Below are 72,089 nucleotides of genomic sequence, written 5' to 3'. Positions count from 1 at the left end.
TATGTGAAGTAAGTCGTAGAGGCAAATGTGCTGGATGCCTTTTTCTCTAGGGTGATGAAAGGATGAGCATTCGAAGAGAAACCAAATTATATTTATTTCTTTGTTGGTCTGCCAAAGTTGACGACTTCTCTTCATATTGTTAAACACCATGTTCTTGTCTTCCATTTTATCCATCAAACTATCTTGAGTAATGTCCTCCTGTATCTTGAATGGCTTGAAAATGACTGCCTTCTGAATTTTAGGCACATTGAATGCAACCATCGGCCTGATGCTAAGAAACACTGTTTGTAAAGTCTGCCAACTTTTCATTCAGGAAATCAGAGATCAAAATGGTAGTGTGGTTTATCATTTACTTTTTATTACTGATTAATTGATGAAGCATGCCTATGATTTTAGTATTATTACTCAGTTACCTCAGCCTGGCTATGCACATTGTAATCTTGGAGACACATTGGTGTTAGCTCTTCTAGTGATTTTAACAAAACAAATAGCAGATACCCCAATTCCAGCTACTAATGTCTTTTGCTTGATCAGTTGAAAAGTCATCACATTGTCAACAAAAATAGGAAGGTACATTTTTAAGAGTAGCCTCTCAAGCTTCACTTTATCTTTTCAGGGGAGAAAGAGCTGTGAAACAAATATGCAAGCAGAGGAAGAATTATGCTGAATTGGTTGTGTTGAAAGAAAAATCTTCATCAAGGTCCAGTCCAAGCCGAGAATAAACAAAATGGAGACTGCTTTAGAAAGAAGGTTGTAGTATACTGAAGAGCAGAACCACAAGACATGTGGCTCTGGAGCAGCTGAACACATGTCGCTGGGAGTGGTGGGTTTTTGTACCTTCTTAGGCTTTTGTGTTTGGAGTTTTTCCTGTGGCATGAACTTTGACCTGAGCTTTTGAGTGTGTCCTTTTTGGATTCTGATAGTGGTGGGTTAGTTCTAGTATGTCCTAAAGGTCATGTTCTGCTTCCCTGGGCTCTGGTTGATGGCTATGTCATGTTGGATGGGTGAGAGGTTGATGTTCTAGGGATCTTTGTCTTTCTAATACCATCAGCTCTAAGTTTCCTGGCTCCAGTCTTTCTGAAAGGATTATCAAATCTGCATTTCTACAGATCTGGCTTGCTGAGTTTCTGTTTGGAGCTATTAAGAAAAACTGGGCCTGCTTTTCTACCCTTAAGATCCTTTGGGAAAATATAATATTATGCCTTTTTAATATTCCCCCAAATATTTCCTCCTCTGGCGGGTGGCTGACTTCCCACAGTTGTAATGAATAAATAGAAAAGGATAAAGAATACTGCAGGATAGTTTTGCTGGGAAGATTAATAACTTTGATAGTGTAACAAATGATATTATATGAGGAGAGAACTAAACAATGTTTTGAAGCAAAGGATATAGTTGGGGCCTGTTTAACTGATAATTATAGTAGGCAAAGCATAGATCTTATTAAAAAGCTTAACTGCCCCAGAAAAGCCCTCAAAATTCAGCTCTGCAGAACAAATAAAAATACAGGTAGGCTTCAATTAGTGTAGTTTGTGAATACCAAGAAATGGTCTCATTATTTGAATTTGTACTATTTGAGGTAATATTTCTAAGGAAAATGTGGTAATATTTTCACCTCCAGCTTGACAGGAATAGGCAATGATTTTTTTAAAACTTAAATATATGTATGTTCATTTAATAAAATATTACAATAAAGGATAAAAAAGAATATATTTATAATTTGAATTTATGGTTAACAAAATCACAGAGTAATATAGAAAGAAAATAAAAGGAAGACATTTTCTAAATATCCTTCATAAAGGTAAGCCTGCACTGACAAAAACAAAGGCAGTTTGATGAAGGTGCTGGCCTAGAATTTAGGAGACTGGGAGTTCTAGTCTTGCCTTAGACCAGGGATAGGCTGACTCAGGAATTCTGGGAGTTGAAGTCCATGAGTCATAAAAGAGCCGAGGTTGCCTACCCGTGCCTTAGGCACAAAAGGCAGCTGTGCGAACTTGGCCCAGCCACTTTTTCTCAGTCCAACCCACCTCAGAGGGTTGTTGTTGTGGGGAAAACAAGAGAAGGAAAGAATATTGTGTATGTTTGCCATCTTGAGCTACTCATAAAGTAATAAAGGGGGGGATATAAATAAATCTAATAAATACATCTTTATTGTCGCTCGAAAATATTTTAGCAGGGTAGACTGAACTGTTTTTCTTTAAAACTTCATATAGAGATGCAGAGTGCTTTGTTTACATTCTGGAGAATTTGCATGCTTCCATCAAGCTTAGGATCACCATCCATAATTTTTTGCCACACAACTTGTTCAGCTTAAAAGATATCCTCAAATTCCTTGATAGTGAATTCCCTGATTTGCATATTACAGGTAGTCCTCAAATTACAACAGTTCGTTTAGTGATCGTTCGAAGTTAGAACAGCACTGAAAAAAAATAACTTATGACCACTTTTCATATGTATGACCGTCCTGGCATCCCCATGGTCATGTGATCAAAATTTGGATGCTTGGCAACTGATTCATATTTATGATGGTTGCAGTGTTCCGAGGTCATGCTATCACCTTTTGTGACCTTCTGACAACAAACCTAATGGGGAAGCCACATTCACTTAACATCCATATTACTAATTTAACAACTGCAGAGATTCACTTAACAAGTGTGGCAGGAAAGGTGTAAAATAGGGCAAAACTCACTTTAAAATGTCTCATTTAGCAACAGATATTTTGGGCTCAATATGGTCGTAAATCAAGGACTACTTGTACTGTTTGCTGCTAGTGGAATCTTGTTTTTCTCCATTTTGCACGCACAAAGATTAGCAGTGACTAAACCTCCAATTGCAATTCCACATGAGGCAAAGTCTGCCTTGCATATACCAACCTTGCATATACCAACCTCGCATTTTGATTTTCATTCAAAACTGCCTGGTATCAATTTACAATTCACACTAAAGGAAATATTGCATTATTCAAACTCACACTAATTGCAACCTACTGTCCTGCAGCAATATTTGATATAAAAATCATTATTTATGATCAAGGATTTTGAATCCGACACACACTCCAAAGTGCCCCAAACAGAATATCCACTAAATTTTATGCAGCTGAACTTAAAAATCTGTTGAATGTTGCAAATTTAGCAAAGCAGAAGCAAATGCGAATTAGCTTGTAATAATATAGAACTAACAAATCAAAATAAACTGTGCTATCATTGTGATAGAAGTGCATAGATAGCAGCTCAGTGCAGATTTAAAGGAGAACCCTGCAGATAATGAAACAACATGGTATATATTGGAAATCCACTAAAGATTAGCAACCAAGCCAATATTTTAAATAAAGAGCAATACTGTATGCTACTAATAAAAAATGAGAATGAATATGAAACAGAGTGAGTTTATCTGGAAAACTACATTATAGAAGGTGAAATAAATCAGCAATATTGTTCATGTCAAAAGTGATGAAACCATATCAATGCAGTTGGAGATTGGTTCTGTTGTATCACTTGAATCGCAGTGTGAATCTGAGCAGCATTTCACCGATGCTAAACTGAAGCCATCACAAATGCAATCAAAATTCATGCTGGAGAAAAAAATAATTTCACTAGACTGGTACCTGTAAGTATAAACTACAATAAAGAGCATATTTGATATGTGTTGGGAAAACAGGTGGACCATCCTTCTAGGCTCATTTGGTTGAGGAAGCTGCTGATGAGTTCCATTAACAACCTGCAGATTTCGCTTGTTGTCAATGGAGTCCATAGAGAATAAGCTGCAAATGGTGGTGGATGATGGCACTCTCAAGAACATCAAAAGTAAAATAGAGTTAACAGGAAATTACCTGGAAATTTCACAAAGCACTTCCAATTCTGCATGCTGTATGCAAACAAGCATAAACTCAATAGGATCAGAAGGAAACTGAGGGAAATTTTGATTAGAACCCATGAGCCACATTTGTTAAAAGGGACAGATTTATTAGGATTTATGGTGGTTTTCAAATTATCATTAATCCACTGTTATAGGCTGAACTGACACAGCTTAACTTGAGGTGAAGACATTTTTGCTAACCTTGCTGGGAAGAGAACATTTCAGCAAAATGGATGCAATAAAGGCTTATTTGTAGATGGACAGAAAATTCCAAGATGGTTCTTACCTTAAAAAGACTATGGACCAAAGCTGTAGGGCTGTCCAGGCACCTGGTGCTATTTAAATGACAGCATTTTCACAGAAGAAAATGAAACCAAACCAAAGATTGGCAAAAGATGATCTTCAAGGATGAGCCCACAAATATGAATTCTTTAAACCTGGTTATTATGTTTCAGTCTCACAACTGATGCACAAGGCTTTTATTATTGTGGTAGAAAATTCAAACAACTAAGAATGCACCAAGAGCACAGCTATGATTCATTTTAGGATTAATTGTTGAGTCATCTTGTGTAGATAGGCAGTCATATAAATGTAATGCGAGAGAAGGAGAGAGAGAGGATGGTAGATGGACAGATGGACAGATGGACAGATTGATACAGATAGATTAAATATATAGATTATCATAATAAATGTCTGCCTTATTTAAATACTATGCTCCATCTCTTGAATGTTTTACTGCAAATGGGGAGGAAATGGAGGTAGATAAAATAGTGCAAATACACTTTCACAAAGAAAATTCTGCACAAACAGACAGAGAGGCCCTGTTTTGGTTTGGGGAATCCAACAATTCAGCCCAGTTCTTAGAAAAGTTTATTTACTTACTTGTCACTAGTCATCAACCACTACTATCAATCTTGAATTCACAAAAAGGAATTCTGCTTACAACAGTTGCTTGAGTATAGTATTGGGTTTGTACTCTAGAGATATAAATACAAAATATAATTTAAAAGGATACATAATCAGGAGAATGCAGATGGAATGCCTCGTTCTTCTTTCCAGGGTAAACAACATTAAAAATACTTATCTGATGGAATTCTTCTGACATGTTTTCCTTCCATCACAGCTAAAGCATCCAAAGAGAAACCAGGAGAGATTTAATTAGGAGAGTTTTATCAGAATCATGATAAACTTGTAGTTGATGGTGGTAGCATTACATGAGACTGATTATGTATCCTTTTAAATTATATTTTGTATTTATATCTCTATCCCATCAGGATACTGATAAATCTGCCATGTAAATTCAAATACAGGCAGTCCTCAATTTATGACTGATCACTTAACAACAGTTTGAAGTTATGTTAGATCCCAACAAAGGTACTTACAACCTGGACTCAAAGCTCCAGTGGCTGTGTAGGTGATTGAAGTGCTCTATGGTCACCTGATTACATCTGGGGCACTCAGAAACCATCCTGCATTTATGCCCATTTGCAGCATCCTGAGATTTATGACTCTTTTTTGCCAGAAACTGGTGTTTAGTCCTGGTTTCCTGCAAAAAATGCCCATTGTGGACAATGGGCTCATTTAACAACTATAGCATTTGTTTACCATCTGCTGAAAAAAAAATAAAGGTCGTAAAATTGGATTGGTCATATGTTGACCCACTTAACATTGGCATGACTTACAAGTGTAACTCCAGGCTCAAATATGGTCATATGTCGAGGACCACCTGTTTAACAAGTTCAAACATTGACTTACTACTTGACAATGTGGCCCCTGATATGATCCATGTCAGTTAATGTATCATGTAATTCAATGTAATAGTAGGGAAACTACTTTGAGTATCAGAAGGCTGCTGACAACCTAGATGAAGAGTCCTTGGCTATAGAGGCTCATAGTCTGGCCCATGGTGAGGCAGATCCTTGCATGAGTTTCAGCAATTGTTTTCACTTGGCCTTCTCTCTACTCAAGATAATTAAATCATCATTAAAAGATCCCTATTGTGGATCATCAAATGGGGATGATATTTATGATAAAATTCTCAAACACTGAGAAAGATCATTTTCATCATAAAAGAAAATAACCTGTAATTCATGTTATTTTCTCTTGTCCATCCTTGAGCAGCATTTTGAGGTAGAATATTTTTAGAAGAAGACTAAAAGGAGAACTATTTTCTTTTCCTGCCTGGTCTGAGCACCAAATATTAACTTGTGGAGGTAGGGGAGGTAGAGGTAAGTGACTTTCTATCTCCTCATCATCACTTGATTTGAAAAATAAGCATGGCTGATTTCAGTGAATACATCGACTAAATATTTAGACTTTTCAATGCCAGTCCAACCTTAGGAGTTCAATTTTCTGCTATTATTACAAATTATGAATAGATCTTGCCTGTGAGGCTGAACTGATGCACTTATGCCCAATGGAATATTTTTTTTCTATTTTATTATTAAAATTATTGAAACACTCATTTTATGTAACAAAATAGCCTCAATATATGTGGAGTGGTGGGTCACCAGTTGAGAAAGCTGGCAGCCCAGGTTTGAGACCCAAGTTCCACATCATGGGGTGAGCACCATCCTCACCCCAGCTTCTGCCAACCCAGCAATTTGAAAGCAGGCGAATGTGAGTAGATAAATAGGCACCACTTCAGTGGAAAGGTAACTTTCTGTGACACCATGTTGGCCACATCACTGTCAAAATGTCTTTGGACAGTGCTGGCTCAATGGCCTTGAAATGGAGATGAGGTGGCAACGACTAATAGAGTAAAATCTGCATGGACTCCTTTTTGATTATAGATATAAAAAGGTAAAGGTTCCCCCACACATGCGTGCTAGTCGTTTCCGACTCTAGGGACCGGTGCTCATCTCCGTTTCAAAGCCGAAGAGCCAGCACTTGTCCGAGGACGTCTCCGTGGTCATGTGGCCGGCATGACTAGACGCCAAAGGCACATGGAACGCTGTTACCTTCCCACCGTAGTGGTCCCTATTTTTCTACTTGAATTTTTACGTACTTTCGAACTGCTAGGTTGGCAGAAGCTGGGACGAGTAACAGGCGCTCACTCTGTTATAGATATAGATAGATATAAATATAGATATAGATATAGATATACACAATACACAATACACAGACACACAGATATATGTAACCATTGCACTATTCCCTTTCAGAGTAAGCAGAAGAAATTAAAGACCTGGTATAACAAAAAGGAAAGGAAATATAGCTAAATCTAACTGTATAGTCCAGCACAATTCATTACACCTGTCCATATCTCCAATATTCATACACTGCTTCTTACATAGCCTTTTGCCCTAAATTTTTTCCCTTTCTCTTCTTGAGGACCTCATCAACTCCATCCAGTCGTGACATTTGTCTGTCTCCTCCTTCTTTTCATCTCATTCATTCAGCCTTGCTTTTGTTCGCTGTGTTCTTTGCAGCTATCCTTTTCCTTCTATGTGCTTTATATTTTAGTATAATACCTGTTAAGGAATTTGTTGTGCAGAGGTCTCCTTGTGCTACCAAAGAGTTGCACAGACAAGGAAGGGCACTGAGAGCAGTAAAAATCACACACAGAAATACACTGAGTTCTAAAAGCAAAAAGTAGTTTACTTTTGAGGTGGTGTAAAAACAAAAATGCACAGTCAAAAATAAACAGTCCAAGTCATACACAATAGCAACAGTCCAAGGAGTAATCCAAACTACAAAGTCTTCTTACCGGTCCAGAGGTCAATACACAGTTCAGGTTTACAACAGTAGTAAACCAACAGCAGAGCAAAAACAGTAACAGTAGAGATCAGTGAATTCAGAGAGAGAGAGAGAAGCTACGTTCCTAGCTTCCTCTTATGGCCATGAGAACACTTACACACCCATTGGCCAATTAACAACTTAAAGACATAGCATTATGGTTAATATATTTTCAACCCAACATTGTAGGCTAGCACCATATGCCTAACATTCTCCCCTTTGGGTAGAATAATATATAACTCTTACAATCTTATGCACATTCTTTCACAATTAGCATTGTGTTTCACAGCACTTTGTACCTTCGTAAAATGGTCTGCAATATTTACATCAGATGGACAATACTCTAACTGTATTAATTTATCTTTGACACATTGTCTGACATTTAAATAACGAAGATCAGTATGTTTAGATCTTGTTCTTACTGCAGCATTATTAGCCATCTTTATCGCAGCTTGATTGTCCTCATATACAATGAATGGATCATTTACATTTAAACCCATATCTAACAATAATTGTTTGTACACTAGCAGTTCTGTACATAACACTGATAGACATGAAAATTCAGCCTCCATTGTAGATAAGCTTATGTGTTTTTGTCTAATAGACTTCCATCCAATCAAAGAATCACCCAACATTACAGCCAACCCTGAGGTAGATTTACGACTGTTTGTATCAGAGGCAAAACTCGCATCTGCATATGCAGTAAGGATTAACTCACGATTTGGCTCTAGATATAACGAGTAGTGAATAGTCTGCTTCAGATATCTTAATACTCGTTTAGCTGATTGCCAGTGTCTAACAGTTGGATTATTGTTGTACCTAGCTAATTGATTTACACAGTAAGAAATATCAGGTCTAGACCAATTACTCAGATACATAAGACTTCCTATCAAAGATTGGTACATAGTCTTATCAAATACAGGACTCTCAACATTAGTGTCCTTAAAATCCATAGCCATCGGAGTTTTAGCTGGTTTACACATTTCCATATTGTATCTCTTTAATAACTGAGATATTTTACTGGCTTGTGACACCTTAAAACCCCTATTTGTTTTCACAATATCTAACCCCAAATAGTGGCTAATTTCTCCAAGATTTCTAATTGTGAATTTAGTTTGCAATCTTGAAATGATAGTTTGTGCTTCTAACTCAGTTTTTGTTATTATTGCAATATCATCTGTGAATAATAAAATAAAAGATAATGCTCCGTTGTGTTCTCTTCTAAACAAACAAGGATCAGCATTACTGGCTACAAAACCTATTGCACTTAACTCATTAACTAAACATTTATTACACTCATAGCCTGATTGTTTCAATCCATAGAGGCTTTTCTTTAATTCCCAACAATCATGGTCTCTATCACTGGTCAATCCTGGTGGTATTCTTAAATAAATAGTATGTTGCAATGGAGCATGTAAATATGCAGTTTCAACATCTACATGGTTAACCATATATTGGTTTTTAGCCGCCCATACTAAAGCTGCTCTTAAAGTAGTTGCCCTTAGACTGGGTGCAAACACTTCGTCATAATCCTCAGTAGTTTGGGCAAAACCTTGTGCAACCAAACGTGCCTTATGGGTTATAGTTCCGTCTACACCCTTCTTTATTTTATATATCCATTTGCAACCTATAGCTTGCTCACCAGGTGGCAGTTTTGCTTTCTCATAAACATTAAGATCCTGCAAAGAATTCAACTCCCTGTTCATTGCAGCTTTCCATGATGCCTGTTCCTTTTCAGGATACATCCTGATCTCATCATAGTTAGAAGGCTCTACACTAACTTGACATACTATACTAGCTTCATAGCGATCAGGTGGATGTCTGATGCGCGTTGAACGCCAAGGAATTACAGGGCTTTGAGTTTCTGACTCCTTTCCTTCCTCTGATTCATTTTTTATCTCCCCTATCTCCTCTTCATCTTTCATATTTACAGGAGATGTATTATCATTACTAGTTACGTTATCAGAGGAGTCCTCAAACACTAGAGGATCAGTATTAACAGTTACTTGCTCTAACCTATCCCAACCAACGTGCTCAAGGAATTTTGCACTAGCACTGTTATATACATTAGTTGTGCCTCGTTCCCAGAAACGATAGGATCTGTGGTTAGCTTCGTAACCTACGAAGTATAATTGCCTAGCCCTATGTTGGCCTTTACTCCTGAGTTGTGCAGGAATGTGGACCCAAGCTGGGGTGCCAAACGTGTGCAGGTAATCAAGGTTTGGTCTTCTACCATGCCATATAGTATATGGTATTTTACCAGTAGAAGTATTAACAACTATATTCAGAACATGGTTTGCACATTTTGCTGCCTCCCCCCACAGTCTATCTGTTAAGCCAGAATCTCTTAACATCGTTCTCATCATGGCTTGTAACGTTTGCCCACGTCTCTCAACAAATGCATTATGTTGTGGCCTATAAGGGGCTGAACGTTTATGCTCAATGCCAGCTGATTGTAGCATATCAACAAAACGCTTATTTGTAAATTCAGTACCATTATCAGTAATTATGCACTGAACCTTTCTCTTTGTTTTTCTCTCCACGAACTTCAACCAGTTTGCAAATTGTTGGAAAGTATCTGCCTTTGACTTAAGCAGATAACAAAAACCATATCTAGAGTAGTGGTCCAATATACTTAAAATATAACATGACCCTCCTAAACTTGGTTTCATGGGTCCAATTAAATCAGCAAACACAACTTCCAAAGGTACAGTTGTTTTGAAGCTGTTTATCCTGTTTGCAGGAGTTGCCTTACTCTTTTCCTGATTACAGGCATTGCAATTCAAATACTTACTACATGGCTTCAGTTTAACTCCCTCTACTAATTCCACTGTTTTACGTAGTGAGTTAAAGTTTACATGCCCTAACCGCCTATGCAATAAATGTATACATTCATCATGTGGCTTCTTGTTCTCACATATTGAGTTAGCTTTAACTGTACTAACCTGGTTACTTGTGAGAATGAATAAACCATTTTTCAAATTAGCAGTTACACAGGTTCCATTCCTCTCAATAGTGCATTGCTCCCCTCTGAATGTTACCACAAACCCAACCTTAACCAATTCCCTTACAGATAACAGGTTGAATCTTAGCTTAGGTATATATAACATAGGTAACTGTTCATCAATGCATGGACAATAGGAATTACCTTCACCAGAGGCCTTCATCCTCCAACCATTGGCCAGTGAAACATATTGGTTGCTGTTTTTCATATTAACAAACCTCTCTTTCACTTTAGTAATGCATTGTGAAGCCCCACTATCAACAACCCACAATTCATTGTTTCTGGATGTTGGTTCACCAGAAATAGCCAAACCAATGCCCTTCTTAGCCTTCCCACTGCTATTTACATTCTGTTTTCTTCCCTTTCTACAGAATTTGGCTATATGCCCTCTAGCCCCACAAGAAAAACATTTCTTGACGTTGTAAGCAGTGGTAAATTGCTGCTCCTCTTGTGGCTGTGTCTCTCTCAGCTGGTCTCTGTCACGCCTCCTTCTGGACTCTTCCAGCAGTCTCCCAGTAATGTTAGTCAATGTCAGTTCCTCTCTGGTCAGGACTTCCAAAGAAGAAACATACTCATCATAACTCTCATCCAAAGATGACAGAATAATGTAGACCTGATGCAACTCTGAAAAAATCAGCTCCTTTTCATGAAGCTCTTGAAAAGTTGCCTTCATGTAATTTAAATGGGTCAGCATATCTCCATTCTTCTGCAGACGAGCCCTAAACAGCTTACGTGTAAGGTGTATATGTGCACCCACACTGTCACGAACATAAAGCCTTCGCAAAACATCCCAACACCTAGCAGCAGACTCCTCACCACGAATATGGACAAGCTGCTGGTCATTCAGTGTTAGTCCAATAATGCAAAGAGCTTTCTCATTGCTACGTTTAAAGTTGTCTAACTTCTTTGCATCCTCTTCGTCATCTGGATCCCAAGCAGTAGTATCTGGTGGGTTATTTACAACAGCCCATAGTCCTTCCTTGCGCAAAAGCAAGCAGCATTTTGTGGACCAGGAAACATAGTTTGTCCCATCCAACCGGGTTATCCAGGAGATGCCTGACAACAGTTCCTGTGCCATTTTACACCAAATACAAACTCAGCTAGGAATACTGTGTGTACTTACTCTCAGTACAGGCCTGGGCCCATAACCAGTGTTAAGGAATTTGTTGTGCAGAGGTCTCCTTGTGCTACCAAAGAGTTGCACAGACAAGGAAGGGCACTGAGAGCAGTAAAAATCACACACAGAAATACACTGAGTTCTAAAAGCAAAAAGTAGTTTACTTTTGAGGTGGTGTAAAAACAAAAATGCACAGTCAAAAATAAACAGTCCAAGTCATACACAATAGCAACAGTCCAAGGAGTAATCCAAACTACAAAGTCTTCTTACCGGTCCAGAGGTCAATACACAGTTCAGGTTTACAACAGTAGTAAACCAACAGCAGAGCAAAAACAGTAACAGTAGAGATCAGTGAATTCAGAGAGAGAGAGAGAAGCTACGTTCCTAGCTTCCTCTTATGGCCATGAGAACACTTACACACCCATTGGCCAATTAACAACTTAAAGACATAGCATTATGGTTAATATATTTTCAACCCAACATTGTAGGCTAGCACCATATGCCTAACAATACCCTGTTCTCATTTTTGTAACAGTCGTTCTCCAAGGTGATTTTTCCCCCCTCACCCACAACATTTTCATTTTGCTCCAGAGTTCTGTGGCTCCAGGTCACATCATTCTTTTCCATTCTGTTCCACGTCCTGTGCACATTCTTCTTTCTTACATCTCCTTTCTATTCATTCCGTTTGGGAGACTATCATCTGATACTTTTGCATACAAACTCATACCTTTCCTCCATGTCTGTTTTCCCCAAGATCTACTCTTTACAGAACCAAATAATTGTCTGACTCATGCTGAGCACCCTCATCATACTTTTCACTAGTTTTTTTGAATCTTTCATAATAAAAAGTATTACGCCAATCGTGCTTTTCGATTGTACAAATAAGTAAACTTATGTTTAAATCATGCTATTGAAAGCATCAGATCTTTTACTAACCAGACACCAGCACTTTCTCAATCCAAGTATCACAAGCGGCCTTTCTGTGGTAATCAAAGTATCCAAGAGTTTTTCATGGGCAAACTCGTAAGCATAATATTAGAAGGGAGGTTTAACTAAAGCCTGCTAGGTTGGAGGGTGCTATGAAGAGATGCAGGCAGCTGGGCCACAACTAATGCCTGAACAGTTAGGAAAAAGCCACATTGTGTTCCAATAAATAATTCCAATTCCAGTAGCAGAGAAACCAACCGTTGTCTGAAAGATGAAGTTCTCATTGAACAGCAAGACACTGAAAGGAAGTCAGGTTTCTTGGAGCATGAAAATCCCTAAATCCTGAGCAAAACCTCTTTCATTCTTCCTTCTCTGCCAAATCTAAGCTTTTCGAAAGTGGCAGGCTGTCCAGAAAGTCTCATTAACTGAAGTAGATGGGGTGATTTTCCTATAAAATATAGGGGGGGGGAGAAAACAGAGGTGGAAGACCATTGCATTGTTTCATACAAATAAAGGCTAGATGTAAATGACCCATTTTTTAAAACTTCCCTACCAGCTGAACCCTAAAATTCATTTGTGGCATATGAGAAGAATGTGGAAGATTTTGCTCTTCCTATCTAGTTGCCTGAGGCTTATTCACTTTCTCATAGGTGATTAAGAAAATGGCTTTTTTCATGTCTAAGACTAATCCAATCCCAAAGGGCAGTCACAAAAAAAATCAGAATTTATTCTAGCATTTAGGTATCACATCTAGACAACAGAATAATCACTTTTTCTTCCTGACAAATTAACTTCTCCTGTGGAGTGCTCCCCCCCCCCACTGGGTTGTTGGGTTTTTTTTGCATCACTCCATTATACCCTTGATTATATGTCCTTGATGACAATTCATTTCTGGGTCCATGCACTTCATTGCTTCTAAAAGAAACTCCCTGTTTCAGCTCCCAAAACAATAGAAAGCATTCAGTTGCATTCAGAACATGAATGAACTGTATAATATCACTGGCAGCCAGCATAGGTGAGCTTGAGCCCTTGACGGCCTCAAGATTGATGTCTCTGCAATTGCTATCAAGAATGTAGTCCTGGAGAATGGGGATGGCCTGACATTTGCCTACCACACCTTCTAAACTCTTCCTGTGAACTTGTCAGACTGCAGAATGGATGTCCCGCCCCTTAAGATTAAGATACACCACTCACAGAGACAAACACATGCGGTTTGTGAGTTATAATAATTGCTCTTGCAACCTATCTCACCAAAGTTTGTTTTGTTCCCAGAAATACAAGTACCACCATCTTAGTCATAAGGAAACAAGGCTGACGTAAAATGATGTACTCTTAAGGAGTTATCAATGGCCAAAAAATAAACAAAATAAAATTAAATTCCGTCAAATCACAATTTCTGATCGAGAACACCAAGTCTTTGGACCTGTTCCATTATCATGCATCATTCTATGGTAGTTCTGAAAATAAAGATTACTGATCTCAGCTGCTTTTCAGTGAGAAAAGCAAGAATAATTCTCTGACTAAAGTATCAGATTTTGCTAATATTTCTTCTTCTTCTTCCTCCTCCTCCTCCTCCTCCTCCTCCTCCTCCTCCTCCTCCTCCTCCTCCTCCTCCTCCTCCTCCTCCTCCTCCTCCTTCTTCTTCTTCTTCTTCTTCTTCTTCTTCTTCTTCTTCTTCTTCTTCTTCTTCTTCTTCTTCTTCTCCTCCTCCTCCTCCTCCTCCTCCTTCTCCTCCTCCTCCTCTTTTTTCTCTTCTTCCTTCTTCTCTTCCTCCTCCCCCCTGCTCCCCTTTCTCCCCTTTGTCTTTCTTCTTCAAAGTGTGCTCCTAAATGTTTATCCCTTGTGGGTTATTCTTTCTTTCTTTCTTTCTTTCTTTCTTTCTTTCTTTCTTTCTTTCTTTCTTTCTTTCTTTCTTTCTTTCTTTCTTTCTTTCTTTCTTTCTTTTTTCCAACCTTCCTTCCTTCCTTCCTTCCTTCCTTCCTTCCTTCCTTCCTTCCTTCCTTCCTTCCTTCCTTCCTTCCTTCCTTCCTTCCTTCCTTCCTTCTTCCCTTTCCAATTCTGACAGAAAATTTCCTTCCTCCTTCCTCCTTCCTTCTTCAAAGGGTGGCTGCTGGTCCCCACTGGTGTTTTTGTGGGCATTGTGTTTTTCCTTCTGGACATTCAAGATTTTTTCTCATTTTTTTGTTACTGCTTTTACTGGTTTGTTTTTAAAAATTTCTAATATAAATTGCCCAGAATTGTCTAGAGGCAGTCTCTAAATTTGAATAAATAAATAAAAATAAAATGATTTAAAGCTAAATATTATTTTGTAAAAAAATGCAATATGAAAAAAAGCATTTAAAGGAAATAAGTACTGACACTAACTACTGTACATGTAAAACACTACTGTATACATATAACAAGACAATTAGACAATAGTAATGCAACACAGGGACGCGGTGGCTCAGTGGGTTAGGACGCTGAGCTTGTCGATCAGAAGGTCGGCAGTTTGGCGGGTTGAATCCCGAGTGCCGCGTAACAGAGTGAGCGCCTGTTACTCGTCCCAGCTTCTGCCAACCTAGCAGTTCAAAAGCACGTAAAAATGCAAGTAGAAAAATAGGGACCACTCCGGTGGGAAGGTAACAGCGTTCCGTGCGCCTTTGGCGTCTAGTCATGCCGGCCACATGACCATGGAGACGTCCTCGGACAAGCGCTGGCTCTTCGGCTTTGAAACGGAGATGAGCACCGGCCCCTAGAGTCGGAAACGACTAGCACGCATGTGCGGGGGAACCTTTACCTTTACCTTAATGCAACTAAGAGGCATTTTGGCTCTGAAGCCAAAATGAGTGTCATGTTCAGATGCATCCTCCGATACAAGTCAGTAGGGGGTGATGATAGATTCCCTTTGAGAAAATTGTTATACATTCTGGGTGCTGTCACTGAGAATGTCCAGTGGTGGCCATTATAGTGAAAGCCAAAAGAACATAGACTTCAGTCAGCATTAATGTATAGTGCTATGTATTACTAGTTTTGTGCTGGGGTATACCTGAACTAGGGACGCGGTGGCTCAGTGGGTTAGGACACTGAGCTTGTCGATCAGAAGGTCGGCAGTTTGGCGGGTTGAATCCCGAGTGCCACGTAACAGAGTGAGCGCCTGTTACTCGTCCCAGCTTCTGCCAACCTAGCAGTTCAAAAGCACGTCAAAATGCAAGTAGAAAAATAGGGACCGCTACGGTGGGAAGGTAACAGCGTTCCGTGCGCCTTTGGCGTCTAGTCATGCTGGCCACATTTATTTATTTATTTAATACTATTTCTATACCGCCCTTCTCCCGAAGGACTCAGGGCAGTGAACAGGGCAAGAATAAAAATACAGATTACAAAAGTTAAAACAAGATTAAATAAATGCCCACATACTAAAATACATCTTTAAAACCTAATAAAATAACAATAGCAACCCCCCCCCCAATCCCCTCATCAGGCCAGGCCAGCTTGTTCAAAAAAGTATGTTTTTAGCTCGCGGCGAAAGGAGCGAAGGTCGGGCGCCATCCGGAGCTCAACCGGTAGCTGATTCCATAGCTCCGGGGCGCCCACAGAGAAGGATCTCCCCCTGGGGGCCACCAGTCGACATTCTCTGACCGGTGGCACCCTGAGGAGGCCCTCTCTGTGGGAACACACAGGGCGGAGGGACGTCGATGCCGGCAGCAGGTGTTCCCTCAGGTACTCCGGACCCCTGCCATGTAGGGCTTTGAATACCATTACTAGTACCTTGAATCTCACCCGGAAGGCAACTGGTAACCAATGCATCTCACGGAGCAGAGGTGTAACATGGGAGTATCGGTTCCGGGTGGTCCTCAAGGGCAGCCCCATGTAGAGAGCGTTGCAGTAGTCTAGTCGAGAGGTCACGAGCGCATGAGTGACCGTGCATAGATCATCACGGCTTAGATAGGGCCGCAACTGGCGCACCAGGCGAACCTGGGCAAAAGCCCCCCTAGTCACAGCTCCTATGTGGTCTTCCAGGGTGAGCCGTGAATCTAGGAGGACTCCCAAGTTGCGAGCCCTATCTACGGGGGGTAATAGTTCACCCCCCATAGCGAGAGGTGGAATGTCTGAGTAAACCCGGGATGAAGGTATGCAAAGCCACTCGGTCTTGTCGGGGTTGAGTTGAAGTCTGTTCCTCCCCATCCAGACCCGAACCGCCTCCAGGCAACGGGACATCACATTGAGGGCATCACTGGGGTGGTTTGGGGTCGAAAGGAAAAGCTGGGTATCATCAGCATACTGATGATACCCAACTCCAAAACCATGAATGATCTCACCCAGCGGTTTCATATAGATATTGAACAGGAGAGGCGAGAGGACCGACCCCTGAGGAACTCCACAAATGAGAGACCTCGCGGTCGACCTCTGCCCTCCTGCCAACACCGACTGCGAACGTCCCTGGAGATAGGAGGAGAACCACTGTAAAACCGTGCCTCCCACTCCCAATCCCGAGACGCCGCAGCAAGATACCATGGTCGATGGTATCGAAAGCCGCTGAGAGGTCTAATAGGACCAGAACAGAGGAATGCCCCCTGTCCCGAGCCCTCCAGAGATCATTCACCAGCGTGACCAATGCCGTCTCCGTGCTGTACCCGGGCCTGAAACCCGATTGGTACGGGTCTAGTTAATCCGCTTCATCCAGGACCAGAGGGAGCTGATGTGCCACCACACTCTCAACAACCTTCGCAAGAAAGCGAAGGTTGGAGACAGGACGAAAGTTGTTCAATACAGCTGGGTCCAAGGCAGGCTTCTTGAGGAGAGGCCTCACCACCGCCTCTTTCAAGACGGCAGGGAAGCTACCCTCGCTCAGAGAAGCCGATATAACTGCCTGGAACCAGCTGCGTGTACTCTCCCGGGCTGCATAGACCAGCCAGGAAGGGCACGGGTCCAATAAACATGTGGTGGTGCTCAGCCTCCCCATGATCCTGTCCACTTCCTCCGGAGTCACAGAATCAAACTCCTCCCAGGTGATATCGACAAGACCGCCCGCATCCTGCTCGACAGACTCTGCCCAGTCAGAGTCCAGACCGGTCCGAATCCGAGCGATTTTGTCCGACAGATGCTGGTTAAAGTCCTCGGCACGACCCTGCAAGGGTTCCTCCTTCACCTCCTGATTCAGGAGGGAGCGAGTCACCCTAAACAGGGCGGCCGGGCGATTATCTGCGGACGCGATAAGGGTGGCGAAGTGGTTAGACCTCGCTTCCCTTATCACAGCGAGATAAGACCTAGTATAGGTTCTTAGTCGCAATCGGTCGGATTCGGATCGGCTGGATCTCCAACCGCTCTCTAGGCCCCGTCTCCGACGCTTCATCTCCCGGAGCTCCGCGGAGAACCATGGAGCTCGACGGGATCTGCACCGGGTCAGGGGCCGCAGGGGTACAACTCGGTCAAGAGCCTCAGTGGCTGCCCTTTCCCAGGCTTCCACTAAGGCATCTGCCGAGCTGTGAGCAAGGGAGGCAGGTGGGGACCCCAGCGCCGCCTGGAACCTGACCACAGAGACATCCTCGCACAAGCGCTGGCTCTTCAGCTTTGAAACGGAGATGAGCACTGGCCCCTAGAGTCGGAAACGACTAGCACGCATGTGCGGGGGAACCTTTACCTTTACCTTTATACCTGAACTATTACCTCTTTCAAGGACTTTATTTTACACACCTATAGCTATATAGTTAATTATCTTCAAAAAACTGGAGAGAAGAGTTTTGGGAATTAAAAGTCAGCAAATCATATAGTAAGAGCCTACAAGTAAATGAAACATAAATGTGAATAATTATTCAGAATTGTGACAAAAGAGATTCTAACATGTCAAATGTGTGCTTTCCATTCCATTCTAACAGTGCAGAAAATGGGGGCAGGAGTTTGCCAACACAAGACCACCATCTGCTAGTCTGATTTCGTTCTAGAAGGAATTAGTGGCTGAAAGACATTTTGCTCACAACAGACATGAAGAGCACAGAACAGCACTTACTTCAAAGAAAAGTGGAAAGTCTGTGTTGGTGTTTGGGATGCATGAAGAATTCCATTTTGACCTCAAATGACCTAATATATGGGTCTTAGCTTTTAATCAAATCTGCCCTTTTCTAAATGGTTGGGTCAGTACCACTATGTCAAAATAGCCATTTAAATTTGCATGTTTAGAGAAACCCATATTTAAATATGCATGCACTTATCTATTGTAATACTTTGGGTGAATTGAAATTACTGTACACATGGTATAAGTAAAAAAGCCCAGAAGTGAAGCAATCCATTATTCCTATTCATTATGGACTATTTCACTGCAAATATATCATAATTTCCTCATATAATCAACATTGTATAATAGTCTTCATTCATTACAAGTTTGGATTCTGCCTTTTTTTCCTCTTGGATTTAGGCTAGGACTTTCTTCCAAATGAAACTTGCTTCTGCTTACAAAACCTGTTTCTGGCTATGGCAGAACACACTGTGTTGGGCACCCTGCATTGTTCCCCTCCATGGAATGACATGTAATCGGTTTCTAAAAAAACCTTCCTTTTGTTTATACTGTTAATAACAGATGTTGCTCTGCGACATCACACATGCTGTTTAATATTATCAAAACAATTATTCATTTATTCATCTTTGCACGGTGTGTGCAAGCTGGCATTACAGATCGTGCAGGCATGGCCTTCACGAAAGCAGAGACCTGAAATCTATGTCATAAATCACCCTCTGCCACACCACCTCCGTCACCCTTCTTAATCTTTGCTCTAAAATGTCCATTCCGTGGCTCTTGAAAAACTCATAACTGGGTGGCAAGCAAAACTTCTGGCATAGGCAGAAACATGCTGAGATGTGAAAAATATTCAACCTATTTTCGTATATAATGACCTAGTTATAGAAAGAAGCAAAGGGGTTGAAAATGTTGCAGCAAAGCCAAGCCCTTGGAAATGATAATGTATACATTCTTTTCAAGGAGTAAATATTGCACAACCTCACTTTTTGTCCCCCGGCCCCACTACCAATATGCATTTTCAGCTCATCTAGGGGCTGGCAACCAAATACCAATACAGGTTTGGGTTCCAGTCTTGGAGGGTGCTTCTCAGCCTTCAGTTCTTCAACAGCAGGAAACAGGAAAAAAGCACAAAAATTCTTAGACGCTTGCTAAGTTGGCACCGGTGATCTACCTGAATATCACTGCATCCCTGTACTGTAAGTATATTATTATTGGTGCATATTATTTTTATTTTATTTTATTTATTACATTTATTTGCCACTCCCTCAGCCACAAGGTGACTCAGGGTAGCTTACAATGTTAGAAGTGTTAGAGGTACTATAAGTAGCAACAGTGGAATTTGCTGGAAAAGCAGCATCAGTTATGGAACTATACTTGCCTTGATATTCTTGCTGTCAGGGGGACATGTGTTCATGTTTATGTGTGTGTGTGTGTATATATATATATATATATATATATATATATATATATATATATATATATATATATATATATATATATATATATATATATATATATATATATATATATATATATATATATATATATATATATATATATATATATATATATATATATATATATATATATATATATATATATATATATATATATATATATATATATATATATATATATATATATATATATATATATATATATATATATATATATATATATATATATATATATATATATATATATATATATATATATATATATGCGCGGGTGTTTGTATGTGGATCTTTGGTCATTCGGGTTTTTCCCCGCGTAGAACTAAAGGTGTAGGAGCAACGTTTCGACGGAATCCACAAAACAGAAACCTAACTACAGCTGCAACATCAGCCACTTTAAACCCCTCCAAACCACACAATAAGCAAACTGACACCCACTATAAAAACATGGCACCACCACAAACACGAAGCTGAACAAAAGCAGCACAACTCACCAGCTCAGGTCTAAGGCTGGCAGCTGAGACCAGCCCATCCACTCAAAACACACCCCCACCCAATCAGAACACACCCACCATTCAAAACACACTCCCACCCAATCAGAACACACTTAATCCCCCACCCAATCAGAGCACACCTCCACCCACAGAACACACCCCTTCTGGCAGTTTAAAAAAGAGGAACAAACAGCCACATGCTTCTCCCAGAAGAAGGAAGCTGAAGCCACCAGCCTGATGATGACGGATGGGATTCCGTCGAAACGTTGCTCCTACACCTTTAGTTCTACGTGGGGAAAAACCCGAATGACCAAAGATCCATATATATATATATATATATATATATATATATATATATATATATATATATATATATATATATATATATATGTATATGTATATGTATATGTATATGTATATGTATATGTATATGTATATGTATATGTATATGTATATATGTATATATGTATATATGTATATATGTATATATGTATGTATGTATGTATGTATGTATGTATATATATATATATATATACTGCTCAAAAAAATAAAGGGAACACAAGATAAGACATCCTACTATTAAATACAGTACATTGTGTTGTTTAAGTGTTCCCTTTATTTTTTTAAGCAGTATACACACACACAAACACACACACACATATTCTCTCTCTCTCTCTCTCTCTCTCTCTCTCTCTATATATATATATATATATATATATATATATATATATATATGTATATGTATATGTATATGTATATGTATATGTATATGTATATGTATACGTGTACACGCACATACACACACATGCATATATATACACACACACACAAACTGTAGGTATGTATGTATAATGGCTTTGCTTATATATAGCATGTTCCTTAAAAACAATCAACCTACCTCCAACAAAGTCAATGGTAGAAATGTGCTCCCATTGCAGTTCCAGTTTGAAAATATTTAATAATGCCTGAAGAACAAGGCTAATTAATCTAGGTCTGTCCTTCTTTCTAATTACCAAAAAGTGTCGTGAGTTCAGTGCTGCCCCTCTGGCTTTGCTTGCCTAGGAAAACAACTGTTTTCCTTCTCCAAAGGGTTTTGCTCATTGTCATGACATTGTGCCGGTGGCCTAATCTAGGACAAAAGCAACAGAGACTTCAAGGTCATGCAAATGAAAAGCTCCAGTTGTGGGACTTAGCATGGCTATGAGTTGTTGATTGCAAGAAAGGATAAAGATCTCTTGGTAGAAAGTGACCTTTGTTTTCTGGGACATTCCTTTGGCAGGAGGACTTTTGTCAGGTTGGACAGAAGGTCAGAACTGTCCCAGTATAGCTAAGCCTGTTCCCATAATTAGAACATTCATTAGACCTTTTGTTTAACATCTTTGTTTTCACTTGAGAAATTCATTAACTGCTAGGTACATTAAAAGATGAGCTTTAGATCTAATGGGCAGTTTAATGTTTAAACAGTTGAAGAGCAAGCTGTAAAATAAGGTGAATTGTGTTTTCGAGTAACATAATGGGGCTGACACAGCTGTTCCCTCTCTCCATTATTTCTTAAAGGTCTGGTCCTCTGGTTAGAAACTGGTCCTCCTAGAACTGGGACTGCCTTCATGTTCTGTTGCTAATAAAGATGTGGAACCACCGGATCACATAGTTGATGAGGTAGCAGTTCTTAGATCAAACAAAGAGAGAAGAAAAAGAGAAAGATGGCTATAGGATATCCTGTATGGTGTGGAAAGCTAAATGCCAGTAGGGTGCCATATCTAGTGGGATTTACATTTGCCCTTGTTTTGACAGTTAACATAGATAACTGACTTTTCTTCTTCTGGGTAAATCATCTCTCTCTCTCTCTCTCTCTCTCTCTCTCTCTCTCTCTCTCTCTCTCTCTCTCTCTCTCTCTCTCTCTCTCTCTCTCTCTCTCTCTCTTTCTCCTCTGGGTGTCTCTGGGTGTGTATATGGATGGTGTTGGATAAGTAAATAAGAGCAATGGTGAATGCCTCCTTGCAACAAGGAGTATTTTTTTTCATGCCGTAAGAAGGTAAGATTGTGATCTTTATTTTTTAAAACAAAATGTCCTCACACCCCGTTATTTTAGAAAACTTCTGGACAATCCCCATTCTTTACATTCTGAAACAGTTTTGTGGGATGAATAAAGATGCTTAGAGCTGGTGATCTATATCCATTTCTATGTGACTTTAAGAATACTTTGATAAACCTGGTAGACATATGACTCCAAGAGCAAGAGAAGAACAACATGCCTTGGATAATTCTCTTAGCTTTTGTAATGATTTTATGTATCTTTGAACAGATGTTTATGGATAGCCTCTCTGAGATGAACATAGAGATTGGGGAACATGTGGGTTTTAAATTAATTCACATAATTACAGTTCTGTTTCTATTCTTACTTTGTTTTTCCTTAGCTGCCCTGAAAGCCATTTTTGGCTGAACATCAGGAGGTAAATTTAACCAATGAATAGATATTTTATATTAGACTTAATTTTGCTTGGGCTAAAAATTAATGGCCTAACCAAAAAACAAAAAAAAAAGAAGATTTAAGGAGGCATTTGATAGGGTGTGGGAAATAAAATCATGCACATTCACAAGATCATGCTAGATTTTTTTAAATTAATTTTGATATAGAGCTATTCTCCTGTTTCAGAAAAGAAAGAAAGAAATGTATTCCTTTTCACCAATAAGTTAATATTCTCTACATAGCAATAATATACTGTAATTCACAGTCCAAACAGAACAAGATGACAAACTTGGAGGGAATATGTATAAACCAGAAACAAGTTCACATTGTAATATGAAAGTCAATAACATATATTTAAATATATGGACAAAATGTTTCACTTAAAAGCATTTAAATCAGATTTAATATAAATAACAAATATCAATACTTCCAATAAACCTGAAAAGTCACGTATTCATTAAAAATGTTTCTTTTCTCTTCTGTTAACAAGAATTGGGGGAGGAAGAGGATATCTCAAAGTCCTCTAGAAGAAAAAAGATATGCTTGCTCTGTTCAGAGGTATTTTGCTTATATGAGTTTATTCAGTGTCTCTGTAACCCCAGTTATCCCTATCTTTTCCAGCTATGCTAGATATTTTACAGTTTAATTTAACTGGGCTGTTGGTGGCAGTTTTGCATACATTTAATTTTAAATCTGTTCTATCCTGATTTCTTTCCTTCTCCCCTCCCCCAAAAAGTGCAAAAAAATACTTAATTTATATACACTTTCTTTAAAATTCACATTGTGGTTCTATCTTCTCAGAAGATGCACATATTTGTATGCATATCCACATATCCATCTGGGAGTTGCAAATTACCGATCAAACCGGGTTTGTCCAGCATCCTTCCTTTTGGCTACTGATTGAATAAAAGGGATTTCAGTGGATTGGCAGACTCTTTGCTTATTTCAATTTAGTAAAAGAAAAAAGAAAGAAAGAAAGACAGAATGTGAATAGTGATGGGAATTAAATTTGGAACAACACAGACATGTAACGGTAAATGCACTTACTGTAAGTACCCTTATAGGAGCTAAGGGAGAAAGGTTTGAGTGGGAGAGAGGAGTCAGTCAGGAAGATAAACGAGCAAGTCTGGTTTATTAATGAGAGAAATTTTCTGCCAGAATTGGAAAAGGAAGCACATGAAATGGCAAAAAGAAAGGAAGGAAGGAAGGAAGGAAGGAAGGAAGGAAGGAAGGAAGGAAGGAAGGAAGGAAGGAAGGAAGGAAGGAAGAAAAGAAAGAAGGAAAGAAAGAAAGAAAGAAAGAAAGAAAGAAAGAAAGAAAGAAAGAAAGAAAGAAAGAAAGAAAGAAAGAAAGAAAGAAAGAAAGAAGGGGAAAAATATATAGGAGCATGGAGGCAGAGGCAGGAGAAGGAGAAGGAGAAGGAGAAGGAGGAGGAGGAGGAGGAGAAGAGAAGAAGAAGAAGAAGAAGAAGAAGAAGAAGAAGAAGAAGAAGAAGAAGAAGAAGAAGAAGAAGAAGAAGAAGAAGAAGAAGAAGAAGAAGAAGAAGAAGAAGAAGAAGTTGTTGTTGTTTTGTTTTCTGGGACCTCATCACAAAGTTAGTCATCAATTAAAGGGCTAATAGCTACATGTGAGGAATCAGAACCATTCTGTTACTACAAGGCTCTCTCAGGATGGGATAACATCAGTGGGGGCTGAGGGTGGAGCACAGTAAGAGGGCTTCTAGAGCTGGGTTGCAAAAACCACAGATGACCACTGGATGCACAGCTGGCTGTAGGCATTTTGGGGCCCTAGGCAAAGTCATATTCTGGAGCCCCCTATAGTTTGCAGTGCTGGTGCAATAACATCTGGAGATCCATAATTTCCTTATTCCAGTGAAAGAAAGATTTAAGCCCAGTACTGCTATGCTTTCTCTGTTGGTTCAGTATGTGGAATAAATGATGCTCCTAGGAGGAAGAGCATCAGCAAACAAGACCTAGTACCTGGAGCTTGAAGGTGATTCCATTGACTCTATGCCTCTGGTTCTATCACTTCATTGCACAAAATCTAATCAGCAAACTTCAGTCAGTTGCCAACTAAGACTGGATTATAATTCATCTGGAAGCCTCTTCCAGTTCCTAAATCCAGATGCAACTCCTGTCACCAATGGCAGCTGGCAAATGAGTGCTAGTTCATTTGTTCAAGGACATTTAGAATAGAGATGCTGTCTAAACCTGGCAACTCTAAAATACTGGCCATTCAGGAATTGACTATAGTGTTCCTAAACGGAAGCACGATTTTTATGTGCCAATGATCCAGTGGATAATTTGGAAGTTCATTATTTCTAGATTATAATAAGAGATTACTTCCAAACAGTCCCTTGAAAATAACTAAATCTGGTGGAGTGGCTATAGGCTTTTCACTCTCACTGCTAACAACTTTAACTGAATGCTTGTATCTGAATGTTGTAACAGAACAGCACCTTCCTTTTTACCGTGGAAATGATATTTTGAATTGTCTGTCAGTTGACCTAAGCAGCAGCCTCTCTTGGCATTGACAATATATTCAGGCATAGACAAATTTAAAATGTAAAGGTAAAGCTTCCTCCTCACATGTGTGCTAGTCGTTTCCAACTCTAGGGGCCGGTGCTCATCTCCGTTTCAAAGCTGAAGAGGCAGCGCTTGTCCAAGGACGTCTCCGTGGTCATGTGGCCGGCGTGACTAGACGCCAAAGGCGCACAGAACGCTGTTACCTTCCCACCGTAGTGGTCCCTATTTTTCTACTTGCATTTTTACGTGCTTTCGAACTGCTAGGTTGGCAGAAGCTGGGACGAGTAACAGGTGCTCACTCTGTTATGCAGCACTCGGGATTCGACCCGCCAGACTGCTGACCTTCTGATCGACAAGCTCAGCATCCTAACCCACTGAGCCACCGCATCCCTATTAGACAAATTTGGGGAAGATTAAAAACAGATTGAGAAAGCTAAGATGGTTGGCTGGTAGCATTGGCCTTATATGTGAAAGACAAGGTCTCAACAATTTTCAGTGGCCTTGTGACAGTCATCTTGTCTTTGAATATGTCATTTTTATTGGATAAACTAGAAAAAAAACTTTTAATGCTCACTCTACTTTTTTGAGATGATAAACTATTAGAATATCCAATTTAGTGATCCTCCCAGTTCTGAATCTTGTTCAAACTTGTAGCAACTTTCAGGTGAATTTCTGCAACTTGTGGATTCGTAAATTTTATTTATAGTCAAATATCAGAGATGATATATACTATTGCAGAGAAAAAAAGATAAGATAAAAGTAAGATCTAAAGTTTTCAGACAGAATTAAAGTAGGTGTGTATGTGAAGAGAGAGAGAGAGGGGGAGAGAGAGAGAGAGAGAGAGAGAGGGAGGGAGGGAGGGAGGGAGGGAGGGAGGGAGATCAAGTAAAACTATACCAAAACTGTCTAAACAGTAAATGCTACAGAGCAAAATGTAGTAACCTTCCTAGAAAGTAACTGATAAGAGATTTGTGAATAATAAAAAAGTACCGAATCTGCAGATTTGTGACCCTTGTAGCAGAAAGCTAATCATCTTAGCTGTAAAGATGTTTATAGCACTGGTACATACTGTAGATGCCATCTTTGTTACAGGCAAAATGCAAAATTGGCTGAACAGACTTGTAGCCCTTATCAATGAGAGCGTTTATTTATTCCCACCACATTGTGGAAAAAAGTGATGAAAAGTTAAAAGCTTAATTTGCTCTATGCAGGTGTTTGTAAGCTTCCAGAAATAGTTGTGACTACCAAGCATTTTAGAAAAGACCAATACTGTATCTTCCTTTTATCCTATTTGGTGATGAGTCTTTTCTTCCCAGGTTAGAAGTGAAGAATTTGGATGTTTCGTCTGCTTATATTATGGATTGGTTGGGTCTGTCATCAGCAAAAGAAATACTTTTTTTTGTAAGCTGAAGTGGATAGAATTCAGATATGGACAAAGCTTAAATTATGGGATTAATATAAAAGCAAATAAAAAGGAAGTTGGGATACATCCTGGCTCAGCTCTTTTTGAATCAGGATCAACATTTGATCTGCACTGAGATGTTTTCATAAAATCATAATCTTATAATCAAAGAAATAATTTGCAACAAGTGCAAGCCTGCCCCTGAGCATTGACCCAAACGTTACCTTAAAACCAATAAAGTTGAATTTAGAAGAACCTTGCAGACAGAATATTTTTCCACTAGATGGTGCAGCACATTAACACTTCAGTTAAGTGTTGACTGACCCAGTTTGAACCCAGCTTGCTCCTTGGTCAGTACCTAAGCCTGAATAGCTAATCAGTTAATTTCCCATGGAGGGATGTGATATATAGCTTGCTGGTTTTACTTAGGAGGCAGGCTTTTCTTCCTTGTTATAGACTGGCACTTATTTCATTGCCTTCATTCATCAGGAATCTGGAAAACAGTTTTCATTTTTGAGTCAGTAAAGAAGCCAGAATCTTGAAACCCACAATGCAGAACTATACTTTAGAGATTGGGCTAAAATCAGATCATCTCTCATTGCTTTTCTATCTCTGAGTAATTGATTAATAGATGGATTATATGCTATTAGCTCAGTGTTCACTCTTAGTTATCGCATAGATTTTGAGCTCCAGGATGAAGAGACACTTGGCCCTTCAGGTCTCTCAGGGGTGCACCCATCAATATTGTAAATAGAGTCCATCCACCTTCTTGCTGGTTGTCCCCCTCGTACCTTCCACTTTCCCCAGTATTGTGGACTTCTCACACGACCAGGACCTTTGCATAATAGATCATAAATACGGGAATTTGAGCCTGATTATTTGTGCTTCAAGTGAGAACTCTGAATTGATTAGTTCTGTGATTTGGGATTTATTTATTTTTTAGCTTTCTTCACTATCCATTTGGAAGTTTCAGAGAGTGCACTGGAGGCCAGTCTGAAATGTGATCTAAAGTGAACTGAGGAGTTGGCTCACTTAAATGAACATTGTAGTTCAATCCAAACCTCAGGTGCCATTAATTTAACTGTTCCCAGGGAAATGTTGGGGTAAGAATTGGCTACAAGGTACGAAAAAGCAGAGCGTCCTTTTTTGGGGGGGTGTTTCTAGACTAACATGCTAGCTGAGACACCCCTGCTTTTTTATTTTTCAGCAAACATCTTTATATGTTTTTGGTTCCAATAAAGGGTTGAACAATGACCATTCCTGGTTCTGTAGGCACTGCATCTGCCTACTAATTAGCTTTGATACATTCACAATCAAACCAATATTTAAATTGGAATTTAAATCTGGATTTTCTATCTGTGATATTGGTTCTCCTGGATACAAATGATTTCTAAGAAAAAATGTAATATTTCTTAAAAGTATTTCTCCTCAGCATGGATGGATTGTCATAATCTGGAGGTTGTATGTGAACTAAAAATGCAGGAGGCAGCCATTTTCTATGCATTAGTCCATCCTTTTTATAGTACCTATCCCACAGAGGTTTTCTCTGATCTGGACAGTGGATGAAAGTATTAAAACTAGTTTTAGAAGGAAGGGTAAACGGTTACTGTTAGAAAATCAATTTTAAAGTAATTAATTGTGGTGATTCAATTTGGAAAGACCATATTAAATCAAAGTGCTAGTGTAGCATCTACCCCAGTATGTAAGCTCACCACTGAAGCCTCTTGAAGGTGAATATATCTAATTCAGCAATCCTTTGGGCTAATTGCCAACCCTGGTAGACATTTTTTTTAGCTTTAGAGAAATAGGGTGGGGGATGGCAATAGGAGATCTCTGTGGAAATAGAAATAAATGGCCGTGGTGGCTCAGTGGTTAGAATGCAGTACTGCAGGCTAATTCTGCTGATTGCCGATTACCAGCAGGCTCAAGGTTGACTCAGCTTTCCATCCTTCCAAGGTCAGTAAAATGAGGACCTAGATTGTTGGGGGAAATATGCTGACTCTGTAAACCACTTAGAGAGGGCTGTAAAGCACGGTGGAGCCTAAGTCTAAGTGCTATTGCTACTGAAGTTATAAGTGAGTATATGTCCGCCTTGATGGGACCTCCAATAATATGTTGGCTATTGGGAACACTCCTTCCCATCCCCTGATCACCTTGAAGGGTTTTTTTTCTCCCTAAAATGTCTACAGTCAGTCAGAATTCCATTGCCATGATAAGATCTCTGTTGGCCTGAGTTCATTCCTTCTATTTCTGGTACTTCTGCAAACACAGACTTCCTAATAGCAGCAATAGCACTCAGACTTATATACCGTTTCACAGTGCTTCACAGCCCTCTCTAAGCGGTTTACAGAGTCAGCCTATTGCCCCCAACAATCTGGGTCCTCATTTTACAGACCTTGGAAGGATAGAAGGCTGAGTCAACCTTGAGCCGGTGAGACTGGAACTGCCAAACTGCTGGCAGCCGGGAGTCAGCAGAAGTAGCCTCCAGTACTGCATTCTAACCACTGTGCCACCAGGGCTCTAATATGTTTTTTCTTTTATGTTGTTGGGGTGATTTTGGCTTTCTGAGTCTGGGCATTCACCTAGAAAGGACTGAGAAGGAGGGAAAGGTCTCTTGTTCTAATCTATACCCTCCAGGTGAAAAGGCTGATTTCCAGTTTTAAAATGATGATGATATGCTATCAAGTTGTTGTTGACTCTTAGCAGCTACTAGATTTTCTTCATAATCATCTGTCCCTAACCTGGTCTTTCAGGTCTTCAAATGGTGCACTCATCAGTACTGTCTGTGTCGCTGCTGGTGGCCTTCTTTTCGTCACTTCCACCTTTCCCACCATTAGAGCCTACACATAATGTTATGTTGCGTAGTTTGACCCATCAGGAACTGATGACAGGACAGCGGAAAAACAACTCAGCTTTATTTGTGGTTGGAACAGACAGACTCTCCACAGCTCAGCTCCTTTAAATACTGTTGCCGGCAAGCCGGCGGCCAATCCACATCCTTACAAGGTCCCGCCAGAACGGCCTGACCAATAGGATGGGAGTTCGACGCCACCTGTTGTTGCCGGGTGTTACACAGCTGATGCCCGGCTGAGCTGTCAGGTTAACATATAACACTAAGTATATAACACAAAATGTGTCTGAAGCAGGATAATTTGATCGTGTCACTTTATGAAACAGGGGGCTGAAACGTCTGAAAGGAATGACTTCCCCCAAGCACAACACATATACAGATATGCTTTTATAAGAACATGTAGTTCATGGAATCTTGCATCATAAAGCTCATGCTGCTTTATAAATGCTCAGTGCTTTCACCAAAAGAATATAAGGGAATTGAACTGAGTATCAGGGCAACTGGAATTAAGAACTGAACCAAAACAATGAATTGGAACTGCATCAGAGCAACTGGAAGTAGCTGAACATCAGTCACCCCCAAAATAGATTTTCTGCAAAAATTCCAGTACTTGAGACCCCAAAAAATCATCAAACATTATGCCTGTTCCTGTACATCAATGATGACATAATTAAGTTTTGATTAAATAGCTAGCAACTGTTAGATGCCAAACTGATATGAAGGCCTGAAATTAAGTAATAGAAGCCCTGGCCTTTGTTTATAACTTAATTGATGTTTTGATAGTCTTTGCTGGTCAGGAAAACCCTTTTTGAGCATTTTATTTAGTTTCTGCTTTAAGTCCCGTTAGCTCTGTCATAGCTCTCGCGATGTTCATTTTCTTTAAATTCTGACTTTTTTTCGTTTCTTTTCTTTTCTTTTCTTTTCTTTTCTCTTTTTGCTGTCGTGGTTTGAAATTCTGGCCAGATGGCCTGCAAGTTGGCAGTATCAATGCTGGTAGCTATCATGGGAGCTTCTGCTCTCCTTCCCCATCTGTTTCTGAATTCTCGGCTTCAGCTACCCTCCTCAATTTGGTCCAGACTTCTTTTAAAGCATCTGCTTGGACTTTGGTCTTTCTCAGGTGGAAGCCAAGAAGACAGGATAAAAGGAAGACCTTCCCATTGAAAGGATTTTTGAGAGCACATTCCCATCTGCACCCACCAGCTCTCTCCAAGAAGGTCATTCGAAGAAAAGCTTCCTGGAGTTTTGAACGCTAGGCCAGCATGTCCAGTTTAGATGCACTTTTCCCGAGCATATATTCTCCTTCTGTCATCGCTTCCCTCCTGCCTTGCTCATGCTAGGGAAGCTTAACATGCTGAGGAGCCTGCTAGCTATTTTTAGCCATCCTTTGGCAAGATGAAACTTTTATAGGATGTGGCATTTGGTCTCGCTTTGGATTAAGTGTCTAACTGCTTCCCGGGATGCTTAGCCACCCCATCATCCATGCTCAGCCTCAAAGAGGCAATCTCCTCAGTTGCTGAGGTGGGTATTTTTCCAGTCACCATTACTTAAAGATTGTCCTTCTGGGATCCAGGCTGGTGTTGTAAAGGTGTAGCTGTAGGCAACCCTCGGCGAGAAGTTTCTTTCCTACTTGCGATTCCCAAAGCTGTCCGGTGTTTCTCTTATTTGTTTATTTATTTAGGCATTTTAATTACAGGTAATTCTTGACTTACAATCACTTTTGAGCCCAAAATTTCCATTGCTAAGCAAGGCAATTGTTAAGTGAATTTTGCCCCATTTTACAACCTTTTTCCTACAGTTGTTAAGCAAATCACTGCTTAACAATTGACTTCCCTCATTGACTTTGCTTAGTGGACACTGGCTGAGAAGGTCTCAAATACTGATCACATGACTCCAGGACATGGCAACTGTCATAAATACCTGCCAGTTACCAATCAACCAAGTTTTGATCATGTGACCATGGAGGATGTGTCATGTCACTTTTTTCAGAGCCATTGTAACTTCAAATGGTCACTAAACAAACTGTTGTGCCTTTGAAACTTTCAATTTTAAATGATTCATATTTTTAATGGTTTTAACGTTCTAATTGTTTTATACTGTGCTTTTATAATGTGGTAAGCCATCTGGCATAACTTACCATGTGAGATAGGCAGCATATAAATTTAATAAATAAATAAATAGTAGTGCAAAGAAAAAACAACACACAAAAATAATTGTCAAAAAGAAAAAAAATCTAAAAAGTACTTCAACAAAAAAAATGAAATACCATAGAGGAAAAAGAAAATATAATATGATATATAATATAATTATAAACATAATATGTTATAATTTTATATATACTTAATGCCAATATTCAAGCATGTATATATTTCTAATACATTTATATGGGTTTTTTTGCCACTTATGAGCAGATTGATTACGGGCGTAGAGTTTGTATGAACTATGGGACTCATTTATACAGAATATAATAGGTTAAAAATTTATTCCAATCTTAACAGCTAAGATAAATTCATTGCCATTACTTTTACAAGGCAGTTCACCTATTTTTAAAAACAAACATATATTAGGAGAAAGTTGTACAAAAACATAGGCATCAATATAATAGAAATTAAGCATTACATGAGGAAAATGGCTTGCAATACTATACATTTGACAGGACTGCCTTTAAAATGCAAGATATTTCAATGAGCAACAGGTACCCAAATGCCTACAAATTGTAAAGCAAAGTTTTATAAGCATTCTCTATTTCAGTTAACCATACAACCATAGAATCATAGGGCTGGATGGACCTCGGAGGTCTTCAAATCCATTCTCCTGCCCAAGGCAGGAGTCCTCACAGCATCCCAGGCAAATTGCTGTCCAAACCTCCACTGATGGAGCACCCACAACTCTGGGAGGCAATTAATCATTCTGACTGTCAGGAAATTTCTCCTTATTTCCAGATTGAATCTCCCTCTGACAAGCTTCCATCCATGGCTTCTTGTCCTGCTCTCAAGTGCTCTGGAGAATAAATCAGCGCCCTCTTCCCTGGGACAAGGTACTGAAAGAGGGCTACTGTGTCTCTCCTGAGCCTTTTCTTCACTAGGCCAAACGTACAAACGTTACAGTTAGATTTAGAAAAATGATGAATTTGAGAAAAAGAAAAAGAATTCAGGAAAAAAACCCTCTACAGATTAATGGAAATAAGAATACTGTGGAGGGGGAAAAAATCAAAATATGTATCTTTACCCATCTGTTATTTGGAACAGTCAAAAACCCTTTCCTTTTACTTGGGTATTTGGAGGGAGTTTACAAAAGAGGTCTGTTGCTACACAAAAAAGCTGAGTAGCGACATTTCCCAATGTTTCAAAAGAAGAGAAGTGGCTGTGGCTGAGGAAACAGCAGAGAGCAACTTTTAGTGTGGCTGCTTTACTGCTTTTTTTTAAAAAAACCTTTGTACCTCCTCCCATATGTTGTGGAGACTTCAAGGCTTTGCATAGTTCTGGAGATGATACATGGCTCTCCGTGTTGACTGTATTTATTCCTAGTGGAGAATTTATTCCTAGACCTAGTCAGTCAACCATGGCTGTGTTTTTTGTTCCTTAGAGAACAGGGTGCCCATTTTCCATCTGACCGATACTTAAAATGCCTAAAAAAGCAAAATGCTTGGCCTCTAAGAGTCAGAGAGGGTATAGCCAGAGACGCTTGGAATGACTGAAGTCCATAGTTTTGTTCTTTTGTGGAGGAAGGGGAAAGGATGGGAGAGGGAGAGGGGGAGGGAGGGAGGGAGAGAGAGAGAGAGAGAGAGAGAGAGAGATACATTATTGGATAAAACAAGGGATCAAAAAATGGTTCCCTTTGCTTTTGGAGATTTTTACACATTGCAACTCAGCTGCTGATCTTCTGCTTTGCTGCTGCAGACATTATCAAAGATGGGTTATGTGGGTGAAAAATGAATTTGTATTGTGAAGTTTTCAGGGAGTCTTTCTTTTTGCTTTTTTTATGTAGGGATTCCCTCTGAAGATTATTTCAAGGATTCTTCCAAGTAAAATGGTGCTTGTCTTGCTGATCAAACCGAGGAAGAAGAACATGGCATGTTCTAATGCTGCTTCATTTAAATTTAAAAAGTAACTCACTGAAACCAACAACCTTAAATCACATCATCACTGTAAGATTTTACTGAGATGCTTATACAGTTAGGAAAGTCTCTCTCTTTCTCTCAAATGAAATAACTCTGTATAAGCATGCAAGGGGAGGAAATCCATATGTACATTCATATATACTTTTCATTTTTCCCCAATACCAAAGTTGGTTGCCATAGAAATTGCAGTCGTGTGATATTGATTCACAGCTGCTTGAGTCTCTTAGGTTGAAAGTTTTTTTTAACCCAACTATAATAAAAATACACAGAACTATAAGCATCCTGCTTCAGGCATAAGTAGCAGCTTGATAGAGCAATCTAGCCTGCTGTTTGTGCAGTATATTTTAGTTTTAGGATGCACATTTTAAGGGAAGTGAATGCAAAGGCAGCTTGCTTTCTTATAGTTGTTCAACTTAAATTACCAAATAAAACCATTATGCAAAAATGTTCTTGAGAAGCTACCAAATACACACATGCACAAAATGCATTTTCTGGTTAGAAGGGTGCTTGCATCATTAATGTGCTTAAACAAATAAATATTACAGGTGTCCCAATTAGTTTAATATGCTGTTTACTTCATGGGTGACATTGTAGCCTATGGATACACTAGACATGTATTTATATAGAGATAAAAAAACTGTGAGCATTTCATTATTAGGTGTTTATAGCATCATCTAGCCACCATTCCAGTAATGCATCATTAGTGGAAACAGGAGTTGTATTGCTATAAATTAAGTTCATAAAGTGGCATAATGGACATGCTCTGTGAACTGTAGTTAGCTATGTTTATAAGCGTATTTGATTCTATAAAGATTGTAAGCATTTGTAAATCGGTGGCATTATTATGGCTAACACTGAACTCTTCTTCAGAGACAAATTAAAAAACTATCTACCATTTCTTGAACTAGATAAAAATATAAAGATGTAAAATTTTCTGTCCTACTGGCAGTACCTATCCTGCCACAGATGCTATTTTGATAAATGTTTCTTTCCTTCTCTATGATGTACAAGTCAAATTCATGTTTGCAGCAGCAAGGACAGTTTGGGGGAAGAGTAGTTGTGGGGGCCCTCTGAAACATCATTGCGCTATGAGTTACATTGGTTACCAGTTTGCTTCTGGGTGTAATTCAAGGAGTTGGTGATCACCTTCATGGCATAGCTCCAGGTTGCTTGAGCAACCATCTCCCCCTACTGGGGTTGGCCCATCCCACTCGTGCCGGCAGAGGAGGGGTGTTGTGGGTCCCGTCAGCCTGATTATTCTGGCTGGAAGAGGGCCTTCTCTGCTGTTGCTCCTACCTTCTGGAACATCTTGACTCCCAATGTGAGGTTGGCCCCAACCCTCCTGTCTTTTTGTAAAGACATGGCTGTCAGTCAGCTTGGGGCCCCAATGGTGGGAACTGCACAGTGGGAGGTGGTTGATCAAGTAACAACAGATCCCAGCTCCTCCCATTCCGTCCCTGCCCTACCCATGGGTCCTTAGGTTTTAATGTTTGGTTTAAATTATTTATGTTTTTAATTGTGCATATAGAGACATTTTTTATGATTGTAAACAGCCCAGAATTACCCTATGGTAAGATGGGCAACAAATAAATTTTAGAAACAAACAAACAACAAATAAATGTCACATATTGATGGAGTCACCTGGTTTTTGGTTCTCTCCCTTCTCATTCAGCATCACCAGCTGGTGGGAAAGATTTAATAAGACAGGAGAAGTAACAGCTTTGGGCAAATGTTTAGGCCAGTGGGTTTAGCCTTGGTGGAGCAGTGGGCTAATGCCTCCTTAAGTAACACCAGCTGCCTGCAATTAGTGCAGGTTCGAGTCCCACCAGGCTCAAGGTTGACTCAGCCTTCCATCCTTCCGAGGTAGGTAAAATGAGGACCCAGATTGTTGGGGGCAATAAGCTGACTTTGTAATAATGCCGCTTGGGGGTGTGTGAAAGCCCTAATAAGCAGGCATATACATAGAATGAAGGCTACTGCTAAGCTTGTAAGCCGCCCTGAGTCTTCGGAGAAGGGCGGGATATAAATGGAATTAAAATTAAATTAAAATTAAATTAAAATTTGCTCTGGTTTTGTGTTCCTCTGGAATAGCCTTAAGCCCATGTCCAAAAGTAGTCTGACTGTCCGGGATAGTTGGATACTCTTTTTGAATGCACCCAGAATACTTGCACAAACCCTGAGCAAACTCACTGGCTGAAATAAAAAGGAAACAAAGCTATGAAAATATAACTCTCCTGGCCCTTTATGTGGCCTACTTGTCCACCATAAGTAAAGGCAACACCATTTCTCAGCACTGGGCTATAGCAGGATCAGGATCTCCTCTCTGGAGGCAGGAAATTACACCAATGTAGCTTTCTGCCTGCCCAAGGACAAGAGTTTAGCCCTTCTATTTAGCCCCGGTTTGTTTGTTTGTTTTTTTCTGGATATCTGTCATGTTGTCTTTTAAAATCATAATGGATAAGCAACCTGTGATCAGCTAGATGTTTTAAATGGCACTTCCCATGGCAAATAATAAGGGCTGATGGGAGTTGTGTTCTAAAGCATTTGGAAAGCACCTATTTATTTAATACTGGAAAAAAATGGTAAATTCTTTAGTATATATATTATAAAAGCTGGATATAATTCTATATATCCTGGAGGCATGGATATGAGTGTCAGATCTGACTGGCTCAGCTTGGGGGGCCTCACAAGCATCTTGCCATAAAAAGAAGAAGGCAGGAAGGATGAAAGGGGGAAGGATGAAAGGACAATAAAGCTTTGTGTGTACGAGATAGGAAATCGGGGGGGGGGGGGAATGACAGGTGAGAAGGACCAGAGCAACCTGATCCTGTTTGTACCAGCATCCCATGGCCAGCCACCCTGAGAAATATGTGGATTACTCCCCCACACACACACACACAAACACACAAACACCTCAGAGTTCTCAAAACATATTGGCGAGCTCCAGTTGGATAGGGATGGCCTGGGGGCAAACCTACACCATATTTTTGTATCCAGCAAGCATGGTAACTTCAGAGCTGGCTTGACTTTACTGCAACCAACACTCTTAGTAAAAGAACGCTTTGCTTTAACCAAATGGAATCAAAGGCTTTTTTTTCCTCAGGGATCGGATTGGGGCAGGTCTGACACTCTGTCTCCTTGGACTGAGGTTATCAAAATTCCAGGTTTCTTTTGTTCCTACTCCTTCATGTCCACAGAAAAGAGTTCATCACAAGGAGCTATAATATGGATTACATTTTGAAGCCATAATCCTGTTGTATAATCATTTGCCTCTATAACCAAGCAGTTTTAGATGTGGCTTTGTGATCACCTGTGATTTGCTTTATTGGTCTTAGGGGAGCAACTTTTCCTTGTGAGAGAGCCAAGGGATTTTCCTTCAGAAACAGATGAAACAACGATTGGAAATTTTTTAAAAATATTTATATATATATATATATATCACTCCTTCCGGCGTGATCTAAAAACTTATCTATTCGAACAAGCCGGCCTGGCCTGATGGATTTGGGTTTTAAAATTATTTAACTAATGTATTCTTATTTTATTGCCCTGTACACCGCCCTGAGTCCTTCAGGAGAAGGGCGGTATATAAATCAAATAAATAAATAAATAAATAAATAAATAAATAAATAAATAAATAAATAAATAAATAAATAAATAAATAAATAAATAAATAAATAAATAAATAAATAAATCTTTTTTTTATTTGCCATGCTTTCATTGAGACAATGTATAGTTTCTACAAGTCCGGTGCTCTTCAGTTGCTTTGGATCTCAGTCCCTAGGCCACTATAGTAGTTGGCTGTGAATCTGGAAAGCCCTGACTGGGAAATGCTTGAAAGCAGCTCAGCGATAGCTCTAGTGCAGGGGTGTCAAACTCGCAACATCATTTGACATGTTGCAACATATCATGACTTTTTCCCCGTTGCCAGCAATGGGGTGGGTGTGGTTTTGGTGTGACGCATCCGGCCCGTGGGCTGGCAGTTTGACATACCTGCTCTAGTGTTCCATTTTCAACTTTTCTTAATAATTAAAATTCTCTGCTTCCACCTTCTTGCTTATCATATAACTACTTCTTTTCATCTGTGATTTACACTTGATGGCAGTCTAGAGCAGGGCTTTTCAACCGGTGGTACGCATACCACCTGTGGTTCATTAGCATATGGCACGTGGTATGTAGCCCTGCCCAGCCAAGTGTAGTGGGGGAGGGAATGAGCCAGCGCAGTGCAGGACTTACTGTGAGAGAGTCCTCTGAGCTGCACAGTGGCTGGGGTGAGGCAAAGTCCCCAGGCTCACTTCTGGCTCACCCAGAAGAGAAAGGAGAAGGAGTGGGGCAGAGACAGGAGAGACTATAAAAGGAGGCAGTTTGGGTGGGAGAAGGAGAGAGAGAAAAAGAAGCAGCCTTGGGAGGAGATGGAGTCTGCTCTAGCTGCACCAAAGGGAAAGAAGAAGGAGGATGGTCGGGGGAGAGGAGAGGAAATCAAGCAGGCTGGCCATGAGCCGATCTACAATTTCTGTGGCAGCCCTCTGCTGGCAGCAACAAACAGGCAAGAAATGCAGTGGGGGAGGGGTCGCTCTCCTTGAGGAATGAAGAAAGACAGCAATGAAGAAAGGCAGCATTGGCTGGAGGTGAGGCATGGAGGGAAGGAGGGAGGGAGATAAAGAGTGGAAAGATTCTTATGTGTTTTTGTGACTTTGAAGTTCTCGGATTTGTGCAATGTGGGCTTTGTGTTCTTAAGGAGTGTGTGGCAATTTTTATTTGGCTGATGGCTGATGTCTTGTGTTAACTTCTATTGCTCTGCTATTGTTAGCTATAAGTTTTGCTGCAAGAGATTTTAAAGTATTTTTCTCCTGAATGGATTTTGCCTTTAGCATTCCTTTACTTATGAAGGGAGCCATTTGGGGAGGCTACCTTAGATGGCAGTCAGTACTTAGTACTTTTTTTTTCTTCCTTAAGTGCTGTCTGCTGGCTCCTTAACTTTCCTTTCTAGCCAGTAGCTTATTCTTAAAGGGGAATCTGCCCTTTTAAGCTAGTTCCCTCAGTGGCTTGTCTTTTCTGTCTCTGAAGGCTTTTCCTTGTTTGATGAATATATGGAAGAGGGAAAATATGGGGGGTTTCAAATTCTTCCTTCAGAAGGAGATGGGAATGAGAAAGAGGAAGTCAGGGAAGGAGGGAGGGAGGGAAGGAAGTCCCGCCTTAGCACTTGGCCACCAGCAGCCCTGCCATTGACTTTGCTTGTCAAAAGGTTTCAAAAGGGGATCACATGACCCTGGGACACTGTGACCATCAGAAATATGAATCAGTTGCCAAGCATCCAAATTTAATCACATGACCCTGGGCATGCTGCAATGGTCATAAGTGAGAAAAATGGTCATAAGTTATTTGAGTGCAGTTGCAACTGTGAACAGTTGTTTTTTTGTCAGTTTTGTGATTCAGGGTCAGCCTGTGGGTCCGGCAGTTGGGTCGGACGATTCAGAGGAGGAGGAGGGGGTGTTGGAGAGCTTGCAGAGGATAGCCCTGAGGCTTCGCAGAGCCCTCAGCCAGGCCCCTCCCATCTGGTTACGACACAGACCCAGCTGTGTGAGCCTGACAGCATGGATGAAGATGACCCACAGCTGGCCCTGTTCAAGGACGCCCGACACAGGAGGCAGTCAATCAGGAGTAAACAGAGGAAGGCAATGGGGCACCTCGGAAGGAGGCAGAGAGAAGCCACGCCTTGAACTGTTTAAAAGGGTAATGTGTGGGAGGGCTGGTTTGCTGAAGGCAACCGTTTGAATAGCTCCTGTTTCATGGTTCATGTTTGGTTTTGCTCTGTTTTATGTCAATAAATTTGGCAGGCTTAGTTCCAGCCTCTTGCCTTTTTGTAAAGGGGTTGTCCCTGCCTTTTCTGCAGGGCCAGTAGTAGGCTGGTACAGAACAGTCATCAGGTTTTTGACTCCTTGCTAGGCGGTACTCGAATATTGCCATATCCTAAAAGTACTACAATTAGTGAAAAGGTTGAAAAGCCCTGGTCTAGAGAAGCATACATCAGAGGCAGTTACAGGATTAGAGACTATATTGTCTCATCTCATCCCACTCCACCCCATTTGTTAACAAAAAGTTAATAGATCTATTCTGAGTGAAAAGAAAATGAACAAGCAACACCAAAACAGGCTAAAACAATCAGCTCCTCCAATAAGCGTTCTCTGTCTCTACCATCATCCAATTGTTGCTAATAAAAAAAAGTAAAATGCACCCATTGTTGGAACAAAATTGCTCAACTTTCCAGTTGAAAAGGCAATGACTGTGATGTTTATATATATATAAAACCTCCTGAGAAGTCATTTAAGATGGATATTCAGGAGAAAGGGCAAAGGCAAATAGTCCGTTGAGAAAGCTTGGCCAATCATTTAATCTCAAATGAAACATTTGCATCTCCTCTTCCCCACCCCACCCATCATTCTGACCAGATATAAAGATCTGAAGGTTACCACTACTAGTAGTATCTTGCTGTATTTTCTCAGTCTGCTTCCATGCTAGAACAGCATGATACAGGAATGAGGGTCTTCTTCTTCGTTAACTAACTAGGGATTGCTAAATCTGTAGGCAAAGGAACAAAGAAATCCACCAGAACTTGCTGGAAAACCACCAGATGTTTCACATAGGGAAAGCTGTGGAGGTTTCCGCTGGAGCCTCAGAGAAAAGGGAGAACATGTTTTATTTCCATGGAGTGTCTGGTTCACTATGAACCTCAACTGCAAATCCAATTCTCCTTCGCATTGATGCCTCATGATATCACAGCCATGAGAGATCAGCTTGGCCATGAGCTCAGAACATTTGAGAAAGCAGGGCCAACTCTCTGCAGAGATGCTGGCCAAATCCTTTCTTCATTCTTAACCAGGTAAGCTCAACCAAGAGCAACTGAGGACATGAGAAGGGTCCTTGTGTTTATTCTAAGATTATTTCTTTCCATTCTTTCAGTCGATTTCATATCTTATCCAATTACACTTGTGACTTCAATCATCAAGACATATAAAGAATTATCATTACTGTTAAATAGTGGGTTCTTGGGTGCAGGAATGACGATGCGAAGCTGAGTACAGGAAAACTATACTTTTATTTCTTGCTGGAACTGTACTGAAGCAAGGGCTGCAACCAGCCGCAATATATAGTCTAGCCCCTAGGCGGCAGTCAATAGGTTTGAACCAACCACTGCCGCCTGGGGCTAGCCAATTGCAGGACCAGAGACAGTTAGTCTGGGTTGCTGGAGAGCCGTTAGCTGCTCCAGCAACCCACGTGGTGTATCACAAGAGCCCAGTACATAACAATTACCATTTATTATGTTTGGCTACAGAAGAATCCATTAAGCACCACTAATGATGAAACAGTGTACTCCTCACTGTCCCAAGCATTTTTTTCAAAACCACAAAGAGTGCCTGATGTTTTGCATGGTCTCCAAGCATGCTACTTTGTTGGCACAATCACACGCCACTATGCTTTCCTGTCCATCAAGCAGGGCCCACGGGCAGTCTAGGACAAGCCTCTGTGGATGAAAAATGGTTTATGCCTAAAATTAGTAGCCCATGTGTATTATTCATCACGAGCTATGTGTCAATATATTTTTTTCAACATATGAAATAGCACTGTAATTTTTGAAGTAGGACTTATGTTACAGGACTGTGGGTTTTCAACAATACTTTATTTCCCCCCCCCAATTTAGAACCTGTTGTCTTCTTCTAAATTATTTTGCAGACCAGAGACTTACAAGCACAGGAATTACACTCGAAAAACAAAAGTGGATTTCCACATCTTCCACTTCAAAACCTCAGAAGTTCCTCAAGGCAGCTGAATATTATGTTGTGTATGTCCCCCACCCAGAATCATGCATATTTAATAAGACAGAGACATGCCGAACTGTTCATTCCTTGGGCTAGAGAAATAGAAAAGAAACAGGATGCAATGTACCATATCATATATGAACTAAGCATACACATGTAGCTTGTGGTAAATCTGCTGAACTAAAAGAGTTGAAAGGAAGGAGATCTTTGATGGGGCTGTGTTCACTGTTCACCTATAAACATTTGAGGGAAGGTGGAGAAAAACTGCAGGTATGAGAGGGGGCTGAAATATTATCCTGCTCCTCCCTCCCCCCACAAAAGGCATTTTAACATATTTTGTGGGATTGTAGGAAGCTGTTTGCAGCTATGCATTCAGAGCAGGGGTGGGCATCTATAGCCCCTTATGACCTGTGGATTTCAACTCCCAGAATTCCTGAGCCAATATGATTTCAGTTTCCCACTGTGGAAATACAACCTGGCTATTACTTTCTTTTCTTCTTCCTAGCAAATAGCTTTGTTCCTCTCCTTGTTGCCATGTGGCTCCTGAAAAAAGTGCTATCAACTGAAGAGATTGTTTTCATATCTGACAAACTTGTCTAACAGGGCCACAGCATCTTTCTTTCCTCCCTGCTTCAGCTAATATCTATTCTCACATTTGCCCACTGTTGATTGGGAAAACCCAGATTTTGCCTAACATGTTTGAAATGTGGATGAAACACTAGGAGGAGTAGGCAGAAGTTGTAATGGTTACCCCATTTCAATGTGGGATTTCAAAAGAACCCCTTTTTGGAAACTGGGGCAAGATTATGAGGGGAAAATATATGAAAAAGATACCAATGTTTTCCAAAGATGTGTCTGAGATGAACAAGCTGCTAGGCAAATAAGTTTCCACATTCTTTTATCTATTTCTTAAGAAAAATAAAAGTGTGAGAGGGTTTATATGGAAAAATAGAATTAAATCTACCAATGTAAATGTAATTAATTGTTGAGAAAATTGTCACCAGTAAGAATATTTAGAACTTGGGGGGAGAAATAAACTGAAATAAGTACTGTAACAGGATTTATGATAAGGCAACCAAAATGACTAATAAGAAAAGAAACATTATATTAATATGATTATTATTCTTTAGGAATATTAGAAAACTATATACTTAACTGTTATTTATCAAAATAATAAAAATTGTATTAACTTAATGTTTGCAAAAAAAGGATACTTTGGGGAAAGGGGAAATCAACTAAAATTAACATATGGAATATAGATTATAGAAATTAATTGTTAAATATTGTTCCACAAACGTTACCCAGACAACACACTGTTTATTAATTATTGAGTATTTATACTGTGTTAAAAATCAATTACAGTATATATATAATTCCCTTTAATTAATTAATTCTTTGTTAGCAATCCCAAAAAAATTTACACAAATATGAGCTGTCACTACTGTGACCACTGCCTGTGGATGGCCTTGGGTTAGGCTGAAACAGGAAATAAGATTTGTCCCATGTTTGGGGCCTAGCAAGGTAATCTAAATACTTAACAAACATTATATATATATATATATACACAGTATATATATATACACAGTATATATATATATATATATCACCTGTCATCGCAAACCTCTACATGGAACACAGTATATATATACACAGTATATATATATATATATATATATATATATATATATATATATATATATATATATATATATATATATATATATATATATACATACATACATATATATATACATACATATACATACATACATACATACATACATACATACATACATAAGGTAAAGGTAAAGGTTCCCCCACACATGCGTGCTAGTCGTTTCCGACTCTAGGGGCCGGTGCTCATCTCCGTTTCATAGCCGAAGAGCCAGCGTTTGTCCGAGGACGTCTCCGTGGTCATGTGGCCGGCATGACTAGATGCCAAAGGCGCACGGAACGCTGTTACCTTCCCACCGTAGTGGTCCCTATTTTTCTACTTGCATTTTTACGTGCTTTCGAACTGCTAGGTGGGCAGAAGCTGGGACGAGTAACAGGCGCTCACTCTGTTACGCGGCACTCGGGATTCGACCCGCCAAACTGCCGACCTTCTGATCGACAAGCTCAGCGTCCTAACCCACTGAGCCACCGCGTCCCACATACATACATACATACATACATATATATATATATATATATATATATATATATATATATATACACTATAAGTTTCCACATTGCTCATTTGTTTTTGTTTTGGTTATATCTGCAATTTATTGCATTTATTTATTTACTTGTACCTGACTTTTATTATTTTTACAAATAACTCAAAGTGGTGAACGTATCTGACATGCCTTCCTCTTCTTATTTTCCCCACGCAACAATCCTGTGAGGTGGATTGAACTGAGTGATTGGCCCAAAGCCACCCAGCTGGCTTCCATGGCTAAGGCAAGACTAGAACTCCCAGCCTCCTGGCTTCCAGCTTGGTGCCTTAACTACTGGACCAAACTGGCTCTAGCACCAGTGCAGGTTCGAGTCCCACCAGGCTCAAGGTTGACTCAGCCTTCCATCCTTCCGAGGTAGGTAAAATGAGGACCCAGATTGTTGGGGGCAATAAGCTGACTTTGTAAAAAATGCCGCTTGGGGGAGCCCAAAAGCCCTAATAAGCAGGCATATACATAGAATGAAGGCTATTGCTAAGCACATTGATTTGTGCTTCTTAGATTGTAAGCCGCCCTGAGTCTTCAGAGAAGGGCAGGATATAAATGGAATAAAAAAACAAAACAAAAAAACCCTTGGCATTAGAGACATGAAATGCAAAAAGCATAGAAACCTGAATTCTGTTGTGCCCTCCATCTCTCTGAGGCTCCATTGTGATGCTATGTTTGTCCCTTGGCTAATTAGAAAATGTTGATCAGCAGTAGATTGCTCTGGTTGGGACATTTTCTATTACCTAATTATAGATGATTTGGATCCTCCTAGATTACAGCAGAATCTGAGCTTTCTTTTGAGAGCTCTTATCAACAGTTACTGGCCAATGTCCATGATGTGCCTATCTTTTCCATGAAAGGACAAATGGCTTGAATGAAAGCATGTCAATCAGCAGGGAACTGTTTGTAGCAGAAAAGCTGCTTTTGCATGAGCTGGGGTATTCTTTCTACAAAAGCCAAGGGTTGCCTGTATACCAGTCCTGGAAAAAATATGAAAATTTAAGGGAAAAGAAAAAGCAAAGAAAGAGAGAAAGAATGATTCCCTTTTGTTCAATGTGTTTAACCTTCAAAAGGATAGTGCAGTGCTTTGAAAGTATTTGTAGTTTTAAATAAAAACCTCACCTCCTTTCCTAGTTTGAGAAGTTCCCAGATATTCCTAGCAATTCTATTTACCTCTCCCTTGTCTTTCTTCTGAAACTAGTCCTCCCCTTGTACTCTTTTGTTTGAAAATCAGCAAAGTTTCTCATGTTATTTTTAGTCAGGTAGCAAAGCTCTGGATGCTGGGGACAGCTGGAGTGTGTGGGATGTGAAATGCTATTTATTCTCTTCCATTCTGAGAAGGCAGCAGATGGGTGGCTACTCTGTTAAATCACAGCCCTTTGACAGTACCTTCCAGCTGTTGGTCACAGAAGCAATTCTACTTTCAGCATCAAGGCAGATCCTTTTATGTCCACTTTCAGAAGCATTGTCTCCTAAGTACTTCCCACCTCCCCCAACGTTGCTGTTAAACTTCTGAACTTACAACTGTTTGGATCAGGGATCTTTAAACTTGGCCCTTTGATGACTTGTGGACTTCAGCTCCCAGAATTCCTCAGCCAGTGTGCCTGGCTGAGGAATTCTGGGAGTTGAAATCCACAAGTCATCAAAGGGCCAAGTTTGAAGACCCCCTGGTTTGGATGGTTGGTGGAATTCCATCAATTTCATCAAACTGGTGTTGACTGTTAGCAACCATACATATAGAATGATCTCATCTTGGCTGCAGAATGGGACAATTCATTGTGGCCAACTCACCATGGCTGACTTGCCACAGGACAATTCAACAGTTCAAGTTAATTATTTAAAATAATTAAACAATTACTTTAATTTTTGTCATTCCTATTTCAGTTTATCTCTCCTGTGGCATCCTTTCCTTAGTGATTCTATTCCATCATTTCTTTGATATTAGTGTAACTCTTGTCCTGTGGTGAGTTGTCCCACAGCAAGTTGGCTGAGTTGAGTTGGTCAAGGCACGTTGTCCTAAGACCTCCTGGGCTGGCCATTCAAGTCTTCCAACATTGCTCCCAGTGCTGCTGTACTTTGCTTGCTGATCTTGCTCTTCTTTTCTTCCTCCCTTCCCAACATTATTCCCAACCTGGACTGAGAGTATTAGTTGGGGTTTTAATTGGATTCTAATTGGGATTTTATTTATTCAAGGTTAATGTAATCATTTAAATTGTTTTTAATTTTTGTAATTTGTTGTGAACCGCCCTGAGTCCTACAGGAGAAGGGCGGTATATAAGTTTAATAAATAATATAAATATAAATATAAATATAAATATAAATAATATAAATATAAATATAAATATAAATATAAATATAAATATAAATATAAATATAAATATAAATATAAATATAAATATAAATATAAATATAAATATAAATAATATAAATATAAATATAAATATAAATATAAATATAAATATAAATATAAATATAAATATAAATATAAATATAAATATAAATATAAATATAAATATAAATATAAATATAAATATATTATGGACTTCTCAAGGGAGCTGAGTCTTTGCATCACTTGTCTAAAATAAGGCAATTCCAGCCTATTATCTGTGTCTCAAATGAGAATTCTGGATTGATTTGCATTATGATCCATTTGGCAGGAGGGCTCTCCATAGTATTCCCAATAACAATACCTCTTCAATACCAAAGTTCAAAAAATCTATGGAGATTCTCAGTCATCCAGGTCACAGTTATCCCAAAGGTGCTTTTTCAGGAGACAACTGGACTGCCTTGTTTTTCTTTGAAGACATTTTGCTTCTCATCCAAGAAGCTTCTTCAGCTCTGAAGAACAAGAGTTGAAGAAGCTTCTTGGATGAGAAGTGAAAGGTCTTCAAAGAAAAACAAGGAAGTCCAAGTTGCCTTGTGAAAAAGCACCTTCGGGACAAAGTTCAAAAACTCTTTTCATTTGATTTCTTCAAATTCCAACTTTCAATTCCATAAAAATGTCACAGAGAAAACTATTGCTTGCATGCATCTGATCTTTGTTGATATAGATATATCCCAGCAACTGAATATAGGGAAGGTGGGTGGCATAAAAATTTAATATATAAATCAAATAAATATCTTTTCCAAGGCCTAGATTGCTACTCTACCAAGGGCTAGCATATGGTATATTTCTTGACTGACAGTTCCTTTACTGTTGATAGTCAATCCTTAAAAGACAGAAGTGTTCCACCGTTCAGTATCTGCATTGTCAATTCTAAGGCTAGTTAGGGTACCTGTTCTACAGCTTATATTTATATTTAATTGTAATTTCATTTTTTTTCCATTCCACTCTTTGACTTTCATTGCTAGAGCTGCAGTCTGAGTATGGATGGTAGCGGGGTGAGTGCTGCAGCAGGCAGGAGTTGCAGGCCTGGGCTCTCTGCAAAAAAAGCAGAGGGAGGAAAAAGTAGGAGCAGCAGGCACACCTTACCAGAGTGACCTGCAATCTCCTGCTTGCTTTCCCATTGATTTTGCTCATTGGAAGCCTGTGAGAAAGGTCACAAATGGTGATCAGCTGACCACAGGATGCTGCAACTGTCATAAGTGCAAGCTTATGCCACACTCCCAAATTGCAACCTCATGTCCGTAGGGATGCTGCAACAGTCACAACTTTGTGGACTAGTCATAAGTCCTCCTCATCCCGTGCCATTGTGACTTTGAATGGTCACTGAACGAGCAGTCATAACTTGAGGACTACCAGTATATATAACATTGCACTCTATGTCTTCTGAAGGGAGTCCCTAAATTTTACTATGTAGGTCCTAGAGAGAAAACATGGGAAAGTGATGGTAGCCTTGGTATCTCCCTGGTAGCCTCCTTGCCAAGGAAGGTTGGGCTAGCCTCTCTATATTAGTCTTCCATCAGCAGACATTTTTTTCTCAGTTCAAGCAGGCCTTTGATAATCTACTTTATGTGCTATGCTGGGTAGGTATTGCTCATTTTATAGATGGTTTTACTGATGTTTAAATTATTATTTTAATTGTGTTTTTAATGAAAGTATTTATTTGCTTCTGCTAATTGTGACCTGCAATTTTTTGAATGGGGGAAAAAAGAGAAAAATGCAATCCTTGGTTTTTGCATGGGCACAACCAGCCAGAATTTCTTCGAAACAACTTAAAAATGGTTTGCCTTAGCCCAAATGATCTGTTGTTCAGCTTCCTATCTGGGAGTGTTTTGTGCAAGTCTCCCTTCTGAGTAAATGTGGGGCATAAAATAGACACAACGCAAAAGGAAACCTGGATGGGTAGATGAGGAAAACAGACGAGTTTGGCTATAATCTCTTCTGCAGGTAAAATGACTATTGTAGGACAGGGGTGTCAAACTGCCAGCCCCAGGCCGGTTGCATCATATGGAGGCCGCACTCACCCCAGCTCCGGCAATGCGAAAAGAGTTGCGATATAATAATAATAATAATAATAATAATAATAATAATAATAATAATAATAATAATAATAATAATAATAATAATAATAATAATAATAATAATAATAATAATAATAATAATAATAATAAGAAGAAGAAGAAGAAGAAGAAGAAGAAGAAGAAGAAGAAGAAGAAGAAGAAGAAGAAGAAGAAGAAGAAGAAGAAGAAGAAGAAGTTGGAAGGGACCTTGGAGGTCATCTAGTCCAACCCCCTGCTCAGGCAGGAAACCCTATACCATTTCAGGCAAATGACTGTCCAGTCTTTTCTTAAAAACCTCCAGTGTTGGAGCATTCACCACCTCTGGAGGCAGGTTGTTCCACTGGTTAATTGTTCTAACTGTCAGGAAGTTTCTCCTTAGTTCTAGGTTGCTTCTCTCCTTGACTAGTTTCCATCCATGGCTTCTTGTCCTGCTTTCAGGTGCTTTGGAGAATAGCTTGGCTCCCTCTGCTTTGTGGCAGCCCCTCAGATATTGGAACACTGCTATCATGTCACCCCTCACTCTTCTCTTCGTTAAACTACACATACCCAATTCCAGCAACCGTTCCCTATATGTTTTAGCCTCCAGTCCCCTAATCATCGTTGTTGCTCTTCTCTGTACCCTTTCTAGAGTCTCGACATCTTTTTTACATCATGGTGACCAAAACTGGATGCAGTATTCCAAGTGTGGCCTTACCAAAGCATTGTAAAGTGGTATTAGTACTTCACTTGAACTTGATTCTATCCCTCTGTTAATGCAGCCTAGCACTGTGTTGGCTTTTTTGGCAGCTGCAGCACACTGCTGGCTCATATTGAAGTGATTGTCTACTAGGATTCCGAGATCCCTCTCACAGTTACTACTATTGAGCAAGGTACCACATATACTATACCTGTGCATTTGATTTTTCCTGCCTAAATGTAGAACCTTACTTTTTTCACCATTGAATTTCATTTTGTTAGATAGCACCCAGTGTTCGAGTCTGTCCAGATCCTCCTGCATTTTAAGCCTATCTTCTGCAGTATTGGCTATACCTGCCAGCTTGGTGTCGTCTGCAAATTTGATGAGTTCCCCATCTATCCCCTCATCGAAATTGTTAATGAAGATATTGAAGAGCACTGGGCCCAGAACAGAGCCCTGGGACACCCCACTACACACTTCCTTCCATGTAGATGCAGTTCCATTGAGAACCACATGCTGAGTACGGCCTGTCAGCCAGCTACGAATCCATCTGGTGGTGATGCTATCTAATCCACATTTTTCTATCTTATCAAATAGTAGGTTGTGATCTACTTTATCAAATGCCTTACTGAAGTCCAAGTAAATTATATCTACAGCATTCCTCTGGTCCACTAATTTTGTCACTTGGTCAAAGAATGTAATAAGATTTGTCTGGCATGATCTGTTTTTGACAAACCCATGTTGACTTTTAGTGATGACTTTGTTTGCATCAAGGTGTTCGCTGATTTGTTGTTTGATTATCTTTTCCAGAATCTTCCCAGGTATTGAGGTCAGGCTGATAGGTCTGTAGTTTCCTGGATCTATGTTTTTCCCTTTTTTGAAGATGGGAACTACATCAGCTCTCTTCCAGTCCTCTGGTAGTTCCCCAGTGCTCCAGGATCTTTGGAAAATATAGTTCAGTGGTTCTGAGATCACGTCTGCCAGTTCCTTGAGAACCTTGGGGTGTAATCCATCTGGTCCTGGTGATTTGAACTCGTCTAGGCTGGACAGGTGTTCACTTACCATTTTTTTGCCTATCTTAACTTGCATTTCTATTCTGTTTTTTATGGCACTGGTTTTGGTAGGTTGGACTGTTTTTTCCCTTTGTGTAAAGACAGATGCAAAAAATGAGTTAAATAGTTCTGCTTTCTCCCTATTGCTTGTCACCTTCTTGCCACTTTCCCCCACTAATGGACCAATCATTTCCTTAACTTTTTTCTTGTTTTTTACATGTTGAAAGAAGCATTTTTTTGTTATTGTTTACTTTGGTCACAAGCCTTAGTTTATTTTGAGCCTTAGCTTTCCTCACTTCATCTTTGCAGGCACGGGCTATTTGCTGATATTCTGACTTAGTTATGTGCCCCTCTTTCCAATTCTTATACTTGTCCTTTTTATCTTTCAATTTATCAGAAAGTTCTTTATGCAGCCATGCTGGTTTCTTTTGAGAGCTGTTATTTTTCTTCTTTGTTGGTATTGTACTAGACTGGGCCTTTATTATCTCACTTTTCAAAATTTCCCAAGCTTCTTGAGTTGTTTTCCGCTTGAGGATTCTCATCCATGGAATTCTTCCCATGGTCTCTCTAAATTTATTGAAATTAGCTCTTTTAAAGTCCAAGACTCTAGTTTGGCTGTGTTCTATTGCTTGTGCCTCCAGAATGTTGAATTCCAATATTGCATGATCACTTCCCCCCAAAGTTCCTGTGGCTTTGATATTTTCTATCATTTCATCTCTGTTTGCGAGAATTAAATCCAATATGGCTAATCCCCTAGTTCCCTTCTCTACTTTTTGGGAGAGAAAGTTGTCTGCTAGGTTTGTCAGGAATCTGTTTGATCTTCCACTTGGTGCAGAGTTTCTCTCCCAGTTGATATCAGGGTAATTAAAGTCCCCCATTACTATTGTGATGTACTTCTTACATACATTAGTTAGCTGACTAGCAAAAAGTTCATCTATTTCCTCTGCTTGGTTGGGTGGCCTATAGTATACACCTATGGCAATGTCAAATGTTGTGACACATCACGTGACACAGCGAGTTTGACCCCATGCTGTAGGAGATAGCAGGGAGCCTATAGTCTAACTGTCCAACTTCTCTCTAATGCATATAAGTGGAAGACTGCCACTAATGTTACACCAGATCGTACTAAACATCAGTGGATACAAACAGGACCAAGAACATGAAGCTGTCCATTGCGGCATTAAAGATCCTTTCTTCCATTTGCATGTAGCATTCTGGGATCTGCTCCAAAGCATGCTGACACTCCTAGAACGCCTTCAGATTCCAGTTGGATTCAGTAGGATTCCATCAGCATACCAGATGATGTAATATTGTAAGTCTTGCATGTGCTGGTGCTTATTGTGCAGCAGCTCATCCTGAACTATCTTTGGAGACCCTCAGTGCATCGCTTCTTTCCTAAAGAGTGCTGTGGAAGAATGTGTGTTTTCTGTTTCTAACACTGTGTGGAATACAGCCAGGCTTGGAGAGTCTGATAAAACGTAGATGGGTTTAACACTTTGAAGCAGGTACCCAAGGGTGGATGCAGACTTGATTTTACAAGTACATCTGTTCTGTTTATTTTTGCTTCTTTGCGGCATTATAAACTTCTGCTCCATATGGATGATCCATATTGTGCCTTTGTGAAATGATACCACATTATGTTTTTCTGCTTTTATCATCAAACACTACTCAAGGAAAAAAAATCACCAGGTTTTACCTACATTCATCTGTTCAGCTTGGAGCTCCCTCCAAAATGTATTTGAATAAAGCACCTAAAATAAATGTAATATATGTAAATGAATAAAACATCTAACATGAATGTAATATATGTAAATGAATAAAGCACCTAAAATAAATGTAATATATGTAAATGATTAAAGCACCTAAAATAAATGTAATATATGTAAATGAATAAAAATCAAACTTCTTAGATTGAAAGGAAAATTTTAAAAAACCCACATGTTCCTTCCATTTCTGCCGGAACTGAATAGTTCTACTATGTGTCTGTAATTTTAAGAAAGTTAATAGTTGGCAGCTATACTGGTCTCCCAGCCAATTCTGGAATGCAGTAAAAAATAATAATCTTTGGAATTTCAAGAAGACATTTATACTTACAAAAAAATCTTTCTAGGATAGTAGTTTTAACAAGCTTTCACACATACTTACCCAGCCTCTAGTTGAAAAACAAAATGAGTCTAGTTTGGATTGCTTAAAATGTTAGTGTCATCACTATGTATTATATGAATAATATGTATCTAGGAGACACAGTTGGAATTTCGGTCATTTGTATGAATCAGTGATTGGATGGGTATTCATAGGCATATTAAAGTGTCATTGTTTTCCATGAACAGTTAGCATGTGTGCTGCCTTCATGAGGAGTTGTGCCTATTTCTTAGCAAGAATTAATATTCCTATATCATGGCTTTGAGCAGGCAAATATTCCACCCATTTTTTCTTCTGTAAGGAAAAGAACACTTGTCTGTGTATGACCATCTAAAGAGCAGAAATCAATACTTTAATAAAATAACTTGTAGCTTTCAGAGTCTGTGGGACTTAGCTCAACTGACATCACATAGGTGCTGTAGAAGCTAGCTGAGTTTATTGTATAATTAGTAACTAAAATCTTCCAGAACTCCTAGAAAACTGAAGAGGTCCTAGTAGACTGCAAAAGAGTGAATGTTGTCTATTGTCAACAAAGGAAAGAAGAATCCTGAAAATTCCATCAATTTTATACTGGGCAAGGTCTTATAAGAAATTATCAAACAATTATTTGTGAGTATTTTGCCTTAACAAGAGGCAACACGAGATTGTCAGAGACAAGTCATGCTAAACTAACCTTTTACTATCTTCTTTTTCTGAAAGAAGTACTAATTTAATAGATTGGGGAAATGCTGTGGATGTAGTAAGCCTTAAGTGCAGCAAAGCATTTGACAAAGTCTCTCACTATATCCTCATTTACAAAATGATAAAAATTGGCTTCATTATATAATAGTTATAAGGATACATAGCTGAATGATTGTACCCTTTCAAAAAATGCATCCATATCAGTTTATTATTATTATTATTTATTGAATTTTTATACCGCCCTTCTCCCGAAGGACTCAGGGCGGTGAACAGGGCATATAGATAGAAATACAAAAGTTAAAAGAAGATTAAATTATTGCCCGAATTAAAACGATCAAAATATAAAAGACATTAAAACCCTAAAATTCCCCCATCAGGCCAGGCCAGCTTGTTCAAATAGATGGGTCTTTAACCCGCGCTGGAAGGAGCGAAGATCTGGTGCCATCCGGAGCTCAACCGGCAGTTGGTTCCATAAAGCCGGGGCGCCCACAGAGAAGGCCCTCCCCCTGGGGGCCACCAGCCGGCATTCTCTGACCAGAGGCACCCTGAGGAGGCCCTCTCTGTGGGAACGCACAGGGCGGAGGGGAGTCGACGCCGGCAGCAGGTGGTCCCCGAGGTATTCCGGACACATGCCATGTAAGGACTTAAAAACCATCACCAAGACCTTGAACCTCACCCGGAAGACAACTGGTAACCAATGCAGCTCGCGGAGCAAGGGTGTAACATGGGAGTACCGGGAAACTCCCAAGACAACTCTCGCGGCCGCATTCTGTACGAGTTGGAGCCTCCGAGTGGTCTTCAAGGGAAGCCCCATGTAAAGAGCATTGCAGTAGTCCAGACGAGAGGTCACGAGCACATGAGTGACCGTACACAGGGCATCCCGGTCCAGATACTCCAGATACTCCAGTTTATGGAGTAGCATCGGGAATTCTCCTGAGCATTGCACTGTTTACCATTAAAGACCTGGATGAGAATGAGTATCAAATTTGCAAAAGACACAAAACCAGGAAAAGTGACTAACACTTTATATTTTATTGAGTGTTCTTTGTCTTTTTTAACCAGGGTTGAATGGTGAAACAAAAAAACAAGATGAAATCCTTCATCTTGAAGAGAAAAATGAAACGTAGAAGTAGGATTTGGGTAAACATGGTTTTATGAAAGTGCATGTGAAAAGGATTTGGTTGTTCTAGTACAGGTTGGGGTAGGCAACCTTGGCTCTTTTATGACTTGTGGACTTCAACTCCCAGAATTCCTGAGCCAGCCATGCTGAGGAGAAAGGGAGAGGTTTCCATGCTGAGCCATGCTGGCTCAGGAATTCTGGGAGTTGAAGTCATGAGTCATAAAAGAGCCAAGGTTCTAGTAGACCCCTGTTCTAGTAGATCTAGTAGACCCCTGTTCTAGTAGATCACAAGATGAACATGAGCCAGTAGTGTGATGCAGCTGCTAAAAAGGTAGCTACTAACAGCTGTGGTGGCACAGTGGTCAGAATGCAGTACTGCAGGCTAACTCACTGATTACTCCAGGAGTTTGATTCTCACTGGCTCAAGGTTGATTCAGCCTTCCATCCTGGGTAAAATGAAGACCCAGATTGTTGGGAGCAATATGTTAATTCTGTAAACCACTAAGAGAGGGCTGCGAAGCACTGTGGAGCGGTATATAAGTCTAAGTGCTATTGCTATTGCTACTATTTTGGTAAAGGATTGCCATACAGAAGAGAGAATGTCCTTGTTCTCTTTCACACAGCAGGGCAGGACCAGAACAAAGAAGTTGAAACTGCAAAGAAGTGCAAATTCGGTTTGTCATTATACATAACCAGATAAGCAATCTGCCCAACCTTGTTGGACAACCATGAATAAAGATAGAACCATACCTTATATACTCTTGGCCCACTGCATTTAAAAGGAAGAAAATGGAAAAAGCAGGTAGAGTATAAATTACAGCATGATGTTGGAATGCTTTTGATAAACCTATCATATCACTTTCTTATTATTTATCCCTTCCTACTTGGTCAGCATGCTAGTCATTCTATGAGTGAATATAAACAATTTGGTTTATTAGGCCATAGGTTCCTACCTGATTTTTTCCCCCTTGTCACGACTTAAGGTCAATTCAGCTTGTTGTGAATGCTTTCTTATATACATAAACACTTTAAAGAAATCTTTTACCACCACATTACATGCATCCTCAGGGTCTGATTTAGTGAAATATTTTTAACTGCTGTTGAAAATCTGCAGAATTTAGAAGGATGGGAGATTGTAATTAAGAGCTGCCAAGTCTGTCCTAAGGCATTTTGCTACCCATAGAAAAGCACAAGGTGGTATAGTGTTTTGCTCTCCTTCTTCTGAACAGAACAGCCCAAAGAACTGACAGCTGGAGATTCTATCATTGCTGGGAATAGGGACAGAATGTCCACCATAACCAAATGTAACAAATGACTTTCAGGGAGAGAGAGAGGTATAGGTATAGGTCACAGGTCTGCAACCTGCGGCTCCAGAGCCGCATGCGGCTCTTTCAGCCGTCTCCTGCGACTCCCAGTCCTCTGCCATGTGCAGTCCAAAAAAAAAGTGGGACTAAAAAAGTTCAACCAATCAATTCAAATATGCAGGGTAGGTGCATATCTCTCCTTGGCTCCACTCTTCAGTCAAACCCTGTTCTGCGCATGCGCCCATGTATGCGCATGCGCACACATTTTTTTGCGGCTCCCAGTTTTTCCTTTTGTGAGGGAACCGGTTCCGAGTGGCTCTTTCACTGTTTCAGGTTGCTGACCCCTGGTATAGGTATAGACTGGGTGGTAGACGCAGCTCTGTCCCCCAATAGCTTTGCTGATCTGTAATTGCTGCCACGGGCAGTGTTTCTCACATTTTTCCCATTGGTATGGATGACCCTTTATGTTCTGAAGAAATAGACAAATTAAGGGATCCCATTGGTGAGCTATTTTCCTCACATGTTCACTCAGCTACAGTTAACGTACCCAGAGCTGTTAAGTAAACAGCCATGGACCACTAGGGATCAGGATTGTTCCACAAATGAATGACGGGTTTCATATTTTGCCTTTGTAGAAATATCAGAACTTTTCATGAAACTGCTCCTCCAAGCAATAGTTATGACCTACCAAAGGTTTGGCATAGTTGAACCTGCACAGAAGATAATTCTGCCAGAACTACTTATGAAGCATTTCTCCACATGCTATGAGTTCTTCCAGGTAAACCAGACAGGAAACATGCCTAGATGGGCTAATTCTACTTTATTGTAATGCTACATTAACAGAACCTTGTAAGTCTGAAGGGACAAAACTCTTGTCACCACTTTTTACCATCTGATAAATTAGAGTCAGTCCATTCTAAGTTTCTTTCTTTGACTGTTAAATCATGGGGGTTGCTCCCTCTAATATCTGATTGTTTCCTAGGCAGCATCTCTTTCCCTCATTCCCCAAGGTCACCAGGCATTCTATTCTAGCTCTTCAATGTAAATCAGGCTAGGAAATCAATGCCATGTAGGTCAGTACTTGTAGGAGATAACCAGGTTGAGCATGAGGGAGGGGTCAAATGCATCATCAGTCTTGAGTCCCTTCATGCCCACAAGAGATCTAAGACCAGCCCACCTTGAACTCAGTTGAGTCTTATCTATTTGCCTTGACCGTTAGTAGTTCAGATTCTTTTAGAGAGCTTAAGCATACAATAAACCTATGCATGTATATATATTTGTGTGTGTATGTATACACAGACACATACATACTGTACATATACTGTATATATATTCATCTGAATGGCCCGGACTCCTGATTTCCTGTCCTTGACAGTACTATTTTTATTGCTAAGGTATAGTAACAGAATCTTGCAAGTCTGAATGTGCTTCCCTCTCTCTTTATCTTCTTGAACTAGAGAGGGCCTTGTCTGAGAACTTTACTCATGTCACATTCCTGCTCTGTACTCAGGCCTCTTTTATCTGACCATTGGCTTGGTACAGGCCCTTCCTCCTGCCTTCCTTTTACCTTCTACTGATACTGTGTACAGCCCTAATGAATAATGACCTCAATAAACAGAATTTTCCCTCCCTTTCTCTCTCCCCTTTTATCAAGGAGTTCAGAACAGCAGAGATAGGTTCATCCCCCATTGACTTTCATCTTTTTAATTTGTGTTAACAGCCTAGAAAGATAGTGATTATGCTTAGAGTGCCCACTGAAATTAAAGGGTGAAGGATGAATTTGAACCTGGCTCTCTCCCGCTCCAGATCAGTCATTTAATCACTATTCTTGCTAGTTATCCAAAGGATTATTTTTCCTTTTACTAAAGTGGTTTATAACTCCTTCGATTTTTCTCCATGTTGCAACATATGCTAGGCGTTGACACAGACATGATGGAACATCATCAGTTAAAAAAATGCAATATGTTGCCATGAAAGAATATTGTAAGTTATTTAACTAGAAACTAAATTTTCTCCTCACTAGAAATGCTGATTTTTCAGCCACATTCCCTCCTCCCCACCCCATTGCTTTCTTCATGGTGTATTTTATGGCAACATCCTTTAGTCTCTGCTGATTCATATGAGAAACTCTTCAATAAATGAATCCCTTCTCCAAGGGGGAGAAGCAGAAACAAGTTGTGCTACACAACCCTGCTCTTCACCTCCCTGAGGTAGAAATACTTTTGGTCAATAGCTCTACACTACAACCTGCTGAGCACAGGTCAACTGCCTTTTAAGATCCCTGCTATTCTTCCAGGCTGTTCTGAAGTGAATAAAAGAGAGCCAGCTAGAGTGCTTGCTGGCTCTCTTCTCCCAAAGCACAGAAAAGGGCTTGATATCACCACTTACTGAAAGACTTATTGATTTCTCAAAGTGAACTCATCAGCCCACAATACCCTCATTTCCCGAAGGAGCTTTAATTTCCTGTGGCATGGCCTCTGCATTCTGCCCATTGTAAGGCCGGGTACGGGGAGTGTGTGTGTGCACTCTTTCAACGTCTCAGCTCCTTGACAGCTGCTGAAGTTTCTCTTCCGGCCTGAAAGGACTTTTCAGCTTCCATAATGGAGCACCAATGCTGCCAGGGCTATTTTCTCTCCAGCTGTGAGAGTGGCTCTCCAAAAAGCTGCTGGCCAGCTGCTTCACTTCGGCCTTCCCAAGGACTCTTCATTGTGTGGCGGCTGCAGCCATGGCTCCAAGGAGAAGCGCTCATTGATTGCAGGCTTATTCTTCATGCTCCAATGTGATCTGATGGAGGCCTTGTGGCAGGTGAGCTGTAAAGCTGACATCACTGCAGGTGCCGGCTAGAATCATTTGCTGGTGGAAAGGAAGCTTCCTCTTTAGTTAATATCCCTTTCAGCCCTAAACAGAGCCTGTCCAGGAAGTCACAATGCAACTGCAACATATACTTCTCCACGGCAGCCTGTGCATGTATTTGTGTAAACATGCACATGCATCTTAAAATAGAAAAGTGAAAACGAACTAATACAACTTCCCTCGGCGTGTCCAAACGGTGGCCTATCCTGCTAGACTTTTGAGTGTTATATATAATTTTCAACATTTCCTGCTCCTGCTCCTCCCCCTCTTCCTCTTCTTTCCTGCGTTCCATATATCTTATCCTGAACTGTCTCTGCATTCAATAGAGCCTCAAGACAATGTACCATCAAATCACTACAAAATAACGGATTCATTACATAGGTTACAATAAAACAGAGAATCCCCCAAAGTGCCAGTACCAAACATCAGTAAGAGATTTATTAGTTGCTGAAGGCACTTGGAGACAGCAGCAGCTGCGAGGGGAGATCTCAAAACAGAAAGAGCATCACAATCCAACCCCTACCCCTTTTGTACATCTGTTGACACTGCATGGACTTACAGCAAGGTGGGGTTTTGATTGCCATAAATGCCATCTTGCCTGTGGATGTTCCTGCTTGGAAGAACTGAATCATTTTAAGCAGGTCCTGAAAACCAACAGTGAAGGAACCAACTTAATTTTATGGGAGGAAGGGAGCATTCAATCCTTGGACACCGTTCCACACGAAGTCTATCTTGAACCTCTACTGCCTCTCTTTTATGGAAAGCTGTTCCTGCAACAGAACTTTGGTTAATGAATTCCATTTTTAAGAAGGTTTAAAATGGAGATATTTGTTCTTTGGGAAACCTGGATCCCAAGTCCAAGAAATGCTTGCAGAGCTAATGGCAAGTCCTAAACCCACCTATAGCTCCAATGAAAGAGCCATATTTTCATGTCCAAAGAGTTCTAGCCATTTTCTCCCTCTGGTCAGTTTGTAAGGATTGCCTCATTGCTCAGCAGCTATAAGAGCAAAATGTTCCCTCACAATTTCAATTTGGAGCAAAGGCTTGCCAAGCTGGGCAAACATCCCAACAGAGCACAATTCATATGAGTTAAATATGCATCAGAATGCATCCGAGAATAGTGGCAAATGAGAGCTGCTGAGTCTGTTGTGCAATCTCTAAAGAATTCATCTGAATTTGCCCAAGAGGTATTGCCAGATCTTGAAGCGCATAGAGTAGATGGCTAGGATTTAGGAGTCTCTTATTCCTCTACAAAGTGACACTAAATGAAAAACATGTTCTGTATTAGACTACGCTGGCTGTTTAAAATGGTTACTGATGGGGAAGAGTTCACTTGATTTTTTTTTTCATTTTTAATAAAGACCAGTTTGGGCAGTTTTAAGCCATTTTTTTTTTTGGAAATGTACTATGTTTAACAGATTTAGATTTAGCTTCCTGCCTCTGGAGAAGACATAGCAACCACTCCTAATCTGTTTTATTGAATGCATTGTGAATGTTATAGAGGGACGAATGGTCTTGATTTACCTCTAAGAAAGATTACATTTGAGATAGAGCCATTCCCCCTCCACCCCAATGGTTGTCTGAGACAGGAAAACTCTATTTTGGAAGTGTCAAACATGTGGCCTACAGACCGGACTAGATTCTCTGGGGAATTACTGACAGCCCACTTTTCTCCTATAAGGAGCTGAAGCTGCTTCCACCCACCCTCTGTTCTCTTCAAGGATGAAGTTAATGTGTGATAAGAAAACACAACAGCAAAGGAGAAAAGGACAGAATTGAGTGATGCGAGAAGAAAATAAACACCTAAAATTGCTGTGGAGGAAATAACATATCCAGGAATGGCCACAGAGTGGTGGAACTGTGGGAAATTTAGCTGGGAGAATTTTGGAAACCATTTTAATAAAGGAAGACAAAGCTGCCATTGAGAATTTGAGAATAGCAGTGATGGTATCCAAAGGCGTTGTCTTTGCACTCCATAGTGTCCCCCACCCTAACAGACACACTTGATTCTTATCTAGTGTTTTAATGTATTTCTGTTGTGTAGATGACTGTAGGATCATGCCTTCTGTTCAGCTGATTACACTAAGCCAACTCAAGAGCATGCTTTGAAAAACACTGAAAACATGTTAGCTTTCCTTATGAAAGTCATGCCACACATTTGAGCAAAGAAGAATAAATGGAGCCAAAAACTGGTATCTGAATAATGGAGAATCAAAATGATGGCTCTTCAGAGAGAAGGCAACCTTTCTTTCTAGAAGACTGGAAGCCAGCACCTTCCAAGACCATTTATGGCAAAACATTAAAGCAAAGCAGCATCAAAGCCCTAAATAGCTGAACTGTAACATTTGATTAAAACTATTATTGATTCTCATCATTCAATCCACTCCATTACTTCTGACACTGAACTTTCAAACTACTTTCTTGGGCCAGGGCTATTGTTATGTGCCTGACAGTTAGAACAATTAACCAGTGGAACAACCTGCCTCCAGAGGTGGTGAATGCTCCAACACTGGAGGTTTTTAAGAAGAGCCATTTGCTTGAAATGGTATAAGGTTTCCTGCCTGAGCAGGGGGTTGGACTAGACGACCTCCAAGGTCCCTTCCAACTTTATTATTATTATTATTATTAACTTGATATCAATTCCCATTTTACGTGTATAAATAACGAGGATGGCAGGACAGATTTCAGATACCAAACAAATATTCAGTGCAGTTCTTCATCTACAACTTGGTCATAGAATCAACATCACAGAGCATATAGCAACCAAAGTGCTGTGAAGGACTTCCTTTTCGCAGCAGTGAATCAGTGAAAAAAGCTTTGGTAGCAACTGCAGCTCTCCAGGGAATCAAACATGGTGGGTGTGTGGGTCCCATGTTAATTCTGTTTGTCATTATGTCAACTACAATTTGATGTTAGTCATAAGGAAGTGAGAAGAAAGTGGGAGCAAATTCTAGAGTGAAACTTCAGCTATATTCTGTCTTTCTTGATCTTACTGCCTTCCTTTCTGTCCACCCTGTAGTCTCCCTAAGTTTGTGTCAATATTTACTCAAACAACTTCAGTGGAAATGAAGTCTAAATGACTGATTTGTAGCTTGATTAAGTTAGATCCATAGTTGAATATTACTCCCACATTTTATTCTTATTACAACTTTGTGTAATAGATTAGGGAGAGAGGGGGGAGGGAGAGAGAGGGAGAGAGAGAGAGAGAGAGAGAGACAGACAGACAGACAGACAGACAGACAGACAGATGATTATTGGCTCCAATAACATGAATGGATATGGGACTCCCTAGACCATGAGTGTCCAACCCACAGCTTGTGCATTGCATGCAGTCCTGGACAGCTAGTAATGTGGCCCCACAAGTTCATATACTTTTAACATTATCTGGTTGTATATACATTAACTCTATTATATATTTTATAGGTGGCCCAAGACAATTCCTCTTCACTTCAATCCAGCCCAGATAAGCCAAAAAGGTTGGACAACCATGCCCCAGACCAAGACCACCCTTTGATGCACTGCCCCACAGTGACTATCAATGCAATCCTTTGTAGATAGAACCTCAAATCAAGTTGGCTCTTTCTTAGCTTTCTGCATTTTAATCCATTTCTGAGAATTGGTTCCTTACTATATTTGCTGAGGATTATCCAAGTAGAGTAATATATTTATCAGGCAATGTATGGTGGGGAGGGGAAAGCTGACTGAATCTAATTACCCAGTGGATTATTCTTTGCAGTAATAGTAGAACACCAAAAGTCTCTAAATGTTTACATGTGTTTTGTCATGTTCTATTATTTTTCAACATCATCATCCTTACTAAAATCAGAGATACAGTATATCTTCCAAACCTGTGCATTTGGCCAGTAAGATCATATTACACTGGTTGTTGCCATCTGCATGGGATTCTATTCCACTTTGGGGGCCCATTCTACATCTTGAAATTAACTTTTTAAGATCTAGATGATTTGGGCACATTCCAGTTGCTTGCAAATGAATTATGTCAGTCTGCCAAACGTTTACAGAGTGAATCACCTACATGAAAACATTGGTCTGACTCCAAGCGATTCCCCTTTGCACAGCGAAGTCCTGACTCTTTCCAAAATGTTTAAGAGAGTCTTCCAGTACTCTAGAGAAGTGATGGCAAATCTTTTGGGTTCATTGTGTCAAAAATTTGGAAAATGCCTAACTTGACTGCTGGTGTGTCATACCCCAACCCCAGTAAAAAGAGAAACAATTTTTTATTTCTCCCTCCTGTTCCCAATGCTCCCCACCTGGCAGTATTATTAAGGCTGAGCCTGAAGTAGAGGTATTCTCTTTGTGTTGACAAATCTCTGTAGTCTACCTGAAGCTGGTCTGGGTCACACAAGAGCTTCATTCTTGAAACAGCTTTGGAAATTATTATTATTATTATTATTATTTATTTGATTTCTATACCGCCCTTCTCCCCAAAGGACTCAGGGCGGTTCACAGGGCACAGTCTCCGTAACCTCTGAAAACCATGCAAAAACAACCCCCTCCCCATTCTTGCATGATTTTTGAAAGCTCCAGAGGTTGAACAAGCCTGGGCCTCTTACACAACTTCCAGAGGGTCCAGAGGCCATGTAAGAGCCCAGCCTCCACAGCCTCTAAAAGATCATGTAAAAATGGGGTGTGTTTTCAAGAATAGTAGTTGGGTGTTTGTGAACACTGGTGTGTCACCCAAATTGTTATTGTGTGTCACCTTTAATACATGTGTCATATCATGTTTGCCATCCTTCTCTAGAGACAACTTGTCCCTTGTCTCTGTTTGCTCTATGAGATCCAGCAGGGAAGGCATGCTCTTGCCCCTTCTATGAAACAATGTTGTCTTGTTGAATCTCAGAGTTGTGCTTTGTCTGTGGTAGGACCTGTCATATTGAACAGGATCCTTCCAGAAATTAAGCTAGCCCTAACCCTGTTAACCGTTCATAAGTCCTGGCTATTTCCCAAAGGCTTTGAACCATTTAGTTACCTGAGCTCAGCTGGTTAATGTAGTTCTGTTATTCTTTATGAGTTGAATAATGTTAGGCCATTGAGTTAAACTATTGTTGTGATTTTAATTTTGCATTCTTCCCAGAGATGACAACCTTGTAAATTGTTTCAATATGCAAATAAATTAATAAACTTTGGAGAGAGAGTGGTGGAAACGTTTGGAAATGTTTCATAGGTGCATACTGTATGTCATAATAAACTGTAATTGTAGGAATTCTACCAATATGGTTTATAAACCATGGATGGTTTAAAATATTGTATAAACTAACCAATGCAAACATATTTCACAAAACATGGTTACAAGAACATGGATAAATAAACTAGTGAAAAAAAGTCAGTATCCCTTTTAATCCTTAGAGCTCCTGAGAATGGACGTGGTCAAAATAGAACCATTAATTTATTTATTGCATTTTTTAAAAAAATTGAAGAAATTTAAGGGACCTTCACCAGTTAATATTCCCAACTCCATGCTCTCACTCCTATGGAGTCCAGAGCAACTTCTATATTGGGAGCATGGCCTAGGCCAGGGGTAGGCAACCTTGGCTCTTTTATGACTCGTGGACTTCAACTCCCAGCTATGCTGGCTCAGGAATTCTGGGAGTTGAAGTCCACGAGTCATAAAAGAGCCAAAGTTGCCTACCCCTGGCCTAGGACATAGCCCTAAAAGCCTTGAGCCAACCTTCATTATGAAAAACTACTTATTATGTTTTTTGAGAAGAATGACATCACAGCAGAAAACTGAGGATACTAAAAAAACTGGAGAAGTAGAAGATAGAGAGCAGAAGATCCCTTAGCTCTCCAAATCTGGGAGTGAATGATTTCTGGTGAATCTAGCTCACCTTACTGTTTAATGATCCAGGCAAAGAAAACGGCACGAATTGGAAATGTTTAAAACCACACTGAAAAGATTTTTTTATTAATTTTCCTTGGAAAATTTAAGGACACAACTTTAGACATAATCTTGTCTCATTTGTGAGGTAGAAATTTTCTGGAAGATAAGAAAGAGAAAGCATATTATAAGAAATATTGATTCTTCATTCCAGGGTAAACTGAAATTGATTTGAACCCAGGTGTAAAATAACCTTAAGTATTTGCATGATAAAGTATTTTCTTCATTCATTATATTTCTAGCGCAATCCCAGGAGCCTGGAAAGTGGGCTTCCTGACCGGCATTCGTTGCTGATGAATCTTTATTCATGTGGCTATCTGTCCTCCAAGCACACATAAAATAGAGGTAATCCATTAAAAGCTGCCTCCCAATAGCACTTCCTTATTCAAATGTAGCAAAAAAGTTTTGGCTGCTTTGGGAGGAACAGAGGACAAAATGTTTCCAACAAATCACTTAACTAAAAGTAGAGGCACCTCTTCTACAATTTGACAGGTCGCTTAGCCTGCAACATGATTCAGATTGTCCCTGGTCCTGATGTTCCTTTATGAGGCTTTGCTTGAAGCTATGGTCCTTTGCTTTGTTTCATGGGTCCTTCTCTTATTTTACAGCAGAATGTGTGTCCTAAGGATCACATAATGTCTGAAACAATTCAGCATTTTTGTAGGTGGCAACTTTCATCTAGTGGTGAAGGCGCTAGGCTAGAAAGCAAGAGACTGTGAGTTCAGGTCCTCCCTTATCCATGAAAGCCAGTTGACTGGCTTTGGGCCAGTCACTGTCTCTTAGCCCAATCCACCTCACAGGGTTGTTGTGAGGAAAGTAGGAGGAGGAAAGTGTGTTGAATACATTCGCCGTGTTATTTGTAAAAATAATAAGGGTGGGATACATATAAATTCAATTAATTGTGCTGCTTCAACTAAAGGAGGGGAAACAATCTCTACTGTGGAAAGAATTAGGCCGATTTTCCTTGCTTTGCAGTGCTTCACTTTAACACAACTATTTTTCACAGAAAGCCAGATAACAGCATGGTTGCCTTGGAAACAGGGGCACTCCCCATAAGAGTGGTGGAGGTACATCCCACCCCCCAATGAATTGTTTCATGAGAATGTAAGGACTTTTTTGGGAGGGGGCAGAGATGCAATGCTAGTAGAAAGGATATTTTTCAGGGACACAATATTTGGAAATTGTACCTTTCCCCTCCTGCGACTGTTCAGATTTAACAATTATACGTAGGCTCACTCATGCAAGGTTAGTAGAGAAGATTAATTCCTCATCAGCATACAACGTTTCACATATAGCTTAGGGTAATTAATGATCTTGCAAGTTAAAGTGCTATCTAATTATTTTCCTGTCCTGAAGCAAAAGAAGCAAAAGTGTTTAATTTATGAACATTTTTTTTGCATTAGGTAAATGCTAAATGATATTACGTTCAGTTAGTTCCTTGACATTTTTTTTTAAATGTAAAGTCTTACTTTCTGCCAATCTACACTCAACAGTGTCTTCTCTGTCAACATGCTACTAAAACACACCCTGGGGGACCTTTTTAATATTCACAGGCTTTTCACTTTAGGACATTATCATATTCAAATACAGTACCTTTGAAAGTAAAACTTCAGTAAATGAATGTTAATAGAAAATTTGCAAACTCCACAGGAAGAAAATTGGTTCCATTTTCTTCAGGGATTTGCACTTTTCTGAACTGATTGCTGAAAAAGGAATTGTAATAAAATCGTCTTTTTTCTGAGCAATATTAGTCAGCATTTTATTTGGAAAAGAACATAGCAAAGGAGGACTTATGATAAAGGTTCAGTCTCTCTGAGGAACTAGTAGGCTATTAACTGGATGCTGTGATTTCACAAATTATGTCTAAATATTCTAACTGTTCAAATGAAGGTAGCAAAAATAATCTTATGTACAATGAACAGTCTGCAAAAGAAATAAAAGTGCAATTTATATAGAAAGAAAAGCTCACAAAATATCTTCTGACCTTCTTCTACCTTGTGGATAGAAGAAAACTACTGGCCTTGATCCTCCATTTTAATTTAGAATTAAGGTAAAAGATTATCAAGACTCAATGTTACAATGAACATGTTGTTCTGATCACCACAGGTAATATACCTGTTTTCATGAGACGTGATATGAAGCATTAGCAAGAGCACTTTCCTATTTAATCAGTGGCCTTTCTCACATATCCGCTACACGAGATTTAGCTAGGGAACATAAAACAGAAGGTTTAAAAACGCAACAATTATTTTCTACAGAGAAAGAAAAATGACATATAGACTGAAGTGCAGTTACACTTTGGACCAACTAGCAATTTAATGTTATTTCACATTCTTTTAAAATTTCCTAGACTTCATTTTATTATATGAAACCAATTAATGTAAGATATTAGGGGCAGTGCAATGATGAATAGAATGTGAAGGGTTTGTGTATATAATGTATGTTCTTATTTATGGTTTTTACTTGTGTGTAGTGTGCACTGTGGACAGCACTTAATTTCATTGTGAGTTACACAATGACAATAAAGATGTTCTATTCTATTCTATTCTATTCTATTCTATTCTATTCTATTCTATTCTATTCTATTCTATTCTATTTATATACATCCTTCCAATATTACTAGCAATCTTGTATAATATCAGAATTAATAACTATAATAATAAAAAAGAAGAAATGATTTGTAGAATTAGAAACAAAAGAATTCCCAAAAAGCAGACTGCTTGGCATGAAACTCTTATTCTTTGCTTCTTTGTTGGAAAAATATAATTCAAACATTGATAACACTTATAAAAATCAGGTATAGAGTCTTTTCTTCTAATGTTATACGGTGCAAATTTTTTTAAACCAGCTTCCATACTTGAAAAATCTGCAATTTGTAAAGTGTGTTTGTGTGTGTGTGTGTGTGTGTGTGTGTGTGTGTGTTATAGATAGACAATTGGACAGACGACGATGGATAGATAGATAGATAGATAGATAGATAGATAGATAGATAGATAGATAGATAGATAGATAGATAGGCAGGCAGGCAGGCAGGCAGGCAGGCAGGCAGGCAGGCAGGCAGGCAGGCAGACACACAGACGCACAGACAGACACACAGACAGACAGACAGACAAACAGACAGTTGAGAGACAGAGAGATGAAGTCTTGGTTGATATATACATACATACACATACATACATATACATTTCAGTATTCAATATATTAACAGTCTTGTTCATTTTATCCATAAACCTGTCAATAGTATGAATTAAAGTTCCAATTCCTGAATTGCATCTGTGACAGCAATTTTTAAATGTACTCTAAATTGTCTATCACATATGCATAAAATATGTTTGCTAAATTGTTTAAGATCATAGAAAAATAATTTCCTTATTTAAAGGAATACTTCCACTAGACAGAAATTTCAAGCTTGAGAGGCCATATAATTAACTCATGCAAAGTACATCAACTTCCTTCAATTTTGACTAAAAATGGGATACTGACTTAGAAACCACAGTTAACTCTGCCAATCTCGCCAACCACTGTAGAATTTTAGAGGCAGTAATGGCAAATGGTTCGAATAACAAAACGTTTGTGCTGAATCAACTAGCAAGAAGTGAACTTTTTGTTTTTGTTTTGATTCTGCCTTTATTATTATTATTATTATTATTATTATTATTATTATTATTATTATTATTATTATTATTATTATTATTATTATTATTATTATTATTATTATTATTATTATTATTATTATTATTATTATTATTATTCCAAAGAAACTTCTTGGATGAGAAGTGAAACATTTTCAAGAAAAATCAAGAAAGTGTAAGTTGCCTTTTGAAAAACATGCTTGGATGACCATGAGAATGATTAAGCAGTAGAATAGCCTGCCCTCTGAAGCCATGGCTGCTCCATCCCTGAAGGTTTTCAAGAAACGATTGGACAACCATTTGTCTGGGATGGTCTGATGATTTCTGGTCTGGGTTTTCACACACACCAGGCTTTGATTTGGACTGGATGATCCCTAAGGTCCTTTCCAAGCCTAAGATTATATGATCTGAAGCTCAGCATTTTTCCACTTTTTTCACTACCTTTTCAGTTGGCTTTGCACCAGCATTTCTTCAGGAAACCTTCCACAGTCTATATAGGTCTCACTGCAAGCCTTGCTGGTGCTATCCATTTGGCTTTTGAGAGATTTCTGAATAAACATCATATCAACTTAGAAACCTCTGGGAGAATTGGATCCAGGGGTTATACCAGGGGTAATTGATCAGCTCTCTGCCTTCCATTAAGAAAAGAGAAGACAAAATAGAACATGTATGATAATGATGTACTTTCATACTATCGAAAGGGCTTAAAACATTGAAACAGCTCTTATGCTTCTTTCCCTCAAATCCAGAACGATAAGAAAAATCTAGAGAATGGCATCTCTGCCCACTTTTGTGACACAACTCCACTCATATGCCTGCAGTGTCTTTGCTCGCTTGGAGATGAAAAAAATGGAAGATATAGGCTGTCTGTGAGATACATTGTCAATAAAACTCAAAAGGTCCTATGCAACCCCCAAGTGAGTTACATCTGTGTCTCCGCATTTGCCAGAAAGTCCCTTGCAACATGAGCCAATTCTGGGAACCAGCCAAGTCAATGTGCCAAATGTTTCCTTAGAGTAGATTGAGTGAACTCATTGATGTGCTCAAGTCAAGTCTGATTAACCAGAGGTTAAGGCTTTGCTATCATTAACCCCCTTTTAAAAAAAATCGAAAAGGCTAGCACTTAGCTGCTTCATACAAAATGTTTGGAAATGCAGTGGATCAGTGTGCACTTAAAGCCTGCGACCCTCCCCACAATGACAGCTAGATACATACCACAATCCTCTTTTTTTGTCACCAGCTTCACTGGAAACCCTAAGCATTCATGTCATTGGCTCCGGAAAGACAGAATACTCAGCTTGAGCATAATATGCTTAATTGGAACTGCTGATTTATTGGCATGTTTCCAAGGAAACTAATTTGGCTTAATGAAGGTGAACGTCAATAAATGGTGTTTAATTAGAACAATATTATCAAACTTTCTACATAGTGGACGGGTGGTTAAGCATTGCAATAAGCATGGGCTTTATGTCTGAAGAGGACTGCGCTCCAATTAAGGGATAAGTCAGGGAGTGAAAAATGTAAAGCATTCATGTTTGTACGTGTTTATTTGTCTGTTTAGAAAGAGTAATAGGCTAGAGCTCTTCTCCAAAAAGTCATACTTTTTACTGTTAATCTAACAATATTTCCTTTACTTGACATCCCTTGCAGTTGCCAACCAAAACAAAATACAAGGGATAATTCTAATGATTATACAGAGGGCCTAGAGTGGTTTGCTCTGTTGAATTAATGAAACATCTCTTCATAAGAAGCTAGTTTTTTATGAGGTTTTTCTCTGAATTAACTCTTTCTCTCAAATGTGCCATCATAAGGATGGTTTCCCATGGAAGCAAAGCTCTGCAAAAGTTATAAGGGCAATCTAAGAGGTGAAATGCAGTTAAGGATCACATTAAGAATGGCCCTGGATTCTGATACATATATAAGAGTTCTTGGTGGAGCAGTGGGCTAATGCCTCCTTAAGTAACACCAGCTGCCTGCAGTTAGTGCAGGTTCGCATCCCACCAGGCTCAAGGTTGACTCAGCCTTCCGTCCTTCCGAGGTAGGTAAAATGAGGACCCAGATTGTTGGGGGCAATAAGCTGACTTTGTAATAATGCCACTTGGGGGGGGCGAAAGCCCTGATAAGCAGGCATATACATAGAATGAAGGCTATTGCTAAGCACATTGATTTGTGCTTCCTGATTGTAAGCCATCCTGAGTCTTCGGAGAAGGGCGGGATATAAATGGGATTAAAAAAATATGATATAATAATCTTCCAGAACTATTTGTTGCTTTTGAAAAAAAAGAAATGGGAAAAAACCCTCTACTGTTCTAGATTCAATGTGGATATATCACATGGATAACAAAGTTATCATCAGTGCATCAAGCATGCACATTCTTGATGTTCGGGGGGGGGAGTATTATGTACCTACAGTATCATGTTGAATGAGACTTAATCAGACTTAATTCTGTTTAAATTATCCCTGCTCCCACCCTTTTTCATAATGAGGCTTAAATCAAACATATCTAGAGAGCAACTGTTTGTTCCTCAAGATCTGTCCTTTGCTTCTCCAACTTCTTTCTATGTGTACAACTGTTGACAGAGCAAAACCAGGTCAGCTTTGCACATACTACTTCCAGAATTGGAGGATGAGGTACAGTATGTTGCAGCAATAGTTCTGGCTCCACCACCCAAAGTTTGCCTGCTCCTCTCACCTGTTTGCAGAGGACTTGTTCTTGGCCAATTTGAAATCAGGCAGATCAGCTGCCATATCTGGAACAAAAACATAGGTATCTTCCCCATCAATCCAGCACAATGGTTGGGTGTAATATTTTATGTCTGCATAACCTTGTGGTCTATTTTTCTCAGCCAATCACAGATTTGACTATGAGAAGTCTGAAGAAGGAACAATTCTAGTATACAGGAAGTAACAATAGCAATAATAACAAGAAGAAGAAAGAAGAAGAAGAAGAAGAAGAAGAAGAAGAAGAAGAAGAAGAAGAAGAAGAAGAAGAAGAAGAAGAAGAAGAAGAAGAAGAAGAAGAAGAAGAAGAAGAAGAAGAAGAAGAAGAAGAAGAAGAAGAAGAAGAAGAAGAAGAAGAAGAAGAAGTTGGAAGAGACCTTGGAGGTCATCTAATCCAACCCCCTGCTCAGGCAGGAAACCCTATACCATTTCAGACAAATGGCTGTCCAGTCTCGTCTTAAAAGTTTCCAGTGTTGGAGCATTCACAGCTTCTGGAGGCAGGTTGTTCCACTGATTAATTGTTTTAACTGTCAGAAAGTTTCTCATTAGTTCTGGGTTGCTTTCTCCTTGATTAGTTTCCATCCATTGCTTCTTGTCCTGCCTTTGGGCACTTTGGAGAATAGCTTGAGTCCCTCCTCTTTGTGGCAGCCCCTGATATATTGGAACACTGCTATCATGTCCCCCCTCATCCTTCTCTTCGTTAAACTAGACATACCCAATTCCAGCAGCCGTTCCTTATATGTTTTAGTCTCCAGTCCCACAATCATCTTTGTTGCTCTTCTCTGTACTCTTTCTAGAGTCTCAACATCTTTTTTACATCGTGATAACCAAAACTGGATGCAGTATTCCAGGTGTGGCCTTACCAAAGCATTGTAAAGTGGTATTAATACTTCACATGATCTTGATTCTATTCCTCTGTTAATGCAGCCTAGCACTGTGTTGGCTTTCTTGGCAGCTGCAGCACACTGCTGGCTCATATTTAAATGATTGTCCATTAGGACTCCGAGATCCCTCTCACAGTTACTACTATTGAGCAAGGTACCTCCTATACTATACCTGTACATTTGGTTTTCTTGCCTAAATGTAGAACCTTACTTTTTTCACCATTGAATTTCATTTTGTTAGATAGCGCCCAGTGTTCAAGTCTGTCCCAATCCTCCTGTATCTTAAGCCTGTCTTCTGGAATGTTGGCTATTCCTGCCAGCTTGGTGTCGTCTGCAAATTTGATGAGTTCGCCATTTATCCCTTTGTCTAAATCGTTGATGAAGATGTTGAAGAGCACTGCGCCCAGAACAGAGCCCTGGGGCACCCTACTACATACTTTCCTCCATGTAGATGCGGTTCCATTGAGGACCAAATGCTGAGTAAGGCCAGTCAGCCAGCTACATATCCATCTGGTGTTGATTCTGTCTAACCCGCATTTTTCTATCTTATCAAGTAGAAGGTTGTGATCTACTTTATCAAATGCCTTACTGAAGTCCAAGTAAATTATATCTACAGCATTCCTCTGATCCACTAATTTTGTCACTTGGTCAAAGAATGCAGTAAGATTTGTCTGGTATGATCTGTTTTTGACAAACCCATGTTGGCTTTTAGTAATGTCTTTG

Source organism: Vipera berus (assembly GCF_964194415.1).
Source record: "Vipera berus genome assembly, chromosome: 1".
NCBI classification, from domain to species: Eukaryota; Metazoa; Chordata; class Lepidosauria; order Squamata; family Viperidae; genus Vipera; species Vipera berus.
Note: the sequence above shows the minus strand (reverse complement) of the source record.